This window comes from Trichechus manatus, unplaced genomic scaffold (assembly GCF_000243295.1).
Source record: "Trichechus manatus latirostris isolate Lorelei unplaced genomic scaffold, TriManLat1.0 scaffold00154, whole genome shotgun sequence".
NCBI classification, from domain to species: Eukaryota; Metazoa; Chordata; class Mammalia; order Sirenia; family Trichechidae; genus Trichechus; species Trichechus manatus.
In genome coordinates, this window is record NW_004444090.1 from 909,680 (window position 1) to 971,118 (window position 61,439).

The 61,439-nt window shown below is 42.1% G+C and overlaps 1 protein-coding gene across 1 annotated transcript; it reads right to left on the reverse strand.

The window, feature by feature from the left end:
* Positions 1-3,907: 3,907 nt before the first annotated feature.
* MRAP2 (melanocortin 2 receptor accessory protein 2) lies at positions 3,908-44,710 on the reverse strand. Its single transcript, XM_004386040.1, has 4 exons — positions 44,646-44,710; positions 27,925-28,058; positions 17,701-17,800; positions 3,908-4,382 (listed from the first exon to the last, which is right to left on the reverse strand). Exons 2-4 carry the CDS (start codon positions 28,049-28,051, stop codon positions 3,989-3,991), a joined length of 621 nt encoding a protein of 206 aa, XP_004386097.1. The 5' UTR covers positions 28,052-28,058; positions 44,646-44,710; the 3' UTR covers positions 3,908-3,988.
* Between the last annotated feature and the right edge of the window lie 16,729 nt (positions 44,711-61,439).

Consider the following 61,439-nt stretch of genomic DNA (forward strand, 5'->3'; position numbering starts at 1 on the left):
CCCGGCTTCAGTCCCAGGAGTTTATTTTATAGTCAATACAGCAAGCAGTGAAGCAAATAACAGAACAATGGGCTTTGGGTGAATAACAATAAGTTTTGGGCAAGGGAGGAGGAATTCAGGTAAACAAGCCAATCAGTAACAGGTTTGGAAAAACAAGTCGTGACAAGTCTCAACATGTTGGGAACAAGTCTGAACATGTTGTGCAGCATAGAGGCCTTTATACATCCATATTTTAATGGCACATATCCCCACAGAAGAGGCTGCACCGGTCCGGTTCACTATTATTACTCCTTATTGCTAACCCCCGCATTGTCTCATGATCTTGTTTTTCCCTCCTGTTCTAGTCTCTATAAAAAGTTTAAGATTAACCAGTGTTCCTCCTTGGAGGGTGGAAGACAAGTGATAATGATCTAGGAATGACAAACCAAACAAAGCACCCATCTTGGGACAAGAAAACCAGGACGTCGCCAGATAACCCCCAAGAAAAGATTAACTCATCTGGGGATGTGACCACCTCAAGGGGGAACTAACACAAACTTCTAAGACCCATAATCCTGTCCCTATAAAATCCTTTGGCTGATCTCCAGTGGTGGAGACGGGTTTTTGGAGGAATCTATTCCCCTGTCTCCTATATACCGATATATAATGAAACTCTTACTGCTCACCTCACCCCCGTCTCAGAATTGGCTATCACTACAGGCAGCTCCAATCCACGTTATTGTGGTAACACAACCAGGGCATCAGCCCTAAAATCGGTGCATGTGTGATGTTTTCAAGGCACATCAAGGAGACCAGCGTGGCTTCAACAAGAGTAAGCTGGGGGAGAAGCTGGGGGTGGGGTATTCATTCTCACAGACCTCATAGGTCATTGTAAGGACTCTGGCTTCTTTGCTGAGTGAAATGCAAAGCCATTGCAGGGTTTTGAGAAGAGACCTGATCTGACATTTAAAAGGATCATTTAAGCCTCTGTGTTGAGAGTTCTTATATTAGGGTTATAGAAGTTAACTTAGCAGTGTGGCTGCTTAGTACTTTGTAAAAGTTACCCCTTATTGTTTGTAATGGGTGCTGGTAGTGCCCCACCCAGATCCCCTTTACTAGCCAGTATGCCATTCCCAGATGCTGTGGCTGTTGGTCAGTGCCTCCTTCTCTTGAGAACTTCCCTCGGTCAAAGCAGGAGCCACTTTTCCCTGACTGGCTTGGGACTACAAAAGGTCATGTTCCTGCCTCAAGAGCAGACTGATTCCCAGGCCTTAACCTATCAGAGCTGGCCCAGTTGGATTTTAAAATTGCTTGGGACCAGAGGTTCCTTTTTTCCCTTCCATTTTCTCCCTTTTTGAATGAGAATGTCTGCAACTGGTATCCTATGGCTATCCCATCATTGTATTTTGGGAGCATATAACTCGTTTTCTAGTTCCACAGGTCCACAGATGGAGAGGAATGTTTTTCCCAGGATGGATCATGCTCTGAACCTCTATAACTTAAATGGTTAAGATGATGAGATTTGGGACTTTTGAGCTGATGAGATTTAGATGATATATTGGACTTTGAGTTGATGCTGTAATGGATTGAGACTTTGGGGGAAGTTGGGATGAGGTGAATCTATTTTGCATATGGATGGACCTGAATCTTTAGAGCCAGAGGGCAGCCTATAGTCAGCTGAATAATGCCTCCCCCAAACTTGTCCATGTCCTAATCCCCATAACCTGTGAATATGTCACATGGCAAAAGGGACTTTGCAAATGTGATTTAGAATCTTGAGATGGGGAGATTATCCTGAATTATCTTCACAGGTCCAGTTTAATCAATGACAAGAGTTGAGAAGGAAACGTGAAGACAAAATGAGAGATCACAGTGAGTTAGGGCCATGAGCCCAGGAATGTGGGCAGCCTCTAGAAGCTGGAAAAAGAAAGGAAATGGATTCTTCCCTAGAACCTCCAGAAGGAATGCAGCTCTGACGATACCTTGATTTTTAGTCTACTGAGACTGAGTTTTGACTTCTGCCCTCCAGAACTGTAAGAGAATAAATTTGTGTCATGTTAAGTCACTAATTTTGTGTTAATCTGTTACAATGGCAATAGGAAACTAATGCAGGAGCCAACATGAAGTTCATGCTGCCTGCTGTCCTGTGAGTAATGAAGTCTGTTGTCTCTTACTCAGGAGTCTAATGTCTTCTGGCAGCACACATGCAACTGTGGCAGGATAACTTGGTAGGCTGCAAGTACAGTAAAATCTCAGACCCTTCAGTTCTTGATTTACTTCATAAAAACGATGAAATAGTCATGGATATTTTTCCAACCTTTAAATATCCTTCAGTTTTCTGACTAATAAATCTGCTTCTAGTAAGATACCACTTAAATAGCTTTGAACATTAATAAGAAATAGCCCATGGTTTATATTTGGTTAAATAATTTATGAATAATTAGTAGAAATTAATAAAATGAGCATTCTTTACTACTTTTACTGTGTTGTAGAGAATATTCAGGAAAATATGTATCTATTTGTAAGAATGTGTTAATGCAGATTTAATTATTAAGAAATACTCTGTGCTTTGTTCTTCTGTTTAGTGTCAAGAGTCTTAAAGAATAATCTTTTCCTCAAAAGACATTACTATGGCAAATGGATTTCTTTTGGTTGGTTAATTCCTAAAGCATGTCTGGTGCATGACTGGGACCCCTGAGATGATAGAATCAACACTGCCCACTCCAAGAAATTTGAAGGTATTATAAATGAGGTATAGTTTTTAAAGGAAATAGGAAAAATAGATGTGGGAAAATAAAGAACCAGAGAAAATTCCTCTGCGATCAAATACATTTATTTTACAGCTAAAGCAAGACAGGTGGTGAACAAATTCATAATGAAAATGCTACTCACAAACTAGCAGCTGGCCATGCGTGCAACTGAGGGTATGTGCAAAACCAGGTTATTTCCAATACCAGTGTGCAGATTTGATTTCTTCATGGAATTAACTCTACATTGTACACATATTAACATAATCCAGGCCACCATGAATATCTGTTGGTGGGGTATTTTCAACTCACTCACCGTTTCAGCTCAAAGCCCACACACTAGCCAGATGACCGTCACCTACCTGTCTATAGTAAATAGACAGCCTGGCGAGTGGCACTTTTCTTGTTCTGTAGCCAATGGCACTGCATCGTGACCAGACACATGTACACCAACACAGAGACAAACAGGACAGCTCCTCTCCTTACCTCTCCTTACTCGGCTGACAACTTTCTCTACAGTTCTTGGGGACAGGAGTGCCATGCAATGTACCATGAATTGGAATTCATTCTGAGGGCGATGAGCTGTCCCCCATGTTTGAGCATGAGTGGCCTAAGGGTCTCAGAAGAGTGGTTTCAGCACAAGCCAGCAGAAGTGCTAGCCAACAGTGACTGTGTGAGACAAGTCTCCTGACAGCCTAGTACACCCCCGGGCCCCTGGGCTAAAGCTGGGCTTGGTTAATGGCTGGATGGAAGGTATAGACATTTGGGGGCTCCTACAACAACAGACAAGAAGCAGTGCCTTAGTTTATACTGTTTTATGCATATCCCAGCCTCATCTGGATGCAAAGTCATAAATTCACCAAATATCAGAGCTGGGAGGGTTACTGCAGCCATCTCATAGTAAAAAATGTGGCAGCCCAGAGAGGTGAAACAAATTGCTAAACGGCACAGAACATGGTAGTGGCAGTCAGATTAGAAAGCAGTATGCTGACCCCTATTCCAGAATGCTGACACTAAATATTTCGCCAAATTTTTCAACAAGGATAATGGAAATAGTGTAAATACTTTAATCCAGAAAAAAGCCCCATGTGTGTTTAAAGCCACACAAATTGCCTATTTACTCTGCTTAATCAGGTCTTGCTCTTTTCTTTCTTTCACGTACACACATGCGCGCACGCGCGCACAATTGTGGTGAATGAAGATTTCTTGCTATACAAAGACAGAATCCACGTCTTCAGGAAGGCCTTTATAAAGCATGTTTCTCAATCCATGTCTTTGTGTGAGGTCTGGCAAACTGGCTTATTTTCTAAAACAATGCGTGGGTCAGAAATCAGAAGATCATCCTCCCCAAAGGAGGAGTTCTGGTCTGAGTTCACAAAGTTGGGGATGTCGAACTTCATGAGCCTGTTCAGCTCCTCCTCAGGCCTCCCACTGCCTCGGAGGGCTTCCTGGAACTGAACATCACTGTCAAGGGCTGTGGTCTGGTGACAAGCCTTGGGCCTGTCCAAGTGGTCCACTTCATTGATGTAACAATGAAAGAGGGACCTGGATTCCTCATTGCCCTGGCGACAAAACACCTTATCCGGCTCCAGTGGTCTTCCAAAGTCTGACACAAAGCTGTTCATTCTGAATCTCTTTTCAGAAGATTCTGCATTGCTATAAAGGAGAGAAAATAACAGATTATTTACACGGTAGCTCATTCACCTGCAGAACCATAGTTTTTGGCACACAGGGCAGGCCAGTGTATTTCCATGGAGCACCTATACAGGGCATGCAGGGAAACATCAAAAATGAGAGACTTCTGAAAATGTTCAAACAAACCCAAGTCAGAAGCTTAGGGATGAGAGCCCCTAGAGCATCCTGAGAGCAGATACCTTGCTAGGGAATCCCGTAATATTCTACATTATTCACCGATGTTTCTCAGTGGGATTCTTGGATTATTTGTATCACAATTACTTGAAGTACTTCTTAAATTGCAGATTCCTAGAGTCACAGGTCCCTAAAATCTCTGGATGTGGGGGATTTTCACAAGACCCCCAAGGATTAGAAGTTTAGAACCACTGGCCTGCAACAATGATCATACTATCTCATAGTGGTATGTTCAATATTTGTCAAAGCACTGTCATATCCATTTATCTCCTTTGATTCTCAAAATAAAACAAGGCAGTCATGTAGGGCAAGAATTATAATACTCATTTCATTGTTAGGTGCTGTTAAGTTGTTTCCAACTTATAGCAACCCTATGTACAACAGAACAAAAATGCTGCCCGGTCCTGCACCATCCTCACAATCATTGTTATGCTTGAGCCCACTGTTGTAGCCACTGTGTCAATCCATCTCGTTGAGGGTCTTCCTGTTTTTCACTGATCTTCTACTTTACTAAGAATGATGTCCTTCTCCAGGGACTGATCCCTCCTGATAACATGTCCAAAGGATTTGAGACAAAGTCTTGCCATCCTTGTTTCTAAGGAGCATTCTGGCTGTACTTATTCCAAAATAGATTTGTTCATGACTCATTTGACAAATGCATAAACTAAGGTAACCAAAACCAAACCAAATCTGTTGACATCAAGTCAATTCTGACTCACAGTAACCCTTTAGGACAAAGTGGAAATGTCCCATCGGGTTTCCAAGGCTGTAAATCTTAACGGAATCAGACTGCCACATCTTTCTCCTGCAGAGCCACTGGTGGGTTCGAACCACTGACCTTTTGGTTAGCATCTGAGCTCTTAAAACACTGCACTATCACTCATAAACTAAGGTAAGGAGCAGTCAAATTGTCCACTGAGTCAAACAGCCAGTTAGTGACAGGAGTAGGATGAAACCCAGGTTCCTAATTCCTTGTTTCACTTAATGTAGAACAAATTAACAGTTCAATGGGAATGAATGAATGAAATAACTCTCAATTTGTCCCATAAATGCATGAAAGAAAGAGCACAGGTAAATTGAATAACCTAATAGGCACAGTGGGTAAAGCGATCAACTGCTAACTGAAAGGTCAGCGCTTCAAAACCACCAGCAGCCACGGAAGAAAGATGTGGCAATCTGCTTCCATAAAGATATATAGCCTTGGAAACCCTATAGAGTCGCTATGAGTTGGAATCAACTTGACGGCAGTGAGTTTGGTTTTTTGGTTTTTTTGGATAGCCTATCTACTTTAATCACCACCCTTTCCAGACTTATACAAGGGTTGCTCACGCTCATATAGTAACTCCTTAAGGGTAAGAATCCTGTCTACACATTTTCAAATCGAGAACAGAATCTGACAAAAGTTAGGCTCTAAAGTATGTATTCAGTGAATGTATGATCTTTTTAATGATTTCAGTTCTTAAATCTCTTTCCTCCCATTCTATCACTCAGTATAAAGCACTTATGACCAAATTCTTATGGGTGAAGGGAGCGTGGATTCAATTTATCTGGTCATATATCACAAACCTCCAAATTATCAAGAATCACCTGGATTTCACCTACTTTGGTGAGTGGTGTCTGGGGTCTTAAAAGCTAGCAAGCATCCATCTAAGATGCATCAATTGGTCTCAAACCACCTGGAGTAAAGGAGAATGAAGAACACCAAAGACACAAGGAAAGTATTAGCCCAAGAAACAGAAAGGGCCACATAAACCAGAGATTGCATCATCCTGAGACCAGAACTAGATGGTGCCCAGCTACCACTAACGACCACCCTGACAGGGAACACAACACAGAGTCCCTGATGGAGCAAGAGAAAGATAGGGGGCAGAACTCAAATTCTAGTAAAAAGACCAGACTTAATAGTCTGACTGAGACTGGAGGAACCCCAGAAAGCATGGCCCCCAGACTCTGTTAGCCCAGAACTACAACAATTCCCAAGGCCAACTCTTCAGACAAAGATTAGACTAGACTATGGGATATAAAATGATACTAGTGAAGAGAGTGCTTCTTAGTTCAAGTAGATACATGAGACTAAATGGGCAATTTCTGTCCAGAGGTGAGATAAGAAGGCAGACAGGCTCAGGAGCTGGTTGAATGGACATGGGAAATCAGGGGTGGAAAGGAGGAGTGTGCTGTCACAGTATAGGGAGAGCAATTAGGGTCATATAACAATGCATGTATAAATTTTTGTATGAGAGACTAACTTGAATTGTAAACTTCACTTACACTACAACAATAAAAAAAAAAGAAATTAAAAAAAAAAAAAGAATCACCTGGATTTCAGAGGTCAGTCATCCTAAAAGATTTGCAATCCAGCCAACTGAGGGATTTTTATTCCAGATCTATCTCCTACCATGATTACTTGAGAGGCAAGGAATTCCCCTCAAAAATCTGAATTATTTCTATTAGTTATAAGCCTGTTAACAAATCTCATTGCCAGCTAAGCAGATGTGTTGTGAAGATAAATGATTTATACAAGAGTAAAACATTCATCAGGTCTTGTATTAAGAGTTCAGAGAAAAAATCACTTTAGAGACACTCTGAAGACTTGTGCATCAATGCAAATTTAAGTGGTCTTTTTTGTCTTTCAAATGATTTTTCCCCCCATAATTGTCATTTCACTAAGGTTTGAAAGATGTTTGAGAACAGGGATGAATATGCCAGCAATCTGTGACCAATAAGCTAAAATGTCACCTAGGAAAAAGAAAGGCTTAAAGTGTTTGGAAAAGCATGATTAAGACTGCTGGGGCCACACATCAATAGTCAACTGATTTCTGACAAGGGTGCTAAGTCCATTCAGTGGGGAAAGAAGAGTCTCTTCAATAAATGGTGCTGGGAAAATTGCATATCCACACGCAGAAAAATGAAACGGGATCCATGCATCACGCCATACACAAAAACAAATTCAAAATGGATAAAGAACCTAAATGTGCAAACTAAACCCACTGCCATCAAGTCGATTCTCACAGCAGCCCCATAGGATTTCCAAGGCTGTAAATACTTACGGAAGCTGACTGCCACATCTTTCTCCTATGGAGCAGCTGGTAGGTTCGAACCATCAACCTTTTGGTTAGCAGCCGAGTGCTTTAACCACTGCACCACCAGAGCTCCCTGTGGTGTGCAAACTAAAACTACAGAATTCTTAGAGGAACAAGCAAGAGCAATGCTGTGAGGCCTAGCTTTCAACAATGGATTATCTAATATAATAAAAGCACAAACAGCAAAAAATAAAATAAACAGGACCTCAAAAAAATTAAAAAATTAGTTCATCAAAAGACTTTACCAAAGTTACCACTTATATACAATAAAAAAATAAAAATTTTAAAAAAAGACTTCACCAAAAAAGTGAAAAGATGAGCTATCGACAGAGAGTATCTTTGGAAACCACATATCTGACAGGAATCTAATAAACAAAATATATATAAAACTTTAACAACTTAACAACAAAAAGACACATAACCCAATCATAAAATGGGCAAAGGACATGAATAGACATTTCACCAAAGAGGACATTCGAATGGCCACCAAACACATGAAAAGATGCTCAGAATAATTAGCCACAAGAGAGATGCAAATCAAAACCACAATGAGATACCATTACACTCCCACTAGGATGGCAAAGTTAAAAAAAAAAAGAAAATAACAAATGTTGGCAAGGATGTGGAGAAACTGGAATCCTTACGCATTGCTGGTGGGAATACAAAATGGTACAGCCTTTGTGGAAAACAGTGTGATGGTTCCCCAAAAAACTAAAAACAGAACTACTATATGACCGAGCCACCACACATTTGTCAGTCTGTCCTACTGTAGTGGCTTGCGTGTTGCTGTGATGCTGGAAGCTATGCCACCAGTATTTCAAATATCAGCAGGGTCACCCATGGTGGGCAGACTAGGAAGAAGAACCTGGCGATCTACTTCTGAAAAAACTGGCCAGTGAAAACCTTATGAATAGCAGTGGAACATTGCCTAATACAGTGTTAGAAGATGAGCCCCTCAGGTTGGAAGGCACTCAAAAGATGACTGAGGAAAAGCTGCCTCTTCAGAGTAGAGCTGACCTTAATGACGTGGATGGAGTCAAGCTTTTGGGACCTTCATTTGCTGATGTGGCACGACTCAAAATGAGAAGAAACAGCTACAAACATCCATTAATAATCAGAACCAGGAATGTACAAAGTATGAATCTAGGATAACTGGAAGTCGTCAAAAATGAAATGGAACATATAAAGATCGATATCCTAGGTGTTAGTGAGCTGAAATTGACCAGTATTGGCCATCTTGAATTGGATAATCATACGGTCTATGACAGGAATGACAAACTGAATAGGAATGGAGTTGCATTCATCGTCAAAAAGAACATTTCAAGATCTACCCTGAAGTACAATGCTGTCATTGATAGGATAATATTCATACGCCTACAAGGAAGACCAGTTAATACGACTATTATTCAAATTTACGCACCAACCACTAATGCCAAAGATGAGAAACTTGAAGATTTCTACCAACTTCTGCAGTTTGAAATTGATCAAACATGCAACCAAGATGCACTGATAATTACTGGTGATTGGAATGTGAAAGCTGGAAACGAAGAAGGATCAGTAATCGAAAAAAAGGGTCTTGGTGACAGAAACAACAATGAAGATCACAGATAGAATTTTGCAAGACCAATGACTTCTTTACTGCAAATACCTTTTTTCAATAACATAAGCAGCTACTGTATAGGTAGACCTCACTGGATGGAAAACACAGGAATCAAATTGACTACACCTGTGGAAAGAGAGGATGGAAAAGCTCAATATTGTCAGTCAGAACAAGGCCGGGGCCAACGTGGACCACACCATCAATTGCTCATATTCAAGTTCAAGTTGAAGCTGAAGAAAATAAAAACTAGCCTCGAGAGCCAAAATACAACCTTGAGTATATCCCACCTGAATTTAGAGACTATCTCAAGAATATATTTGATGCGTTCGACACTAATGACCGAAGACCACAGGAATTGTGGGATGACATCAAGGACATCATACATGAAGAAAGCAAAAGGTCATTAAAACGACAGGAAAGAAAGAAAAGACCAAAGTGGATGTCAGAAGAGAGTTTGAAACTTGCTTTTGAACATAAAGTAGCTAAAGCCACTGGAAGAAATGATGGAGTAAAAGAGCAGAAAAGTAGATTTCAAAGGGCACTTTGAGAAGACAAAGTATTATAATGAAATACACAAAGATCTGGAGTTAGAAAACTAAAAGGGTAGAACACACTCAGCATTTCTCAAGCTGAAAGAGCTGAAGAAAAATTCCAAGCCCCGAGTTGCAATTTTGAAGGATTCATTCTATGGGCAGAATATTCAACAATGAAGGAAGCATCAAAAGAAGATGGAAGGAATAAACAGAGTCACTGTACCAAAAAGAACTGGTCGATGTTCAACCATTTCAGGCGGTAGCATATGATCAAGAACCGATGGTACTGAAGGAAGATGTCCAAGCTGCACTGAAGGCATTGGCAAAAAACAAGGCTCCAGGAATTGACAGAATACCAATTGTCACCTGACCTATGAACTTTGGGATACAAGCCTGCAGGAATGTCCAGTCTGTCACCTGACCTCTAGATCAGCTCTTGGACTTGCCAGCCCCCATAACTGCATGAACCAATTGTTGAAGAAAAAAAAAAATCTCTCTCTCTCTATAAATATGCATGTGTGTATATAAAATAGAACCAGTGAGATATATATATCTATTTTATGTATATATGTCACTACAGAACTATATATATATAGTTTTTCTACAGAACCCCAATACATCTTTTGATGAGCAGAAGTTTTAAATTTCAATTAAGTACAATTTATCAATTTGTCTCTTATGTTTAGTGTTTTTTGTGTCCTCTCTAAGAAATAATTGCTTACCCAAAGCCTTCAAGATATTCTCCTAAGCTTTCTTCTAGAATGGTGCTGTCCAATATGGTGCCGCAAACAATTACTGATGGTTTGAACACACCCAGAGGTGCCTCAGAAGACAGGTGATCTGCTTCTGAAGGTCACGGCCACTGAATTGAAAACCCTGTGGAGCACAGTTCTACTGTGCAACACATGGAGTCGCCAAGACTCAGAATTGGCTCTACTGTTGTGTGTGTGTGCGTTTTAATTTACAAATGAAGCACCTGCTGCTATGTCAAGAGTCTCAGTGTGCAGACGACTGTCCTCGGGTTTGCCCACTCATGAAAAGTGATGGGCAGACCAGGCTGTTGGCACCTGATATTTCCAACAGTCAGTCACAGTGGACTTTTAAAGATGTATAATCTAAAAATCTACTAAGAGTGCAAGCTTCTGTGATAAACAACCAGTGAGAAAATAACCACCAACATTTATCGTGCCTAGCCTGTGCTGAGTGTTTTATCTCATGTAATAAGCCCTAAGAGAGACACCTATTACACCTTGCTGGAAAAGCAGTAGCTAGCACTCAGTAAATACCTTTTAATTGATAGGGAATTAAAAGTATCTCCTGAAAAAATGTTTACAAATGGAATCAAATACATAAAATAGTCAGAATTTCTACCTCTGCATAGTGGGGAACATCTTGGAAGGACAGGGCTTTCTTGGGAACCACTCACAACATCTGCACTTTGCCAGCTATTTCCTGTGGCCATGGTCATTATCAAAGACCTTGGCACTGACATTTTCCTGTTATTAGCTTTTAGTTGCACTGTACCTGTCCTTTAGAGAGTGCCATATTCAGGTAAATTGCAATTCAGAGTAAAACGTAATTTCCGTTTTACAAGGTCATGAGCAACCCTGCACTCACCCCTAAATGAAGAACATCCTCACCTGGACAAGGTGCACTTAGCAAAGGCTACAAAGGGAGGGTATTTTAGGAATCAGATGTATTTTGAGAAGTCCAAAAAGTTCAACATAAAAATGTGATCCACGCCTCTCTAGCTGGCAGATTTACGATAATGGGCTATAATGCTTTAACAAGACAGCATACAGAGTAAATGACTCTTTAGCTGAGAAAGTGGGGTTGGGGGAGTGGGGAGGGATGGTTCTTTTAATGTCATTGTCCATAAAGGACCCAGATAAGAGCTTTTTTTTTCACACAATAGCAAATATTCCATGGGAAAAATAATCGCTGTCAAAGCTGCTTCTTGGGCCTAAAAGCTTTTAAGAAAGGTGATATCGGCTTTGTAATAGCCCTCTTTTCCCCTCTGCAGTATACATTACTAAAAAACCTGGCGCTGTCAAGTCGATTCTGACTCAGAGCAACCCTACAGGACCGAGCAGAACTGCCCCATAGGGTTTCCAAGTTTGTAATCATTTTTTTTTTTTTTTGTACTTTAGATAAAGGTTTACAGAGCAAATTAGTTTCTCACTGAACAATTAACATACATATTGTTTTCTGACATTGGTTGCCAACCCTATGACATGTCAACACTTTCACCTTGACCTCGGGTTCCCCATTACCAGCTTTCCCATCTCCTCCTGCCATCTTGTCCTTAGCCCTGGGCTGATGTGCTCATTTAGTCTCGTTTTGTTTTATTGGCCCGTCTAATATTTGGCTGAAGCATGAACGTCAGGAGTGACTTCAGTACTGAGTTAAAATGGTGTACGGGGGCCATACTCTTGGGGTTTCTCCAGTGTCTGTCAGACCAGCAAGTGTCTTTTTTTTTTGTGAGTTAGAATTTTGTTCTACATTTTTCTTCAGCTCTGTCTGGGCCCCTCTATTGTGATCCCTGTCAGAGTAGTTGGTGGTGGTAGCCAGGCACCATCTAGTTGTGCTGGACTCAGTCTGGTGGAGGCTGTGGTAGTTGTGGTCCATTAGTCCTTTGGACTAATCTTTCCCTTGTATCTTTGGTTTTCTTCATTCTCCCTTGCTCCAGTTGGGGTGGGACCAGTGAAGTATCTTAGGTGGCCACTCACAAGCTTTTAAGACCCCAGACGCTACTCACCAAAGTAGGATATAGAACATTTTCTTTATAAACTATGTTATGCCAGTTGAGCTAGATGTCCCCCGCCAAGGCTGTGATCTTTATGGAATTATGGTGTTGGCAAAGAATACTGAATACACCATGGACTGCCAGAAGAATGAACAAATTTGTCCTGGAAGAAGTACAGCCAGAATGCTCCTTAGAAGTGAGGATAGCGAGACTTCGTTTCACATACTTTGGACATGTTATCAGGAGGGATCAGTCCCTGGAGAAGGTCATCATGCTTGGTAAAGTAGAGGATCAGTGAAAAAAAGGAAGACCCTGAATGACATGGATTGACACAGTGGGTGCAACAATGGGCTCAAGCATAACAACGATTGTGAGGATGGCGCAGGACCGGGCAGTGTTTTGTTCTGTTGTACATAGGGTTGCTATGAGTCAGAACCTAAGAACAACAACAACAATAATCTTCATGGGAGCAGAAAGCCACATCTTTCCCCCGATACATTACTTGTGCTCACCAATATCTGCTTCCCTTCTTCTGGCAGCACAGAAGACTACCGTTCCCAGCCCTCAGGCAGTTAGGTGGGTGTGGCTAGTTCTGACCAGTGATGTGTTTCACTTCCAGGTGGAAGAACAGAAGCTGTCTGAGATCTCCAGGTGTTCTCTTCTCCTGTCACACCAACCCAGGAGGCTGAGTATTACGGGTAGTACAGCTACACGACTGAGAAGCTTCTGTCAACCCCTTGCTGACCCTTGGCAGACATGTAGCCTGAGCAAGAAATAAACCTTTGTGGGTGGCACAAACAGCGATGCACTGAGTTACTAACTAAAAGGTTGGCAATTCAAATCCACCCAGAGCTGCTTCGGAAGGAAGTCCTGGTAATCTACTTCAGAAAGATCACAGCCATTGAAAACTTGGTGGAGCACAGTTCTACTGTGACACACATGGGGTGGGCCATGAGTTAGAATCGACTCAATGGCAACTGGTTTTTACTGGGTTTTGTGTTAAACTGAGAGTTGGGGAATTGTTACTGCATCAGAGCCTAGCCTAGCCTATTACATATCCCTCCACTAACAGAAGCCATTGAGCAGAAGCCATTGAGCAGTCAGTGATTCCAGAACTGAAGTGCTTATCCTAACATGATCCCAAATTAAAAACTTCAGAAAAAAAATGTCCATTTTATCGTGGTGTCATTGGATCTGTGCAATTGGAATGGATCTCAACTCCTGTCACCCAACGATGTTAAAGGGAAGTCCAGCCAGGGATGTCAAATATGTGTTCTCTGTCCAAAAAAAAAAAAACTGTAATTGACTCTGGATGGCTGCCTAGAGTTATTTTGAAAACGACTCTGAGGTCAAGTCTCGGCTAAGCAAGAAAGAGGACACAGTTAATTAGTGATGTCTGCTGTGGGCATAGGCACAGGAAGTGGGGGCACAGATGTTAGTTACCTGCCATCCTGTGTCCTACTACTATTTCAGAGATGCGCATACTCTTTCCATGTACCAGCCATGATGAGATCCTATGGAATCACTCAGCCCTGCCCTGAGATGCCCCCACGGAGAAAAAGAATTAAGTAGTAGATCCAGCACTGATTCATGTATTTGAGATTCCAGACTTGACCAGGTACCTTAACCTGAATGTTGGAGTCATGTGTTCAAAAAGGATGCCGCCTAGTATCCTAATTGAGCAAGTAACTGTTCTTTGTGACAAACCATCCACACAGCCTTGTACGTAAAGCAATCAGAATTCAGACATGTTAGTTCTTCGGAACCATCCCCAGGATTCTCTACTTTGACACCTTTCGTTCTTGAGATGCACCCAAGCTGAAGCTGGGGAAGAACGAGGCAACATGTGAACAAGTGTAGACACAATGTGAATGCTTAGGGCCTGGTTATCTCATGAGGTGATGGGTTTTTTTCTTCTCCCTCCTACTCTTTACCCAGACCCTTCATGTCTCCCCAGGACTTCTGCCAGCACAGCAGGGGTGGACTAACATTTACTGAATGACACTGTCAGTCCAGTGTACGCCAGCAGCTCTAGAGGTATTGTCTCATTTAATCTTTACAGTAATCCTAGGAGGCAGATACTACTTTATTTTTTTTCATAAATGAGAAACCTCAAGCACAGATTAAGAGTTTGGCCAAGAGTCTCAATAAGCAAACCTGGAAATGTTTGACTCCAGGGCCCATGCTTGGTCCAGAAAGTGACCAAAGGAAAAAAAAAAAACTGGCTGCCTGCTAAGATCTCTTTTTCAAAAGAAGGAAGAAATTAAAAATTATCAGTATGACAAAGTTTAGTGTAATGGGTAAGAACAGGAAATTAAGAGTCAAAAAGACTTTAGTTTGAAGCCTGGCTCTATAGAGTTATACCTGTGAAACTTCAGGCAACTGCTTTAGCCTTTTTTTTCCCCCATCTGTAAAATGGGGACAGTTATAAGACTTACTTTATCTTCTTGTGAGGATTTAGTGGATAATGCATGTAAGATGATTAGTAGTCCCTGGCATATAGTAAACACTTGATAAGTTAACTCTTATTATTATTCTCAATGACTTCTCATTCTTTCCCTCACTCCTAATTATCACATAGAAACTTAGTGAGTTGTTTTATATTAAAGATGGCTGTATGGGGAGAAACAAAAAACAAAACCAAAAAAAACAATGTCTGCTTTAGAAGAAAATTCCTGCCAAATAAATGTCAAGTTTACTAAGATCTAAAAGCTTTCTTTAACTGATCCAATTAAGGGTTTTTCCACATGTCTGATTTTTTCAATTTTTATTATTATGATATACTGCAACCAAACTCCGTATCTCATGTTGCCTCAGACTGTGTACGAAAGCATTTAAAGTACGGCCGTGAGAGCTGATCCATCATTTTATTAAAAGTAAAAAAAAAAAAAATTAGGCTTTCTTTTTGACCTTGTGAGACGCATGTAGGGTTATGATGACCACTGTTCTCTGACTGGAAGCCATTCAGAACCTTCGTCAAAAAGAGAGACCATCTAGCAGTCTGACTGAACTGCCAATTGGAAAACTGAAAATGCAAGTCTCAACTACCCAGGATCACCATGACACCTTAAGAAAGCCATGATCTGTTCTGTACTAAGGTGTTCTCATCCATAAAATCACCTGCCTCCTACATGAAAACAAAACCATCTCAATAACCCTGCAAAAATCCCTCTTGCCCTCAGAGGAAAAGGAAGATAACAGGGCGTTGTTATTCCCTGACCGCTCTATAAAATGTGCTGTAACCCGAGCTCATCCTCAGCTTTTCTTACTACTGTTACAATCCACAGCACATTTTCAAATTCCCTGAACCTATAGAAAAGGCAAGTGTGGATGTTTATAAGGACATCAAGAGAGAGAAAGGAAAGTTCATGTATTTTTAGTGGCTGTTAAAGAAATTCTCAACCTTATGTCTCCATATGCTTCAATAAAATGGTATTTTCCTTTCATTTAAAATGTTGGCATTTAAACATTTTTTTCTGGACTTTGATGCCTGGAAATAGCTAACTGTTGGGCAGAACTGTTCCCTTTACCCAGGCACATGTTACAGTGCAAGTATAACCTGAAGACTGAACAGCAGATGCCAGAGGCTGTGGGATGAAACACAAAAATGAAAGCGTGCAGGATGAACCCTCAGTTTACTCATATGCCCTTGTCAAGCTGTGAGGATTCAATGCATAACATTAGGAATCTGTGCTAAATTTCTTCCATTTACTCCATTCTCCCCGACCCTGTTCTGCGCCCTGAGAAACTGCCTCTAGCTGCTGGTTGTGTTCAGCTAACAGGGAATGATATGGGAGATGGCAAGGAAGGAGGTAAGTGAGGTCTTGGAATTTATTTTGAAGCTCCCTGAGCAGTTACCCTGGGCTAGCTGTGCCCTTGGTCCAAGGTCACAGCCCCTCTCAGGCAGCCCTTTTCACAGGACTCCTGGATTCCAGTCATGGCTCCCTCCCCTTACCCCTTCAGATCTCAGATGATACCTGCTCCTCAGCGTTGCTATCCCTGGGGTGCTGCACTATCCTATCAGGTTGCCCTCCCCTCTGTCCACAACTTCTGAATATCAAAAGCTTTTCTAATTCCCCAATTTGAATGCGCTCTCTGTGCCATGAGTTGCAATCAACTCAACGGCAACTAACAACAATAACATCTGTTGCCTGCTGGGACCGACCAACAACGTATTCAACGTATGTTATTTTTGCCTTTACCTTTGAAGAAGAGTTGGGATAAAGAAATATCCTCTAAAACTTTCAGGGTTTTTTGCAAACCATAACCAAACAAATAGATACTTTATGATGTTACTCGAAGTTCTTTAACATTCTTTAAGCACCTACGTGATAATGGGAGCATGATGTTACTCAACATTCTTTAAGCACCCACGTAATCATTATGCTTATTGAAGAAATGGAGTCCCTGGGTGATGCAAATGGTTAGTGCTCGGTTGCTAACCAAAAGGCTGGAGATTCGCGTCCACCCAGTGGTGCCTTGGAAGAAAAGCCTGCTGATCTACTTCCAACAAAATCAGCCATTGAAAACCCTATGCATAGTTTTACTTTGGCACACATGGAGTTACCAGGAGTTAGAATCCACGCAATGGGGAACTAGTAATTAAAAAAATACAAATGCTTTCTTTATCATATTATGAGAATATACAATCCATAATGCTTCCCTTTTTATTCTAGCTTCAAGAAAATTCAGTGTTAAATTCAGTATTTGTCAATAATTAATTTAGTTGAATGCTCAATAACAATTATTTCTCTGCCCCTTTAAAAGTTCTTTAAAAGTGGTTTTCATCCTATTTTTGCTATTGTCTTTTTTCTCTGTTTTAATCTGATGAATCATCTAAATCCTTTTAAGAATAAGGAGAAAATACATCCTAACTAATAAAAATCAGGCATGGATCAGCAGCAAGACAGCAGGAAAGAACCGAGAAACCTAGGTTCACAAGCTCTAGGTGAAAACAAGTCCCAGAAGTGAGGCAAAGTGCCAGGAGGAAGGCAGAATTCTGCTCCACAAGCATCTGGTCCAGACAACAAACCCATAGCCATCCCCTTTTCTCCATCCACTGGAAGCAACCCCAGGCCTGGGTACTGGTTTGTTTCTTCACTTCCTTATGGGACTTAACAAACATTTATGAACGACCCAAACTTACTCTTGGTGTGGGGCTCCCGTCTTGGTCAGCAAGGTCAGCACAAAAAACATGAATATCACGAAGACTGCAAGACCAACCCAAAATCCAATCACAATGGAATCTGCAAGACAGTTAATGTTGGGATTAGTATTTCACAGTAGCTTAAAACTTGAACATTCAAGGAATCTGAGCTTACAGCGGCTTGGAAGAAAGGCCTGGTGATCTGCTTACATAAAGATAACAGGCAGCAAAGAAAATCCTACGGAGCAGGGTTTTCTACTTTCTAACACATGGGGTCATCATGGTTTGGAATAGACTCACTGGAACAGGTTTGCTTGTTTTTGTTTGTTTGGGTACATGAATGAGTAAGGAAGTAAATGATCTGCTGAGCCAATCTTGACCCATCAGTCAAATGGGAACAGATAAAATGTAGAGAATGAGGGAGAGGGAAGAGTCTGAGCTGCCTCCCAGGTTTCTGTCTCAGATGACTAAGGAGACGATTTTTTTTTTTTTTTTTTTTTTCACATAACAGGGACCACAGTAACACAAAGAGACTTCGGCCTTATTTACTCTGGTCTTCTATCCCAGTAAGGAACCCAGGACCAGATGTAGGACATTAAGATCCTCAAGACTCAACCGAAGCATCCTGAGTTAGAAAATACAATTTCTAGCAGAGGCTGCAATATGAAACTTGAAATGAATTCTAATTTAAAACAAACCAATTTTGTATTTTCACTTATGTTCATGCTAGAATAATTCAGGCCCTCATTATGTCTTGAGGAGGACATACAAATGGCCTCCTGGAGGCTCTCCCTGCCTTCTACCTTTTCCTGTGATTCATCTTTATAAATCTGCTTTAACTTCAGCTCTGTTAATGTTTCTGTTTTATGAACAATCTTCAACAAAAATAGACCTGACCTCCTTTTCCAGATTAAAAGAGATTCCACGTGTAAAATACTTTACATGATGCCTGGCATCTGAGAAGTTACCTCACATATACTGGTTATCATCATTAAAATTATCATCATCCTCCTCTCTTGATTTACCCCTCATACAACCTATAAATTTCTAATTGGACTAGCGGACATTGTATCCCTGTATTTACCTTAACTTTCAACCACAGTTTCCTAACAGTCATGCCTTTACAGGGGTTCCTGCCTCTACGTGGCTGGAACAACTTCCTCCAATCTGGAGCTGATGAACATCCATCTATCCTTTGAGGCCCATCCCATGCACCATTTCCTTCACAAAGCCTTCCTTAATGTCCCCAACTGATGTGCTCTTTCCCTCCTTTGGACCCCATGGCATTTTGTATGTGCTTCTCTAAATGGGCCCTTCCTTGATTCTCTCTTAGGCAATACTCACAGGTATGCATCTCCAGACAAGGATTAGGCTGGATTATCTACAGAATGGGGTACATACACCAGAGGGTCTCAAATCTGGGGGGCAACTGAGCTGAGTCATTTTACACTTTCTGATCTATTCTAAGAAGTTTACCTATATGCGGGTACAGTGAGGACACTTGGCAATTTTTAAAAAAAAATAAATGAAGGGAGCTCATGCATTAAATGTATTTAAATGCAAAGCATTGTTCCCATTAAATCAGATCTACGTAGCACTCTTCCTAAAGAAAGCAAATGAACAATTTACTTTGCATAATTCATACTTTCATTCTACATATACGATTGCCTAGAGGTTAACAATTTTTACTCAACAACTTTTATTCAGCACTCTGGGTGCAAAACTAATGTATCTTTCCTGGGGTTAAGAGTACTAAAGAAATAGAAATTGTAGACTTTGCCTTATAATAATATAACAGAAATGAGGCATAAAAAAAGACATAAGGACAAGCACCAAAAAACACATGTATACAAGTACAGGCAACATGTAACAATAAAATCTCAATTATGGGGGGCACAGTCTGTGAAGAAACATTATACAAATAAATGGCAGTTCCGCACACTGTATTTATCAAATGCCTGCACAGTGTAATCAAATTCTAAAATTACACACCAGTGTTATATTTAAGTCCTCAATTTCGAACTTAATCTAGTCATGTTGATTTACATTTTAAAAATCTGTTTACTAAGAAGGTGCTCTTGTGAGGACAGCTTTCACCCTGAGAATGGTGGGGTGATCCCAACCAGTCCTCCACTTCCTAGCCAAGGGGTGGGCAGAGGTGGGGAAGCAATGCCTTTAACCCAGGCCGGTCCCTTCTCTTGGCCCATCTAGCACCCTAGGTACAGGATCAAGAAGCAGTAATAATGTGGGGTATGAGAGGGTCACAGCCCTCAGAGAAGTTATGAGGGGTGAGGAGGAGGACTGTGTTAGAATTTAAGAATCCCTGTGACCCAATCTGGAAACCCTGGTGGTGCAGTGGTTAAGTGCTATGGCTGCTAACCAAAGGGTCAGCAGTTCAAATCCACCAGGCGCTCCTGGGAAACCCTATGGGGCAGTTCTACTCTGTCCTATAGGGTCACTATGAGTTGGAATCGACTCGACAGCAATGGGCTTGGTTAGTTTGGTGGTGACCCAATGTTCTAAATGTTTCCTTCAAAATGTAGCATCTAATTTTCCCATCACATTAGCCTTAAGTAGCTCTGCTTATTCACATTCCCCTTTGAAAGAAATTTTGCTTCCTCAAATTACTTCCATTTATTTCCCCCTTACCTCTGCCACATGACCTTGAGCACACAGCACTTTCTCACTCTGAGTGCCTCACAGGGAACACTGGTGATCCCCATCTCATCCCAAGAATATCCAAACCCTCTTGAAGTTATATTTGCATGCTGAGTTTCATGGACATAGGCACTGCATTGAAAGGAGCAAAGCAGAGCTCCTGGTCTTACCCAAAGAACCCTTTTCTGGAGAAAAGTCAGAATACAGGTTTGCCCACAGCGAGGTGTAATGAGGCTAGATGGTTAAGGAAGCCTAGAGAAGCCGCCCAAAGGGGTTCCTAACAAAGCCAAGCAGCCACAGCCCATTCTGGCTATAAACTGAGCTACATAGAGACTATTAAGGGAGTGAAATAAACGGCCCAGGGGAATTCCAAATGGAATGTGTCATAATAAAATAATTTTCCCTTAACCTGACTTAATGAAACAAGGGAGCTGAAAGCTAACAACTGCACGGTTTTCACTGGCAGGATCTTTCTCTTCACATATTATCTTTTCCACTCTAGGGTGGGGCTAAAATAAACTACCCCATCCCACTTTCTCTCCTCTTCACCTCCTGAGAATAAATTGTGACCTTTATCCATTTCATGGTTGTATGAAAAACCGGGACTAATACCGAACTTGAAAGAGAGGATTCAGGGCACGAGAGCCAACTGTACTCACACCACTTCCAGTTCCTAAGGTGGTAAGGTCAGTTTTGTGGTATGAATTCTTGGCAAGGAACCAACAATGATGTTCCAGTTTTTGTCTCTACTGTGCTCCTGACAATACATCTTACTCCACACCTTTGCAAGCTCTAGCTCTGCTTCCTGTCCTGATCACTTAGCTTCTTGCTGACTTATCCATGCATGTACCAGGCATTATCTGCAAGGTGGCATATGAAAAAAAGCACGGAATTTGGCCACCACTGACAACTCAGAATAAGAAGATGCTCATTTAATCTTTTCTCAACTCAGCAGCCACAGTGGTCCTGCTAAAATGTACAAATGTCCATTCACTGACTCATAGGCTTTTGCTTCTGTTTCTCTAAGTATTCCATCTCTCATCCAGCTGAACCCTTCAGAACTGAGCTATTTCTTTCCTTCCCTTTACAGCAAAACTCAAAAGATCTGTCTATATGTAATGTCTTCCATTCTTTTTCTCCCATTTTTTCTTGAACCGACTCCATCAGCCCTTCATCCCCCAATACTCCACTAAAACAGCTTTTAAAAAGATTGCCAGTAACTTCTACGTGGTAAAACCAACCTCAAGTGTCAGTCCTCAACTAACTTGACCTAACAGCAGCATTTGACACAAAAGATTCTCTCATCCTTGAAACCTTTCTTCACTTGGCTTCCAGGAAATCACAATTGCCTGGATTTCTTCCTACCTCTCTGTCCTTTCCTTCTCAGACTCCTTTGCTGCTTCCTCCTCAACCTCTCCGCCAATCCCAGTTTCTACATGCTAGCATGCCCAGGGCTCGGGGCCCTAGTGGCACAGTGGTTAACAGCTCAAGCTCCTAACCAAAAGGTCAGCAGTTGAAATCCACCAGCCACTCCTTGGAAACCCTATGGGGCAGTTCTACTCTGTCCTACAGGGTCACTATAAGTTGGAATCGACTCCACAGCAATGAGTTTGTTTGTTTTTAGCATCCCCAGGGCTCAGTTCTTGGACCTCTTCAGTTTTCTATCTACACTCACTCATCCACCCTCCTGATCAGAATACCATTTATATGCTGATGACTCTCAAACCTACACCATCATCCCACACCTCTCCTCCCATGTCCCCTTGGATGTCTGATAGGCATCTCAAACTTAACAGGTCCAAAATGGAACTCCTGATGTAATTCTCCAAAATCTCCTTCTCCCATTGTCTTCCCCATCTTATTTAATGGCAATCCATCCCCGCAGTTACTCAGATAACAAAGCGTCAAATCATCCTTAACTCTTTCTCTTACACCCCATAGCCAATCCACTGACAAATCTTGTCAGATTTACCTTCAAAATATAGCTACAATGTACGCACTTCTCATCACTCCACTGCCCCCACTCTGATCCCAGCCACCATCATAACTTGCCTGAACTAATGCAATAGCCTCCTGACAGGTCTATGCTTCCAACTTCATTCCCTTCAGTCTATTCACAACCCAGCTGCAGTGTGGTCTTTATTAAACCTATGCCAGATGCCACTCCTCTGCTGAAAACCCTCAAATGACTTTTTAGTGTAGAAGTCAACATCCTTAGGATGAACTCTAAGGCCCTGCCTTGATCTGGTCCCCACTACCTCTTTGACTTCATCTCCTACTGCTCTGCCTCTCAGTTCTTCACCTGGGCCATGCTGGCCTCTTCACTGTTCTTTGAATGTTTCAGCTTACTCTTGTCATAGATCCTTTTATGGAATATTCTTCCCCCAGATATCTTATAGCTCACTTCCTCCAGGTCTTTGCTCAAAACTCTACTTCTCACTGTGGCCTTCCATGGTCATTTTATACTTTCACCTCCACACTCTAATCCTCTTTCCCACCTGTATATTTTTCCTTTTTAAATCACCATCTGACATAGTTTGTTTATTTAACATGTTAATTGTCTATCTCTCCCACTAGAATGCAAGCTTTATAAGAAGGGGTACCTTTCTCTCTTTTTCTTTTGTGCTTTAAGTGAAAGTTTACAATTCAAGTTAGTCTCTCATACAAAAATTTATACACACATTGTTATGTGACCCTAGTCGCGCTCCCTATAATGTGACAGCACACACTCCTCCTTTCCACCTCGGATTTCCCGTGTCCATTCAATCAGCTCCTGACCTTTTTTGCCTTCTCATCTCACCTCCGGACAGGAGCTGCCCATTTAGTCTCATGTATCTCCTTGAGATAAGAAGCATTCTCTTCACAAGTATCATTTTATATCTTATAGTCCAGTCTAACTTGTCTTAAGAGTTGGCTTCGGGAATAGTTTTAGTTCTGGGCTAACAGAAAGTCGGGGGGCCATGTCTTCCGGGGTCCCTCCCATCTCAGTTAGAACAATAAGTCTGGGCCTTCTACTAGAATTTGAGCTCTGCACCCCACTATTCTCCTGCTCTGTCAGGGACTCTCTGTTGTGTTCCCTGTCAGAGTGGTCATTGGTGGTAGCCACCATCTAGTTCTTCTGGTTTCAGGCTGATGGAGTCTCTGGTTTATGCGGCCCTTTCTGTCTCTTGGGCAAATATTTTCCTTTTGTCTTTGGTGTTCTTCATTCTCCTTTATTCCAGATGGGTTGGGACCAATTGATGCATCTTAGATGGCCGCTCGCTGGCTTTTAAGACCACAGACATCACTCACCAAAATGGGATGCAGAACATCTTCTTAATAAACTTTGTTATGTCAGTTAACCTTGTCCGCTGAAACCGTGGTCCCCAGACCCCCGCCTCTGCTACTCTGTCCCTTGAAGTGTTTGGTTGTAGTCAAGAAACTTCTTAGCTTTAGGTTTAGTCCAGTTGTGCTGACTTCCCCTGTATTGTGTGTTGTCAGAAGCGGTACTTTTGTGTTTTCTGTTCACTGTTGTATCTCCAGTGCTTAAAATGATGCTGCATACAAAAGATGCTCAATAAATATGTGTTGAATGAATGAGTGAATTTCCACTCTGCTAGTGCTAAATGTATGTCATATATGTGTCCATTTCTGATACACAGTAAGATTTAATACTCAATTCAAAATGAGGGTAAAAGAATTCACAATGACCATCAGAGGTTGTTTCTCAGATGAAAGACCCTTTGAAGGTAAGAATCTTAATTTCAACAGGTAGAGAAACTTAGTCAGACATTAAAATGTAACTACTGTTGCCAAATATTATTCATAACAGGCAAAGCAAATGAAGATAAATGTTATGTTCATGCCTATCCTCTGTAAGAGCTTCACCCTGAAAGTCTTGCTTTTATTGTTTCGAAATTGCACCTAACTGGCTTGATATTCTGCTCAGAAAACAAGGAGACACACTTGAGGCTCAGAATCACAGCATTTTTAAATGGAAAAGACTGCACCAACGTACACACTGCAATAGTTGACTTAATCTTTACATTTTCCTGTATGCCTGGGTTTTTTGCTGTTACTGTTTTTGTTGTTTTATGGGTCTCATATACTGTCAGGTTCCTGAAGCTAAGGCTCTCTACTTTCATCAGTTCTCTTATACCAGAACAGTAAGTGCTCACTTTGGTATTTTTTGTTTTTTTCATGATGTAAATGCTAAAATTAACAAAATCACCCCCTTATTAACTGTATGGTAAGTAAAGTAAGGATGTAATGTTCACTTCTATGCAAATATTTTGCAGGAATTTTTCCAGCTAAAATCATTGGTAAATGTGTTCTTAAAATATTTTTCTCATCTGTCTCTGGAAATATACCAACCAAAATTATAGCAGTACCTCTGTCTTTTGTACCCCTGAAACTAACGAAAAGAGACAGGAGCAGACTGACACAAAAATAAAATTTGTGTCACCAAGCTGTAAAAGCCCACATTAAACCCTGTTGCTGTCGAGTCAATTCCGACTCATTGCAACCCTATAGGACAGAGTAGAACTGCCCTACGGGGTTTCCAAGGAGCGGCTGGTAGATTGAACTGCCGATCTTTTGGTTATCAGCTGAGCTCTTAGCAGGAATATATGACAATTTTCTTAGTCACATTGATTTCCACTATAATTCGTAACAAGCGAATGCCCTTACCTAACTGGTATCCCAGAAAGAAAAAGACTAAAGAATTTAAGTAAATTGCTGTTATTGTCGTTAGGTGCTGTGGAGTCGGTTCCAACTCATAGGAACCTTATGTACAAACATAAGTAAATTAAGGAGGGTAATTTTACAGGCTGACACCAACAGTCTTCCAGCTAATAATCAATAACAGTATATCCTAATGCATTCCATATGCTTTTCTCTTTCCGCAAAGAAGTACCGAGCAGATGTCAACAAAAGAATGGGTGAAAATGTTTAATTATTACTATTTAATTATTAAATGTTTAATTATTACTATTACTAAATGTGGTGTAGTCAATGCTTTATGTTAGGAACAAAAAACAGAAAGTATCCCCCTGCAGGGGAGCAATAACAGGTATAGGAGGTCATGAGTGCCAAGCCAGGTCTGAGTGGCAGTGGCCAGGAAAATGGTAGGAAGTAGAGGCATTTCCTTTGATGCATTTGCATCACCAATTCTAATGTCTCTGGTATTTGCTAATCCGTCCCATTCATCTGGACCTATTAAGCACCTAAAACTTTTATGGTGCCGTTGATACACATTCTGAAACAACAGAATATCTCAGGGATATTTATGGGGCAACCAAGACAGGGCCTGGGAGTGGGCAGCAGCTCCAGCCTATTATGTCAACTGTACTTAATGAGACAAGGATGCTTCATGCTGGCCGATCAGCACGCAGCCATGACTGGAGTTAGGTAGCAACCTTTCACAGAATTACATTTCCTTGATCTGTGCTGGATCAATAATCACTCCAATAACGTGAACACAATCCATGCCAATGACACAGAGTTAGGAATGATGGCAGGCTATTCTTGTCAGTCATGATGAACACACACAGACTGCTCCTCACAGCTACAGAGAACTAACGGGGTTGGAAGGATGCCATCGATTATGTGTTACAAAAGAAGGTTCTTCAAATAAGAGTTCCAGATTCTATTTCTGTACCTGTTTTTAGACAGTATAAACTTTCACACAGTTGAAGGAAGTGGGATGCTTACGGCTTAAACAAAAAAAACTCAAGCTAAACTAGTAAAGAACGTTTGCCATGAGAATTGTGCTTTTTAAAGAATTGTCTATAGGAGACCAAATTACCAACAGTAACTCTAAAGCATAGATGAGAAGTTTAAGGGGTAGTGAGTCTAAGCCAATAGTCGTATAACAATATGGGTAGACATAACTGAGAACGGTGACACAATGTGAAGAACATAATCAATGTTATTGAATTCACCTGTAAAAATTGATGAATGACTGTCTGTTTTGCTGTGTATATTTTCACCAAAATTTGAAAAAAAAAAAAAAACTATCTGAGATTGACACTGATTTACATTTCCCTACTAAGGGAATCTTTCAAGAACCTCTTCGTTTCGAATCACGAAGGGCCCCAGGTAATACCATCCCCAAGCAACCATCCTGTGTGTGGAGGGGGTGTTTTGTGGGGCTTTACAGTAGCAGTCTTTTCTTTCTTTCCTATCTGTTTAATGACCTCTTGCTGTCTTCATGTATGATGTCCTTGATGTCATTCCACAACTCACCTGGTCTTCAGTCATTAGTGTTTAACGCATCAAATCAATTCTTGAGTGGTCTCTAAATTCAAGTGGAATATACTCAAGATCTTACTTTGGCTCTCGTGGAGTTGTTCTAATTTTCTTCAGTTTCAACTTGTACTTGCATATGAGCGATTGAAGGCCCCTGGCCTTGCTCTGGCTGATGATATTGAGCTTTTCCATCGTCTCTTTCCACAAATGTAGTCCATTTGATTCCTGTGTATTCCATCTGGCGAGGTCCACGCGTATAGTCACTTTATGTTGGTGAAAAAGGGTATTTGCAATGAAGAAGTTGTTGGTCTTGCAAAATTCTGTCATGCGATCTCCGGCATCATTTCTATCACCAAGGCCCTATTTTCCAACTACTGATCCTTCTTTTTGGTTTCCAACTTTCACATTCCAATCAGCAGTAATTATCAATGCATCCTGATTGCACGTGTGATCAATTTCAGACTGCGGAAGTTGGTAGAAATCTTCAAGTTCCTCATCTTTGGCCTTAGCGGTTAGTGTGTAAAGTTGAATAATAGTCATATTAATTGGTCTTCCTTGTAGGTGTACATATATTATCCTATCACTGACAGCGTTGTACTTCAGGATAGATCTTGAAATGTTCTTTTGGACGATGACTACAACGCCATTCCTCTTCAAGTTGTCATTCCCAGCATGGTAGACCATATGATTGTCTGATTCAAAATGGCCAATACCAGTCCATTTCAGCTCACTAATGCCTAGGATATCAATCTTTATGCGTTCCATTTCATTTTTGACAATTTCCAATTGTCCTAGATTCATACTTCGTACATTCCACGTTCCAATTATTAATGGATGTTTGCAGCTGTTTCTTCTCATTTTGAGTCGTGCCACATCAGCAAATGAAGGTCCCGAAAGCTTGACTCCATCCACGTCATTAAGGTCGACTCTACTTTGAGGAGGCAGCTCTTCCCTAGTCGCATTTTGAATGCCTTCCAACCCGAGGAGCTCATCTTTGCACACTATATCAGACAATGTTCTGCTGCTATTCCTAAGGTTTTCGCTGGCTAATTCTTTTCAGAAGTAGACCGCCAGGTGCCTCTCCCTAGTCTGTCTTAGTCTGGAAGCTCAGCTGAAACCTGTCTGCCATGAGTGACCCTGCTGGTATTTAAATACCAGTGGCATAGCTTCCAGCATCAAAGCAGCATGCAAGCCCCCACATTACGACAAACCGACAGCACCTAAAAACAACAAGAGGTAGAGGGCAGATTTCTGCAAGAGGAGAATGAATCACTTGAGATTTCAGAGAGGAAAGCAAACACATATCGTGCTTACAGTGTGGAACTGTATAAGACTTACATTTATGGGCCTTCAGTCCTTCAAAGGAAACTGGTCCAATCTCATAATACTCATATTCCCAGGTGTAATCAGAATTAGATGCAGACTGTTGGGAGGTTCTATTAGAAATTAACCTCTGGACAGACATCTCTACCCTGCACAAATAAAGAAAGAAAGGGCAGAACCTGTTAATTCATCCACAACCCATAGTTACTCTAATTGCTCCCGACCACGTTCCGGAGTTCAGCAGGCAAAGGCCCCAGGGAGGTCCTATCCACTAGGCCAGGAAGAGGCCCTAATCAGCTGCCCACACATTGGTTTTACCTCATACCATCTGGCCATTATTCATTTTTTTCTGTCCATTAGACTGGAATGTATTTGAAATCAGACACTATGCCTTTTGTTGTTTTTGCCCCCCAGGACCTAACCCAGTATCTGGCAAATAAACTAAAACCAAACTCATTGCCATCAAGTCAATTCTGATTCATGGCAACTTAAGTAAGAAGGGAAGGAGGGAGAGAATACATCAAAATCTCTGAGCTTACAGCTTTAGCCTCACAATTTATACCTGCATGAGAATGTAAAGAACCTACAAAGAATCAATAAAGTCACAATCAGAAATAAACTACCTCAGTATAAACGACTTGAGCATCTACTATGCAACAATAAAGACGTGCAACCTAAGTCTGATGAAATGGGGCACAGAAAGGAGACGTGGACAACAAGAGTTGGAATAATGAGGGCTGCATATTGAAGACCCTCAATAGAAGTCTGCATCTTGTCTGATGCTTATTCTGAAATGTGTCTTGTTTTCAGGATTTTCCAAATATCTTCTTTGCCAACTGTGATTACTTTAAACTAGAAAATTATGACTTCTTTGGGAACAGAGGCTGCACTATGCAGCACAAATGCCAAAGGTGACAATTCAATGGAGCCACTGTTCAATACTGAGCATCTACTGTGTGCAAGACACTATGGGGTAGGCAAAGACACCTAAGACACAGAGCATGACTCCCCAGACCTTTCTTTATAATGGGGAAAGGGAGACAAACTAACAAATAACAGTAATATAGGGATCATTTAAATGAACTAGCAGCTGGAACCAAGATTCACTGAGCAGACATCACCACTGCCCCTCCCCCAAGCTTTCTGGAATTCCCCTTCTCCCACCACAGATCAGAACCACCAGACACCTCCTCTAGGGCACAATCCCAGGAAAGCTCAGGTAAAATCACCACCGTCACCACCTTGTCCCAAAGCAGGCATCTCACCTTCCCTCATCCCTTCTTCCCCCATCCTCAGCCTTGGACCCCAAAGAAAGAGAATCTAACCCCTGCATCAAGGTGCTCTAATCCAGAGCTGTACAATCCTGAGCAGCCAGTCAGACAAATCACTCCTCCAAAGGTAGAAATGAAGATGCCAATTCTCATTTGGGAAATAAAGCTACACAGATTATTATAAGAAGAGCTGACCTTTATTTTCCGTAAGTGTTCAGTTAGCTTTCTATCCTCAGCACACACACACACACACACACACACACACACACAAATCATAAGACTCTTACCACAGTATCATGTTTGCCCTTTTCACTTTGAAAAAGAGGTTATTTTTCTCAGCCATGAAATAAATTTCCTCAGGAAAAGAAAATTAACAACTCAAACCTAAGAAGTACTATTAGAAGGAGTAGCTCTTTGGTTGTAGGGGTCAGAGATAAATGGTGTGGATTAGGATCAACATAATTTTCCTTTGAGAATGTTAAGAATTTCATAACACATAGGGAATAGCACTGGATTTGAGTTAGAAGACCAGGGTTTTAATCTTCCCTCTACCTCTACTTGCTGTATCACTAGTCAAGACATTTAATCTCTCCAAACTACATTTCCTTATCTGCAAAACAAGTGTCATCATGACAGCCTAAAAACATTGTCCTCAGGATTGGTTCTGTCTAGTGGATACCACCATCATCCACCTGGTCCACTCTTCAAGCCTCCTAAATGGTTCTTCTGCTTCTACTCTTACCACTGCAATCCATTCTCCACACATCAGCCAATGATCCTTTAAAAAGATAAATTGCACTTGTCACTCCTTTGCTTAATACATTTAATGGCTTCCATTACTCTAAGAACAAAGTCCAAAATCTTAAAATGGCAAACAAAGTCATGATTTGGTCCTGTCTCCTCTGATCTTGAGTCATTCTCCCTCATGCCCTATCAAACTGTACTTGCATCTATTACATTTCCTCAAATACTGCTCGTTCTCTGCCCCCTGCACACCCATTGTTCCCTCTGGTGGGAGTGATCTTCCTACCACCCCTATCCTACATTTGATTTGATTGTGTGGATCATAACAAATTATGGATAACATTGCGAAGAATGGAAATTCCAGAACACTTAATTGTGCTCATGAGGAACCTGTACACAGATCAAGAGGCAGTTGTTCGAACAGAACAAGGGGACACTGCATAGTTTAAAGTCAGGAAAGGTGTGCATCAGGGTTGCATCCTTTCACCATACCTATTCAGTCTGTATGCTGAGCAAATAATCTGAGAAACTGGACTATATGAAGAAGAATGGGGCATCAGGATTGGAGGAAGACTCATTAACAGCCTGCAGTATGCAGATGACACAACCTTGCTTGCTGAATGGGAAGAAGAGTTGAAGCACTTACTGGTGAAGATCAAAGACCACAGCCTTCAGTAGGGATTACACCTCAACATAAAGAAAACAAAAATCCTCACAACTGGACCAATAAGCAATATCATGATAAACAGAGAAAAGATTGAAGTTGTCAAGGATTTCATTTTACTCGGATCCACAATCAACACCCATGGAAGCAGCAGTCAAGAAATCAAAAGACACATTACACTGGGAAAACCTGCTGCAAAAGACCTCTTTAAAGTGTTAAAAAGCAAAGATGTCACCTTGAAGACTAAGGTGCACCTGACCCAAGCCATGGTGTTTTCAATCGCATCATACGCATGCAAAAGCTGGACAATGAATACGGAAGACTGAAGAACTGACGCCTTTGAATTATGGTGTTGGCAAAGAATACTGAATATATACCATGGACTGCCAAAAGAACGAACAAATCTGTCTTAGAAGAAGTAAAACCAGAATGATCCTTAGAAGGAAGGATGGCAAGACTTCATCTTACATACTTTGAACATGTTGTCAGGAGGGATCAGTCCCTGGAGAAGGACATCATGCTTGGTAAAGTAGAGGGTCAGCAAAAAAGAGGAAGACCCTCAACAAGATGGATTGACACAGTGCCTGCAACAATGGGCTCAAGCATAACAACGATTGTGAACATGCCGTAATATGGGGCAGTGTTTCGTTTTGTCGTGCATAAGCTCGCTATGAGTTGGAACCGACTTGACAGCACCTAACAAAACAACAACCATCCTACTCTATCGCTCCTTCCCTGCATACTCTCATCAACTAGATCAGGGGTCATTAAACTAATCAAGCCCACCACTTGTTTTTGTACAGTCCATGAGCAAAGGATATTTTTTATATTTTTAAAAGGTTAAAAAAAAGAATAGCAATATTTTGTGACACAAGGAAACTATATGAAATTCAAATTTAGTGTCCATAACAATGCTTTACTGGAACACAGTCACCTTCATTTGTTTATATATCATTTGTTAGTGGTACTTGCATGTTGTTATGATGCTGGTTTCAATGGAGCTTCCAGACTAAGACAGACTAGGAAGAAAGGTCTGGTGATCTACTTCCAAAAATCAGTCCGTGAAAATTCTATGACTCACAATAGTTTGATCTGCATCTTCTCATGGGGATGGCACAGAACTGGGCAGCATTTCATTCTGTTGTGCATAGGATCATCATGAGTCAGGAGCTAATTGGAAGGCCTCTAACAGCAACAATGGCCACTTCAGCGTAACAACAGCAGAGCTGAGTGCAAAGCCTAAACTACTTGCTACTACTTAAGACGCCCTTTACAGACAAAGTTTGCCAACCCCTGATTTAACCAAAAAAAAAGTCTATTCCAACTTATAGGGACACTACAGGATTTCCAAAGCTATAAATCTTTATGGAAGTAGACTGCCACATCTTCCACCCGTGGAGCAACTGGTGGGTTTAAACAGCTGACTTTTTGGTTACCAGCTGAACAGTTTAACCACTGCACCACCAGAGCTCCTCAGAACCCCTGCTCTAGAACCATAAAAAAAATTATCTGCGTTCCAGTTTTCCCATCTGAAAAATGAAGATGATAATGGTACCTACTTCATGGAGTTGTTCTAAGGATTTAATGAAATGTTGCATGAAAAATGGTTAGCCAGGAGCTCGGTTGCTAACCAAAAGGTTGGCAGTTCAAATCCACCAGCTGCTCCTTGGAAACCCTATGGGGCAGTTCTACTTTGTCCTATAGGGTCGCTATGAGTTGAAATCAACTCAACGGCAACAGGTTTGGTGTTTTTGGTTTTTAGCACTACCATTGGAGCCCTGGTGGCACGGTTAAGAGCTAGGCTGCTAACCAAAAGGTCAGCTGTTTGAGCCCACCAGCCGCCCCTTGGAAACTCTATGAGGTAGTTCTACTCTGTCCTATAAGGTCACTGTGAGTTGGAATCAACTCAACAGCAATGAGCTTGGTTTGGTTTTGGGTAGCACTATCATTATTAGCTAAGATATGCTGGTCTGGGACAGAAGAGCCTAGATTTATTCTTCAGATACCACTAACTCCCCTGTCAGACAATTCCTATCAAATTCACCTTGTAGTTAATTAATCTATGTGCTTCAGGTAAACAGATAAAATTATAATACAAAATACCTTAAAAGAGATTTAGATGGTTTAATGATCAACAATTACATCTCAGGATCCATGCTGTTCCACCAAGTCAAAATATGGTAATAATTTCTGTCTCCCTTTTTTTATTTTTTAAGGACAATAAGATGAAGTCTGATTTGATCATATCATTTTTCTTGGAAATCAACATTACAGCCAATATAATAAGCAGAGCAGAAGGAGGCACTAGGCTTCATCTAGCCTCAAAATAAATAACAATGAAAAAAAATGGAAAGACATAACCTAACAAGGAAAATAAAGATGGGAGAGTGTTTTCTATTCTTGTCTAAACAGCACATCACAAGCCCAAGGGGCAGCTCTCCTGGCATAAATTCTCCACATCTGTATACAATGTGATCCTTGTTTGTGGCTGCTAAGGCCAGTCAGAAAGACTCACTCACACAGCCCTCCCAGGCTGATCAGGGACTAGCAAATAAAGTACATCTGTAAAAGAGTCAGATATCAAGAAATACCAACCACTTACCTATCATAAGGAGGCCCTGGGTGGAGCAAACAGTTAACGTGCTTCGTAGCTAACCAAAAGGTTGGTGGTTCCAGTCCATTCAGAGGTGCCTCAGAAGAAAGGCCCAGCGATCTACTTTTGAAATATCATCCATTGAAAACCCTATGGAGCACAATTCTACTCTGATACTGTCTTAGGCTGGGTTCTCTAGAGAAGGAAAACCAGTGAAGCAAGCATATATATATGTATATATATATATACACAGAGAGAGAGAGATTTATTTCAAGGAAATGACTCATGGGCTGTGGAGGCCATGAACCCAAGATCAGCTGGCTGCTGGCTCACAGGCTGCAGAGGTCGATAAATCCCAAGACTGGCAGGCAATACGGCAGGCTGCTGGCTCAAGTCCCAAGAACTGGAGGTCAGATGATGACAAGCAGGATGCAGGATCCAGAGTGAGCAAAAGCCAGCAAGCTTTGCCAGAACGTCCATATATATCAGATGCAGGCCACACCTCTGAGGAAAACTTCCCTTACAACTGATTGGCTGATCACATCAGATGACATCATGAAGGTGATTATATTATATCACAAAATGGAGGATAACTACTTCATTACATAACTGCCAAATTACATCATTACATAACTGCCAAACCACTGAGAATCACGGCCCAGCCAAGCTGACACACAACCTTAACCATCACAGACGCACGTGGGGTTGCCATGAGTCAGAATTGGCTTGATGGCAACTGATACCTACCATAAAGAAAGTTTTGGGGGTTTTTTTCCCCATTCCTTCTTTTTTTCTCCCTTACACTATTACCTTTCATATAAATGGAAACAAGGATGGGTAACGACCAAAAGGTAATGAAAGTTATATGTGCAAATATATATGAATGGAAAGCCCTGTGCCTTTGGTAGAGACCCCAAAGAGAGAAGAGCAAAGCCCTGACAAACACCTGGAGACAAGTGTGAGCAAATAACAGAGCCAGCCTATCAGAGGTTCTCCTGGGATGCAGACTGAAACGTGAGACAGCCTCTCCCCAAGCAACCACCATTTTGGTAGCCTTCAGATAAAAGGAGAGCTTTGTGTTTTCACCGGCTTTTTCCTCAATTCTTGAATCCCAAAAACAGGTTTGCAGGACAGAGCTCTGGACCTTGGGCCCTTCCATTACAGTAGACACCTAGTGCCTTTGAATGATGTCTATGAGGCAATATTTTTTCATCCAAGACTCCAATTAATCAGTTTAAGCCATCAAATGTACAAGGACAAACAACAAATAAAAGGCTGTGGTAAGACAAGATTTTGTATAATGCCCATTTTCAAAGCCCAGGGCTGCCTTTCTGAGTTTTGCAGAAACTTAAGCTAGAACTGTCTCACTATTTTGCAGCTGCCCACATGTCTGGGTAACGGCCCCCAGAGTCTGATAATCTCACCACGGTAAGGAAAGTCTGGGTCATAACACCATGCATGCAGTGAGTGAGAGAGGCGTTTGCACCACAGTTAGTCTCTGGGCTGCTGAAGAGCTGGCAGCTGCTCACCCTGGAGCACAAGAAACACAGGAAACATGGAGCACAGCAGGGCAGCTGCCCTCAGTGTGTCTGCTGCTCCTAAGTATCCCCGCCCGAGAGTTTCTTTGTGTCTAAGTGCTTCATAACAGTAGAGTCATTAAAAAGAATTTCTCTGAGAGCAAACATATCTGAAACAAGCTTCCTGGAGCAGTAGAGAGAGACAAATTGCTCTTTTGAGCAGCTGAAAGTACCACTGCCAAAAAAAAAAAAAAAAGCAGTAATAAAAATTGTGACTGCAACTCAAAATCATACTTGAATAGGAAGTTTTTCTTTTCCAGGGTAGTTTGGGTCGACTTATGAGTGAGTGGGGAGAGGAACCGGGGGGACGGGGAGACAAGATCTCAAAAGATCTCAAACCAAACAGAGAAAGTGTGATTAGCAGGTGCCCAGACACCTGCCCAAACCATCGTCCCTTTTCCCACCCATGTTCCTACCACTTTCATCCCTCTAAAATTAAAGCCTTTGTAGACTCCTCCCGGGCAGTGCTTAAAAATTGCTAACACAGCCTTATTCCCCAGTTCAGTTCTTTCTGTTCAGATTCTGTTCAGATTCCATCTGAACCACCACCTTCTGCTTGTACTTGTCACTTTTAAGTCCCAAGTTTGCAGACACCTTTTCTGTGAATCCATTTTAAGTTGGCAGCTTTTTTCATAAGCTGTGGATTTTTATCTCCTCCAATCAAAAAGACTGTCTTTCCAAGGACTTCAGAGTCTTCTCCCACTCCTGACTCCTATCCTTTGACTTGAGCATACATTTTACTTTTGAAGTCAGACATTCTAGCCACTCAATTCAGACTAAATTTCTCTCTCTCTCTCTCTCTCACACACACACACACACGGGATTCCTACTCTCTTCTCAAATTGACACACTTCCCAGATTTCTGTACATATATCAAATGTTTTATGCCATTCCCTAGTGTTTCCTATCAAGTACTCAGTTACCTAGCAGACCTCAAAAATATGGTGACTTACAGTTAACAGAGCTATTTTCACTTCTCCAGGGCACAAAATAAATGGAACAAAGAGTTTTCCCAAGTCCTCTTTTTTAAAATCTGAATCAATGTCAATAGAATAACAACTTCCAAAAACAGAAACAGGACTTAATAATTTGCACAGATATTCAGTAAACACTTGGAACTAAGACATGCTTAATTAACAAGTGGGCATTCTTCCTCAACCAGCTGATGGTTCACTGGGGACAAACTGGGCTCATAAATCCACCAGTTCCAGTTACATCCTAGGCACTTATATGGTAGTAAACAGGCTAGAAAAGAATTTTTTAAGTTAACGTTTTCTGGCTCTGTAGTGTCTGGGTATTGTAAACAGTTAAAAAGCTCAGCTGCTAACCAAAAGGTTGGAGGTTTGAGCCCACTCAGAGGCACCTTGGAAGGAAGGCTTGGTAATCTACTTCTGAAAAATCAGCCATTTAAAACCCTATGGAGGACAATTCTACTCTGACACACATGAGATCGCCATGAGTCGGAGTCAACTCAACAGCAACTGGTTTTGGTTTTAGTACTCCCCAGTTCAGTCCAGCGAATGCGAAGTGCTACGTGCTGGGACACAATGTTTTCCTTGAGGATCTTTGGATATTTCCAAAGTACTGGATCTTCCCAATACTCCATAGTAAAAGTCTGATAAGACTGAACAAACCAATCCTCTCTTGGCCTTCTCCTTCCTCTGGCCTCTTCCTCGGCAAGCACCATCTGGGCAGGGACCTCCTGTTTTGTTCACCAATGTATTTACAGCACCCTGCACAGCAGACATGCAATAAATGCTTCATAGCAGATATTATGGATTGAACTGTGTCCCCCTAAAAAATGTGTGTCAACTTGGCTAGTCCATGATTCCCAGTATGGTGTGATTGTCCACCATTCTGTCATCTGATGTGATTTTCCTATCTGTTGTAAATCCTGCCCCTATTATGTTCATGAGGCAGCATTAGAGGTAGTTGTCACTGAGACAGAACTTAATCTGCAAGATTAGGTTGTATCTTGGGTCAATCTCTTTTGGAATAAAACAGAGAGAAAAGAGCAGAGAGACAGGGGGACTTCCTACTAACAAGGAAACAGACCCGGGAGCAGAGCGTGTCCTTTGAACCGGAGGTCCCTGCGATGACGTGCTCCTGGACCAGGGGAAGATTGACCTTCCCCCAGAACTGACGGAGACAGAAAGCCTTCCCCTGGAGTTGGTGCCCTGAATTCAGACTTCTAGCCTACTAGCCTGTGAGAGAATAAACTTCTGTTTTTTAAAGCCATCCACTTATGGTATTTTGTTACAGTAGCGCTAGATAACTAAGGCAGCAGATACGCAATAAATTCTTATTGAATGAAAGAAGTGATGTTGAGAAGCTAGAAAACTATCTTTTTTCACCCAAAGCTAAACCTGAGAGTTCTCCCATCATAAGACAGACTTCAGTTGGACAGCAAGAAGAATGTCATGCCCACCCAGAGATAAAACACTTCTGAAAGAGGCTGTAAAATCTCCAGGAAGAGAGGAGGCACTACTCTGAAGTATGCAGCGAGGGTGCCAGGTACCCTGTCTCTGGCCGGGCGAGAAGAATAACTGCACCTTGGACCCAGCTCTGTGGATTCAGGAAGCTGGATTTTCACAGGGGTGAGAAGGCCCTTACGAACACAGTCACACTAATCAAGAGTAGGAAATTGATTTACAACCACAGCATCAATTTGCTGAATTACAATAAGGAATAAGCAGACCAGAGCACTGGTGTTACACAGTATGGTAAACAAAATTTAAGACTAGAAAATTAGCTGAGGAATGTGGAAGTTATTTAATATAATAAAAGAAGCCCCTGTTCAACCACCAGCTACACATGTGCCAAGAGGTTATGCTGCTTTTCTTGTATTCCAACACAGATGTCTGCTGCAATCAACTGCTCTCTTGGTGGAGGATGGGGCTCCCGCCACAGAAAAGTCATAAGTTTAACTCCTGCCTCTTTCTGGGCCTGGTTTTCCTTGGTCTGGACTTCTAAAAAGTCTAGGCATGTTGATGGTACCAACAGAATCCGAAGCAGGCTACACTAGTACAGCCAGGTTTTCTGAGTTCACATTACTATTTTGCTCTTTCTATCCCTACGCCTTCAGTAGAAGTGGGTTTAAAAGTACTAGAGCTGAGCCAAGGAACTGTCAAAAAGCAGCAACCCCTCAGCAAGTGCACTGGGGAAGTGGGTAATTATTGAGGGCTCCCCAAACCAAAAGAGGACCCCAGGAGACGGAAGACGGTGCTGGAACAGCCCCGCAACCCTCCCCAGGAAGGTCTTTCTTCCATGGCCAACCTTCAAGGATTCTGCTCAGCTTTGCTGTTTTCAAGAGCCCTTGTAGGGAGAGTCCTAGGCAGCTGAGAGAACGTTTGGGCCAGCTCATGGCTCTCTCTCCCTGCCTGGTCCTGAAAACACGCTGACTGCTTCCCAAATTCTCCTTTTCAGAAGCTTCACCTTCTGTTGTTCCTGGCATTACACCACCTCCTTCATTTCAGCAGAAGTCCATTATAAGTTATCATTCCAAAGCTTTCAGGTCCTATTCATAGATGACATTGAAAGTCGGTTGCTTTCTGATGGCAAAGAGGATGCACCTTAATCTCATTAAACTGGCTTCAGTTTCTTAGGAATCTACTCTGGAGACCAGCTGGATTTCATGGACCTATAAAACAGGGTTTGGAGTCCCTGGGTGGCTCAAACGGTTAAGCACATGACTACTAGCTGAAAGGCTGGCGATTTGAACCCACCCAGAGGCGCCTTGGAGACAAGCCTGGTGATCTGCTTCTGAAAGGTCACAGCCTTGTAAAAGCAAGTTGTATTCTGCACACATGGGGTCGCCATGAGCTGGAATCAATTAGATAGCAGCCAGCAACAGTAACAACAAAATAGGGTTGCCAACATTTTTCATTTTGCCACGTAGGGCTATTAAAAAATAACTGTCATTAACAATTATTATCACTTTATATTAGAAAAGCCATTTTAAACATCCTCCAAGTAGGGAAGATATAATTTCATGATAAAGGCAGTCTGGCAATCTGACGTCAATATTTTCACAGCAAGCAGACCACTTCCATGCACGTTTGCACTCCACTGCCTCTGCCCACTGTCTTCACAGTATAGGTACTTGCTATGGTTTAAACAGTCACCCATTCCGAAAGCAAAGGAGTGAAAGGGATGCAGTCAAATTTTCTTCCAGATACATGATTCTAGAACTTGATAAGAAAATGCGAACTTGCTTTTCATTTGCATCACAAACCCAACAGTCTGCTTATTTGTAAAAATTGTGTGTGTGTGTGATAGTTCTTTGACTTGCTGAAATTAATTTGCGGAAAACAATGTTCTCTTTGATGAATTAATTCGACAAACTGATCTAAAAAATTAAGTTAAAAAATGACTTGGCTTTACTGCAACTAGGCAACAAATATATTTTTGAAAACAACAACAATTTTCAAAACATCATTAATCTCTCCCACATTTGCCATCTTCAATAAGTTCATTTATTATGTTCTCATAAACATGCCCTTCAAGGAGAAAGAGCACTAGTTCTGAACATGTTAAAATTTGTAGGGGTGAATTCAGCCCAGCAAGTTTTTTTTTTTCAACGCTTACTATGATCTTGACTATGAAAGATTTAGTGGAGGCGTAAGAGTTGAGGCCTCTGCCCTCAAAGAATCCACGTTTGTATCAGAAACCATCCTCTCCCCTATAGAACCTCACCCTCTCAAATGCACTCACGCATGCACACACCTACACAGAGGTTAAGGGGCAATGCAAAGGCCTGCTGACACAGACAGACAACAGGTACAACAGGGTCATTAAGAAAGGGAGGGCTGGTGGTAGGAGCTTCATGAAGGAGACCAAGCCCTCAAGATGACCCTTCTGAGTCTTTGTCCATATTATTCCCCTTGCCAACCTCGACTGCCATGTCACTCTTCTCCAGACGCCTGCCACCCTTGAGAGCTGAGCTCAATCATTGCCGACTCCGTGGAGTCCTGTCCAACTATTTTAGCCCAGAAGAATCGCCTCCTTCTCTCAAATCCCATCACAGCTGAATCTTTCATTTTAATATCAAAGAGAGTATAAATCAAACCAAAAACCAAATCAGTTGCTGGCAAGTCAGCTCTCACTCATGGAGACCCCATGTGTGTCAGAGTAGAACCGTGCTTCATAGGGTTTTCAATGGCTATGACTTTTCGGAAGTAGCTCGCCAGGCTTTTCCTCCAAGATGTCTCTGGGTGGATTCGAACTGCTAACTTTTTGGTTAGTAGCCAAGCACTTAACTGTTTGTACCTCCCAGGGACTCCTTAGTATAAAGCAGACCCCCTAAAAATCTGACTTTGCCTCTCACAGAGCCCTCATATTGATTTATAGCTCCTATTACAAAACACCATGCCAGGTGAATTAAAACTTTAAAATTAGAACATTTTAACAACTAGGAAATCAACCACCCTTTAAATCTTAATCAATGGAGTTTTTGAAGCCCTTGGCACAATAAAATCAAGAAAAGTGAGACTGGCCATATCTTAAATCACTTTGAGGGTGATTTGCCAAACAAGACTACTTTGTATTTATTGCTCGCGGTATCTGTCTCTAAGCAGTACCCACCGTTCTTTACAGCTCTGAGCTCAATCATTCTTTTGACAAGCAAGAGAAGAGGAGAGGGACCAGGTATTTCAATCTCTACTCCACAGAAAAGAATATTTAAACTAAAGCAGTAGCTTACTTAAGAGCTCAATTCAAAAACAGCAGAAAATCTGAACTTCCTAATGATGATCTTACCCTCCTAGGTCTGGGGTTCTTAAACCACAATGCATGTCCTTTCTAGCTCCTCCACCTCCCCAACCCAAGGCCACCTCACTACAATCCCTGTTTACAATTAAACCAGAGCTTGGTGGGGTGAGGGCAGTGCAGGCTCCAGGCGCTCCACAGACACCTCAATGTTCAGGGAGGGGTCCTGCCAGAAAACAGCCAGAGAGGGAGGGGCCTTGCAAAGTGAGGGGTGGAAAACAGAGACCCCTTGCTTAGGTTTGGGTGTGGCCAAATACCCCTCAAAATCTCGGGACACAACGGGCTCAACTCCTTGGAGCATAGATGTTACTAGAATACTTGGACGATTTTTTTTTTATATTAAACAAGCACAGATACCTTACAAATATGTTATGGATGACAAATATGTCATCAGGATGTCATAAAGATATGCTAGGGATGAAAGATATGTCATCAGGAAAGCCCAATCGCTAGAAAAGGACATCCTGGCTAGTAAAGTAGAGGCTCAGTGAAAACGAGGGAAATCGTCAATGGGATGGACTGACACAACAGTCACAACGATGGACTCAAACATACCAACGATCATGAAGATGGTTCTGTTATACGTAAAGCTGCCATGATTTGGAGCTGACCCGACAGCAACTAACAACAACATGTTACAGAGTAAACTGCAAATACCAAATAAGATAAACATATACTTGCTTCTGGCAGCCTTGCCCTCTGCTTTGTTGTTCTTGTTAGGTGCCACCAAGTCGGTTTCGACTCATAGCAACCCTATGTACAACAGAACAAAACACTGCCCAGTCCTGCGCCATCCTCAAAATCGTTACGCTTGAGCCCACTGTTTCACCACTGCGTCAATCCATCTCATAGAGGGTCTCCCTCTTTTTCACTGACCCTCTACTTTACCAAGCATGACGTCCTTCTCCAGGGACTGATCCCTCCTGACAACATGGTCAAAGTATGTGAGACGTAGACTCCCATCCTTGCTTCTAAGGAGCATCTTGGTTGTACTTCTTCCAAGACAGACTTGTTCGTTCTTTTGGCAGTCCATGGTATATTCAATATTCTTCGCCAACACCACAATTCAAAGGCTCAATTCTCCTTTGGTCTTCCTTATTAATCGTCCAGCTTTCACATGCATATGAGGCAATTGAAAACACCACGGCTTGGGTCAGGTGCACCTTAGTCTTCGATGTGACATCTTTGCTTTTCAGCACTTTAAAGAGGTATTTTGCAGCAGATCTGCCCAATGCAATGTGTTGTTTGATTTCTTGACTGCTGCTTCCATGGGTGTTGACTGTGGATCCAAGTGAAATGAAATCCTCGACAACTTTAATCTTTTCTCCGTTTATCATGATGTTGCTTATTGGTCCAGTTGTGAGGATTTTTGTTTTCTTTATGTTGAGGTGTAATCCATACAGATGGTTGTGGTCTTTGATCTTTATCAGTAAGTGCTTCAAGTCCTCTTCACTTTCAGCAAGCAAGGTTGTGTCATCTGCATAATGCACGTTGTTAATGAGTCTTCCTCCAATCCTGATGCCCCATTCTTCATATAGTCCAGCTTCTCGGATTATTTGCTCAGCATACAGATTGAATAGATATGGTAAAAGAATTTCATTATCAGTGCAACCCAACTCTGCTTTTGAGTAGCTACTTTACAATATGGTTCATTCAGGGCTGGTTCAATGAAACCATCAGGTTTTTTCTTTTACATGAACTGCTGCTCAGTGGGGCTACTCTCTAGCTTTTTAATTGACTCTTTCAACCTAAATGCACAACTAGACTTTTAACTGTACTGTGAGCCCAATGTTCTAGTACTACATCTCTTATCCAGATATAAAATAGGTCTCATAGATTATCCATGCCAGATTTGTAGCTGCTTCAACTCTGATAAATGTCCACCTCTGCCCTTTTCTAGATGCAAGACACCAAAGGCGAGAGCAGGGACAAAGACAGGTTGCACCTTCTCCCCTCCTTATCTTTAGGTATAATGTGAGGCTTTGTAAAATGCCTCGGCAAAGGCAGTGCACACCGTCTACTGCCCACTAATGGGGAGAGTCTGACTTACTTGCAGCTCCCTAGCTTTGGGAATAACAACAGCTACCTTGCTGTGAGGACTAAAGGAGACTATGTATTAGAAAGCACCTAGCCAAGTTGCTGGCACACCAAAAACATTAAAACGTCAGAAATAAAGGATTCAGAAATGAGTTCTGATTGGCAAAATAGCTCAGACTCTGGGGCCTAGAGAAACAGGGAGGTGGAAGACCACACTTTCCAGAATGTACTGATGACGTAATTTGTAAGATAAGGAAGGTGACCGCCACTGTGAGCAGAATGGGATCTGCCTGGAACGATGAGTGAGGGCAGCTGGGGACAGGTATGCAAGCCCAGGCAGAAGCAGCAGGATAAATAAACCAGAACAACACACAGACACACACACACATGCACGCGCGCGCGTTTTACAAAACGATACTCTTGTACATGTAATGCACTCTTCCCTTCTACTGAATTTCATTTTTTTAAAAAATGCTGGTTGGAATTCACTAAACTGTTATCATTACTTTAATGAGTCATAACTCTTCATTTGAAAAACATGGGATATGGCATTCCCCAATCTACAACCCAGGAGATGACCAGAAAAGGTAAAGAACTTCGTTTGGCATAAATTTTCTTTGTAAATCCTCTCCTAGGTGGTCTTGAGCTTTTTTTTTTTTTTTTTTAAAGAATTTGTCCTGGAATACTGCCAGGATTCAATGTTTCCCTCTTCTTAAAAGTCAGTTCTGCCTTCATCTCTCATGTCCACTCAAAGGTAACCACGAACCCCGTCATCTCTCCAAGATGCCTGTCATTTGGTCTTTGAACAATCCAGACCAGTTTCAGGCTTCAAGACCCTTTAAAAAGACATTTGAGCTGGCCTTCTCATTTTGAAAAGAAAGAAAGAAACTGAGCGCCACTCTGCCTTCTCTTATCGCCTGTTGATATCACTTCATCTCCCATAAACACGAGTGATCTTCTTGATCAGAACAAAACTCGTTGTTGTGGATACCCCAGCTCATGGTGGTGTCTGTCTTCTCTTTCTGTCTCTGCCTTATCCTTGCAGGTCCAACCAATTTTCTGCATCCATTCTTGGTGATGCATCCCATGTGCTCTACCTCAAAGACACTGTACTCACAGACCTAGTTTCCAGACCCCAATTCCCCACTATTAACTGAGGAAGTCAACTTGGAAAACTTATTTACTATCTCAACAGACTTTCCTTCATCTGTAAACTGGAAATACTACTTACCTTTGGGGTTTTAATGAGAATTTATATTTGGGAGTTCTCTTCTCTTCCCTATAGTAGCATGGCCACTGAAATCCCAAGGTTCTTTTCAGAACACCATTGAGTGTTTCATTGTCAGATTAAATCCGGAGGATTATCTGGGATTCTTCATGTCGTCTTAAATACTGTAGAAACCACAAAACCTCAAAACGTCTCTAATGAAGCTATTTTTTGCTTCCTCAATAACACAGAAAAGATGGAAAGGGGTGGAGGAATAAAACCATGGTTTCCCTCCAATCAGTGAGACGCCTTGCAGGCAACCTCCCCCGTCGAAACAAAATGAATTAACAGCTGCGAGGCCAGGATTCCTGTTGAGAGCCCTGCCCATCGCAGGGGGCGCGCACCGGGGGGCCAGGGGACAGCACATTTCTCTCGCAGGTGCAGGGTCCCCCGGCCGGAAGGGCGCTCCCAGCTGCGGAGCACCGAGATAGCAGGCAGGCCACCGGCAGGAAAGTTTTCACAAGGGCCGGAGGTGTGACCCGACCGCTGGGGCCGAGCGCAAGGGAGGAAGCCCACCCAAGCCCGAGCGCCTCCGCTTCCAGCCTTTTCTGACGCCCTGCGGCGGGACGCACGAACATCAAGGAGCTGCAGGAAGGTTTTAAACTTGGGTGCTCTCCACGGGGTCCACACTCTTCCTCTGGGCACCCTCAAATCCCGGTTCTCTCCCTCACACTCTATCCTCCAAAACACGCCCAAACTAAAACCACCCCTAAACGCAAGCGAGCCATACTGCCCTCCGGAGCCCGACACGCCCCGCGCCCCACACGCGGGACCCAGGGTTTGCTCGCCCCTGGAGCCCCGTCCCGCCATCTGTTACCGGTTAGCGCGCCCCGGCCCGCGGGCTCGACCCCCGTCGCGACTCCTCCGAGTTGCGTGAGCGCCACCGCCTCTTCCGGCCGCCTGGTCGCTCCTGGCGCGGCGGTGCGGCGGAGACGCGCGCTCCCGAACCGCAGCGGAGGCGGCGCGGGACGCAGTGGCAGCAGGGCCGGGAGCCGCCTCCCGAACTGGAGGGCGCCGAGGCGAAGAGGTGGTGAGCTTTGCAGAACCCTTTCCTGCTTACGCTGCTTCTCAGAGTCCCAATAAAGGCCTGCCCCAGGAAAAGGAAAAGAAATCTGAGAGAATTCTCTGCCCTCCAAGGCTCTGCCGTGTGTCCTACTGGCCGACTTTGGGTAACAGAAGTCATGAGCACCTGGGGATGGAATGGGCAATATGAATCGAAGTTTATGAAAACTCCTCAGCGGTGGGTTCAAGTTCAGTAAGGCTGTGGCCCTCCATAACGTGCTACTTAAATTACTACCTTAGTTTTAGTTCCTACTTCTGAGCCCTGGTGACGGAGACAACGGACAGTCAAAAGTTCCCCACACAGGTCTCCAGAGGGAACAACTGGACCAGGAGCAGTTTCAAGTTTGCGAACTTAGCTCACTCCTTTTCCCTTCCGGCAAATATTTTTTGAGACCACATTCCATGCCAGGTATTAATCGGGGCGCTAGTGATACAGCCCCTTGGAGTTGTATTCTAGAGACAGACAGGCAAGAAACATAGAAAAATAAGTAAAATGTGCATTATGTGAGATAGTGATAAGTAAGTGCTGTGGAGAAAAAAATAACACAGGAAGGGAGATAGAGAATGTTGGTGGGGGTGCAGTTTTAAAGCAGGTGGTGGGAAAAGACCTCACAATGAAGACGGCATTTGATTAAATATCCGAAGGAGATGAGAGAACAAATCATGCTGGTATCTGGGGAGAAAGCACTTGCTATATGCCAGGCGCTGTGATGGCCAGTGTGGCGCAAACTTGCTGTACTAATGGAAGGTTGATGGCTCAGACCAGAGGCGCCTTGGAAGAATGGCCTGGCAATCTGCTTCTGAAAGGTTACAGCCTTGAAAACCCCGTGGAGCACAGTTCTCTGAAACACATGGGGTCACCATGGGTGGGAATTGACCAGACTGGCAACTGGTTCAGTTTGTTTTGGTTTGGTGATGTTCTTTATTGTACGGGTCATTTCTTTTACTACTCGCAAGTGCTATATCACGATGGAATTACTACCACTTCCATTTTACATATGAGGAAACTGTAGCTTAGGGAAGTTAAATGAAGTGCCTCAAAGTCACATATTAGTAAATGAGTATTGCCTTCAAGCTCAGGAAACCTGGAACCCCAGAACCAGATTTAACCACAATCATACTGCAATGGAGAAAATGCAATAATAACACACACAGGCTGGTGGCAGTGTGATGAACTCAATCTGGTGGCGCCAGAAAACAATTCCTGGAAATGACATCTGATTCACTGATTTTTTTTTTTTTTTAACTAGTTTAACTATCACATGTAAAATGAAATGTTTTGCAAATCATCTTTACAGCGTGTATCTTCCTCAGCTTCACACACAGTCTATTTAATTCTAAATGACATCATTTGGCTATCTGTAATGAGATTTGTTAGTCCTTCCCCAATTCTCCGCACTGATCCCAGCTGCACATTCCTGTTCATGGGGAGCAGTCAATCACCCATGCAGGAGAGCCTGTACTGCACGTCCTCAGGCATGGGGAAGCCATTCAGAGAGCAGAAAGGCAGAAGTGCCAATGCTGAGAGGCAACAGCCCAAACAGGCAGCCTCTACCTTAGCTGTTAAAGTCAGGTGACCTCATTTTGAGCAGAGTGCCCACAGCTTATGAGGCAGAAAGCCAGGGCACAACGTACTGTGAGGCAAAGGCAGGTCACCAGCCATCATTTCATACTCTGAAACTGCAGCATCCAGCAGAAACATTGGCAGTAGAATGGCAGAACTCACATTTCTCTCCCACGAGTCTCTGCCTTCTCATGGCTGCATCCAGTGCCAGCACCACTTGCTACCTTTCCTCCAAGGTCCATCTCAAATGCCACTTCTTCCAGGAAGCCTTCCTAACTTCTCAGCTATCAATGAACTCACAATCTAAAATCTGATACTCTCTTAGGGCAGCTGTCATTTTCTACCCTATTTTAGAGATTACATATATAAATATCTCCCATGGGTCTGCTTTGTACTTAATTTCTCCACAGATCCTAGCAGAGTGCCTTGCGCCCATTGGATATTTAATGAGTGTATTTTTTTGTTATTGTTAATAATCTAAAAGAACACAACTTAGTTGTCCTTTAATTTTGTCTTTTCATTCCAAAATATCTTCCAAACATACAGAGATTTAATTACAGATATGAGTTATGTCTAACTACAGCCTCATTTGTCAATATTAAATTGGCAACAGTTTATTTTGAGGTAAATTCCATGTACCCAATTTTGAAATTGAAAAACTGAGGCTTAGGGTGATTTTCACAAGGTCACAATACATTGATAGGTATAGAGCTGGGATTTAAATCCAGGACTGCTTCACTCCAAAGTGGTTGCCCTTCACCAAAATCTTATACTGCACCTCATTCAATCACTCATTCATGCAAGCATTCATTTGATCTTTCAACAAATATTTACAAAGTTACTGTGCTCTGCTCTACTGTTGTTGTTAGCTGCCTTCAAGTCGACTCCAACTCCTGGCGACTTTATGTGCAACAGACTGAGACATTGCTTGGTTCTGCGCCATCCACACAATCGCCAACATGTTTAAGTCCATCGTGTAAGATGAAGAAGGTCTGAATCGAGGCAGTGGCAGTAGGAATGGAAATGCAGTCACCGTGGTCAGTATCTAGGTGGGACACCTAACAAGACTTGGGGACTGACTGGACAAGAAGGAGGTGTCTGGGAGACTCCCAGGTTTCTAGCTTGACTGGCACCACCTGAGTTAGAAAACAAACGTTGAGGGAGAGAGTTTTGAATTTACTTTTGGACGTGTTGAAAGCCTGTGGACCAATGAAGTGTAGATTTCAGATAGGCAGCTATAATATGCAAGGCTGGCTACATAATTTGCAAGGCCCAGTACAAATTGGAAAAAAAGCAACAAAAGAGTGCCATTAAAGTACTCAAATGTAAAAGGTCGTTCTTTTTTACCTCAGTCTCTCTCTCTACAGGTCATGGTGTTTTTTATCTGCTGTTTAATGTCATACTCCCTCAGAAACAGGAATACTTGCTAGACAAGTGCAAATACTCATAGAGGCCCAGGGCACCCATTGACTCATTGTGCTGGTGTGAGCATGTGACTCACAGACTACCAGGCTCCCCCTCCCCTGGACTGAACTCCCCAGGGGAAGTCAGTATCTCTTCCCACAGCTAAGTGTCCAACCCTCTGCACACAGACAGCCTTCAAGGGGTTGCAACATCCATACAGGGATGCACTTGGTACCTGGATCTTGCCCCAGCTGAGTCACCTCCCAAACATGCAGTGATGCTCCCAATCCCAGGCAGGGATGGCCACCACCATGTCCCATCCCAAGATGCTAGAGCACACATCCCAACCTTGACCCTCCCTAATCCTGCAGCCAGGTCCCTGCCAGGGGCAGAGGGAGGAAGAGGAGGATGCCGGGCAGGCCGGGACACCTGAAGGCAGGGGAGCTGGCATCTGAGTACTTGTCCCAGGGAGGCAGCAGGAAGCAGTCAAGCCCTCAGTGCATGCTCCATTGCCCATCAGACTTCATTTACAAAACACAAATTAAAAGATAAAATTCTTGAGAATTCTAAGATGGCAACCACAGAGCATTAAATCCCAAGCATGCAATCCTTTTAATCATGCAGTCCTTTGCCAATGCACTTTTCACATGCCCTTGGAGCTCGTCTTTGGATATAGGCATGATAATCTGAAGGCAGATTGGGATCATCGGTGGAGAGTTGGGGTTGAAGCAGTGAGAATGGGTTAAATTACTCTCTGGGAACATAAAGTGAGAAGACAAGAAGGGTGATGTTGGAACTTAGAACATGAACCTGGAAAGACAACAGAGAAAGAGCAACTAGGAGATAGAAGAAGAGAAGGCAGAACCTGACTGATGAATGGGCAACAGTGTCTAAGGCCTAATGTCATGTGATTAAGAGCCGAAGCCCATTGGCCTTAGCATAGAGGCCGTGTGGTGGAAACCGCGGCCAGAATGCTGCTGGTTAGGAAGTAAAGACTGAAATTACAGGCTCCTGCGCTAAGGAGGCTGGGAAGGGAGGAGTGGGGCATGGCTGCAGAGGACATGTATGCTGGTCTGTGAGAGGCCAAGGGGAGTAGGGGAGGGGCTGAAATCCAGCCCACACTCAGTAGCCAAGGCTACAGGAAGGGTCAATGGAAGGTCTTCTAAGAAAGGCACCAAATGGCCTATCCCTGAATGATAGGGCATTTCTGATTTGTATGTTTATTTTCTGAGTCCCCTCACTACCACCGTAAGAGCAGTGACTATTCTGGCTTGACCAGCACCAGGAACAGTGCCTGGCACATAGTAGGAATATGTTGTATAGTAGACATATATTGAATAAATGAATGGGATGCAAGGTCTAGGGAAAGGTTGTATTTGATTTGTTTAGTTTTCATTCATTTATTTGTTTCAGGTAACAGAAACTTGAACATGTTTATAAATTGAGAGCAAGGACCAGAAGGAATAGAGAAGTTGAAGATAGGGGTGAGAGAAGAAACAATTGACAAAATAACATACTAGAGAAAACAATAAGAAAATAAATCAAGATAACCACTGGAGGAAAAAAAGAAAAGCTGAATCATCTTTTGGGAAATTCAGTCAGTGCTGAGTACCTAGCATTATCCTGGGCCCCATAGGGGATGGAGAACTTTGAGGTAGGAGAAGAAGGATATGAAGGAAAACATAAGGTATACTCTCTTCCATCTGTTCAAGATGCCATGATGTAGTCAAAGAATTTCTTATGGAAAAAAAAATACAACAATGAAACATAGCAAGGGTGTTCCCAAGAGTTCTGTGTAATAAAGAAAGATTTGGAAACAGAATGAACTGGGAGAATAGCTGGAGGCATTGGGAAAATCTACTGCAGAGGTGGAGAGGAGACAGGGGAAAGGAAGTAGAGCGAGAATAAGGGAATATGAGCTCTGGCCTGGCCTCTTGGCAGTGGGCCTACTGGCAGCGTTCTGGTTCCGGAAAGCAGGGGCTCAGTGTTGGCTCAAGACCCTGGACAGCTCCGTTTATTTTCCGCTTCATTAGGACCCATGCCAACAGGCCCAGCAGGAAGCAGTAAAATCCAATCCTGTCTTAGAGAAGGACGCATCTCTAATAGCTATTGTGTCTGGGCAAGGAAAAGCTGGCAGTGTTTCACTGAGTCCAACAATGACCAACTGAAGAAATTGGGAGGAAGAAAAGGACACATTGTTTTCAGATGTTAAAATACATAATATGGCACAGTTATCTCTCTAACTTGATTGTTTTCTCCAGAGAATAGGAAAATCTATCCTCCATTTAAATCAGAGGCAAAACCACACACACACACACACCCCACATACCCTAACATAGATATCTCCCTAAGCCAGAGTCACCCTAAGGAGCAGCAAGCACAACTCATTTCAAGGGTATAGTTTTCCTCTTTCTGCTCAATTGAATTTCCAGAAAACAAATAGGAGAGTGAGTGTTCAGAAATCCAGAGCCTTCTAAGATATGAGGAGGACAGCTGCAGACGGTCATGTTCTAATCCTGAATCTCTCTCATCTCATCTGTGGCAGTAGCCCTCTGCCTATTTTCTCAGGTGATTTGAGAGTTGTCACCTATTATAAACTTCTTATTTGTTACTCTTTAGCATACATTGGATTTCATTTGCTTTGCTTTAGTTTTATACTACTGTCGTTGTTGTTAGTCTTTTATTTATGTTACTAGTCTTTTCAAATTAGTGCAGTTGTTCCTGGGTATATGTAACTCCTGCTTTCACTTGCCAACCGTTCCTTTTTATTCCATGGAGCACAAAGTAGGGCATGCCATATGCATGCATGCACAAACACAGCCTCTCGTCGTAATAGCCATTCCCTCCCTTTCCTTTGAGTGCTCCAGCATCTGCTTGGAGCTTTCCTCTTGCTGCTAATCCTATTGTTCCTCTGGTAGAAGTAGACAGTCTTCCACCCACTGAACACGGTACTAAGCAGACAAAACATCTAATGTATTTTAGTTCATGTTCGGCATTCAGTCAGGAGGACAGAGCTGTCAGCCACTCTGAAATGTCAACTAGAATGTATTTTAAACTACCAAAGAGAGACACAGTGCGCCAGGGGAAAACTATAGCCTCATGGTGATAACCTGTAGCCCTAGGCTTTAGTGTTCACATATTTCGTTCCCTCAGAATCAAATCTGTGCGTTTTGGAGTGAATTCCTGATGGTCTCTTATTTGTTTGCTATCATACAGTAATAAGGAAGCTTCAGTTTATTGGCTCTGGGCTCATTGATTCTCTGACAGCAAATGGAGAAGAGAGACTAGCTTGTACAGGCTCCTTGCCTTTTGTTATTCCTTAAATTCTATAGCAGCCAATATAAGGCATGCTGGATTATTCCAAGATAGAAAAACACATTGACTCCAGCTCTGATCCTGGAGGGTACAGCTGTGTGTGTGTCCCACACATACTTGTGTCTCCCTCTCTGAAGTCTTGCAGCCCAGCAGCATGGCTCCATTTTCCTATGGAGTCCGCATTTCTTCCACCTTTCCCTTCCTGGTCTCTTTGCCTCAGACAGATTTTGCACTCACCATGTTTATATGGAGGGTTTAATTCTCTGATTTCAGTTCATGACCAAGCCAGTGTTTATCTCCCCCATTATAGAACACAAACTGATCCAGCTGCAGTCCCAAAACTGCCATCTGCAGAGCTTAAATGAGAACCCACCACCACTTGCCTTGCCTTCACTGAATTCCTGCGGGCTCCCTTAGCACTGCTGGTCTGGTACCTGCCCAGAATATTTCACATCCTCCTTGTTTCTGCCTCATCTCCCAGGAGGTCAGCACTCAGCATCAGGCAGTCAGGCACCTGGTGAACGTGCTTCAGGGAGGATGCCATCACCTGAACTTGCATGGGGGAGGCTGCCTTCACCTGTCAGCCACAGTGCTGTCACCTGTGGTCATCTTCCTTTGGGCCTTCCTTGTCAATGCCCATTTTCATACACACTAACACACATGGAGAGCCCTGATGGTGCAGTGGTTCAGACCTAAGGCTGTGAACCAAAAGGTCAGCAGTTTGAATCCACCAGCCACTCCTTGGAAACCCTATGGGGTAGTTCTACTCTGTCCTATAGGGTTGCTATGAGTTGAAATGACTCGAAGGTAACAGGTTTGGTTTTGGTTTTAACACACATCATTCAAAAGTGTTGGCAGCAGTACATCGACAGGGAACTGCCAGAAGTTCAAGCTAGATTCAGAAGAGGACGTGGAACAAGGGATATTATAGCTGATGTCAGATGGATCTTGGCTGAAAGCAAGGAATACCAGAAAGATGCTTGGCTGTGTTTTATTGGCTATGCAAAGGCATTCGACTGTGTGGATCATAACAAATTATGGTTAACATTGCGAAGAACAGGAATTCCAGAACACTTAATTGTGCTCATGAGGAACCTGTACATAGACCAAGAGGCAGTCCTTCAAAGAGAACAAGGGAATACTGCGTGGTTTAAAGTCAAGAAAGGTGTGCACCAGGGTTGCATCCTTTCACCATACTTATTCAATCTGTATGCCGAGCAAATAATCCGAGAAGCTGGGCTATATGAAGAAGAACGTGGCAACAGGATTGAGGGAAGATTCATTAACAGCCTGCGATATGCAGATGACACAACCTTGCTGAAACGGTTGAATGTCAATCAATTCTTTTTGGTACAGTTATTCCATGTATTCCTTCCATCTTCTTTTGATACTTGCTGCATCGTTTAGTGTTTTCCCAGTAGAATCCTTCAATATTGCAACTCGAGGCTTGAATTTTTTATTCAGTTCTTTCAGCTTGAGAAATGCCGAGCATGTTCTTCCCTTTTATATTTTCTATCTCCAGGTCTCTGCACATTTCATTATAGTATTTTACTTGGTCTCCTTGAGCTGCCCTTTGAAATCTTCTGTTCAGCTCTTTTACTTAGTCATTTATTCCTTTTGCTTTAGCTCTCTACGTTCAAGAGCAAGTTTCAGTCTCTTCTGACATCCATTTTGGTCTTTCTTTCTTTCCTGTCTTTTTAATGACCTTTTGTTCTTTTCATGTACAATGTCCTTGATGTCATTTCACAACTCGTCTTTTCTTCAGTCATTTGTGTTCGTTGTGCCCACGCATCTGTCAGTTTGTCATACCGTGGGGGCTGGCATGTCGTTGTGATGCTGGAAGCTATGCCACCAGTATTCAAATAGCAGCAGGGTCACCCATGGTCGACAGGTTTCAGCCAACCTTCCAGACTAAAAGAGACTAAGAAGAAAGACCTGCGGTCTACTTCTGAAAAAATTTAGCCAGTGAAAACTTTATGAATAGCAATGGAACATTGCCTGATATAGTGTCAGAAGATGAGCCCTTCAGGTTGGAAGGCACTCAAAATACAACTAGGAAAGAGTTGCCTCCTCAAAGTAGAGTCAACCTTAATGATGTGGATGAAGTCAAGCTTTCGAGACCTTCATTTGTTGATGTGGCATGACTCAAAGTGAGAAGAAACAGCTGCAAACATCCATTAATAATCAGAACATGGAATGTACAAAGTATGAATCGAATCTATGAAAATTGGAAATCATCAAAAATGAAATGGAACCTATAAAGATTGATATCCTAGGCATTAGTGAGCTGAAATGGACTGGTATTGGCCATTTTGAATCAGACAATCATATGGTCTACTATGCTGGGAATGACTAATTGAAGAGGAATGGCATCACATCAATCATCAAAAAGAATATTTCAAGATCTATCCTGAAATACAGTGCTGTCAGTGAAAGGAAAATATCCATAAGCCTTCAAGGAAGACCAGTTAATACGACTATTATTCAAATTTACATACCAACTGTTATGGTCAAAGATGCAGAAATTGAACATCTTTACCAACTTCTGCAGTCTGAAATTGATCAAACTTGCAGTCAAGATGCATTGATAATTACTGGTGATTGGATTGGGAAAGTTGGAAACAAAAAAGAAGGACTAGTAGTTGGAAAACACGGCCTTGGTGGTAGAAATGACACTGGAGATTACATGATAGAATTTTGTAAGACCAACGACTTCATTGCAAATACCTTTTTTCAACAACATAAACAGCGACTACACGCGTGAACCTCGCCAGATGGACTACACAGGAGTCAAATTGACTACATCTGTGGAAAGAGATGATGAAAAAAGCTAAATATCATCAGACAGAGTAAGGCCAGGGGCTGACTGCAGAACAGACCATCAGTTGCTCATATGCCAGTTCAAGGCGAAGTTGAAGAAAATAGAACAAGTCCACAGGAGCCAAAGTGCGACCTTGAGTATATCCCACCTGAATTTAGAGACTATCTCAAGATTAGATTGGAATAGATATATGATAGATATAATATTTATATATTATAGATAACCATATCATACGTATTTATAAATATACAACATATTTATCTGTAACATTTTAGAAAGAGAGAAAAGGAGAGGGAGGGAAGGAGTGAAGTTGAGAATAATCAGCGGAAGGGAACAGGCAACAGGTGAAAATAATTTAAAACACACATGTACCTCAAAACTAAAAACCCAACCTACTACCATCGAGTCAATTCCTACTCATAGTGACCCTATGGGACAGAGTAGAACTGCCCCATAGGGTTTCCAAGGAGCGGCTGGTGGATTCAAACTGCCAGTCTTTTGGTTAGCAGCCAAGCTCTTAACCACTGTGCCACCAGCGTTTCCACATTTACCTAGGAAGACGGGAAAACATGCAAAAGCTCAATACTGAAAATGATAGTGAGTGGCAGCCAGCAGCTACTCAGCTATTATCAAGCAAAAGCTGCCCCTTCTTTCCATTGTCCTGAGCTCTGTGTGTGGCTCAGTTTCTGCCTTAAACCAGTCAAACCCAGTTTACTAACCTCAAAATTGTCCCAAAGTAACCTAAGCCTCATGAAGACCTAATTAAATATTAATATCTCTGCCCAGGGCAGGACTTATCCGCCATTTTCTGTACATACTAAGGCGAAAAAATGCAATTTGTCTTAATGCACCTGCGCGCCATGATAACCTATGAAGTCCATGATGTTTGTATGTACTTCCTTGTGAAGGACAGTGTAAAAGGTTCTGCCTCCCTTTAGTTGGGGAGCTTGATTTGAGGTATACACCTCCTTGCTCCTTGTCTGCGAGCTTGCAATAAACGCTCTTCCTCCCTCCTCACCTCCGTATATCTTTATTGAGGAAAAGCCACAACGGGCAGGATCTGCTTCAGGTAACAAAAACAGCTCTTAAACTCATGGATGTCTGGGCCCTGGCAAATCAGTTGTTTACCTTTGTTCATTTGTGAAGAGGTAAAAAATAATTAATCAATGCAACTAAATTCTTTGTTGAGATCAAAGCAGTTCAGCAGAGGCAATGTAGCAGGTAGGTGAGAGCACAGGATTAGAGTAGAAGAGATTTAGGTTAAAATCTATATTCTGCCACTAACCTGTTCTCTGCCTCAGTTTTCTCTTCTGTAAAGTATGAATAAATACTTCCTCCAGGATTGTTACAACTAGAATGAGATCACATATGTGAAGAGTTTAGCACAGTGTCTGTCACAGATTAAGTGCTCACCACATGATAGTAGCTATTATTACTATTTATCATGCATTATGTTAACAGCAATCACAGTCCACAGTCTCAGCTGCGGAGAAAAGACAATCTTGGGAGTCTGGAGCCCTGAATTTAAATCCAAAAGTAAATAATTTTGGCACCCTGGGCAAATCAGTGAATCTGTTTGTGCTCCTTTTTATGACAATGCATCGGTCATCCTATCCTCACAAGTAACAACTCATTTATAGCGCATAAAAGGTGCTATAAAGGATGGTCCACTTCAAACAAGCATCACCTCAAGATTTGAATGGGTTTTGCCTCAAACTGGCTTTGTATGAAACTAGGAACTCTCTCAGGAAGACTCTTCAGCTGCTGTCTGTGGTTCATGTTTTCACCAGGTCGGTTTTTCTCTCTGCTGAGAACATTCTCTAGAGCTAGGTTTCTTCCTTCTCACGTGGAATGATGGCTGCTTGGGGAACTCAAGCACTTTTTTAAACGAACCCAAGCAAAATATAATGAAGAAAGTAAATCTCTGGAAGAAATATTCCCAACTCAAATAGAAGAGAAGTTTTTCACTATCTGCTCTTTTGGGAAATCTCATAACATGGCTCTTCCTTCCTTTGATGAGAAGAATCGACTGTGTCATTGGCTTTAAATGTGGATTCCCTAGAGCAGTGCTTTCCCAAGGCTTTCCAAGTGAGCGGCTCCTCTTATCTCCAAGAAGGAAGAGACTGAGCAGAAGGACTGCAATCCATTTGCCCCCTTTAAGGGGGAAGGATGAACTCCAGGAAATAAGGCAGGTGACTAGTCTAACCTCCTTGTAAAGATGCTAATGACGGGCCTCCTGCCAAGCAAACCAGTGGGATTGATTGCTGGTGGGAGAGTCCTTCTCTAAGGAAGGTTTAAGTGTGCGTACCTGGTTGCTTAGGATTGCTTCTGGTAAACAGTCCTGGAATCTATGAATTTCTGGGGCATGGCTCCCTGTAAAAGTCATGTAAGCTATGTAACTAGCTAAGTATGAAATGGAGACGTTTGGTGATTAAAATGGGCCTCTTCTGTGTAAGTGATTTGACCTGCACAATTCCCTTAGAGACCTCATATGGTCTACACCTGGGCCAGAGTGTATTCAATATCAGGAGAAAGTGTAGTCAATATTGCGGACAATCCTGGACTGTTCTTTGCTTAGCCTGTGCCTCTTGATTACTTGTTTCCTTGAAATTATTAGTAAAGCTTGACAATGGATAAGAGCTCTGATTTGTATGAGTCTGATTATTTAGCCATCCATCCTGGTGATCATTAGAGTCTGGTGAAGGGAGAGGGAAGGGTGAGTGTTCAAGTTTCAAGTAGAAAGCATTGGGCTGTGAAGCAAACTTCCCTCCTTCTTGGAACTGTCCATGAACAGGTACCTGATGACAGGTACCCGTTTTCAATCGCCTTTGAGATTTGACATATATCATTATTTAAGGGCCCAGGACTTGGTCCTTATACAAAGAAGAGATAGTCTAGATGTGTGTTAAGAGGTCAAACGGACTACGTGCTAAAATTTAGGAACCCAAGTGGAGATGTCATTCCAATTTCAACAGATTTCTTTCAAGATCAAAATAAAGGGCTTTGCTCATAAACTCTAAATCGCCTAAAGGAATGCAGCTAAGCCCATAACACCAGAGTAGGGATGGTTATGCAAAAAAAAAAAAAAAAAAAGTAAAATCTTTCCAGCTGAATGGAAAGTTTGAGTAAAAGTAGTCAAGCAAGCAAGACAGCCATGCCAAGCAGGAATGCAGATCAGTGGGCTCCTAAGCTCTTCATCCCTCCATCCTGCTTCTACCTCTGCATCTTACTGACTCCTCCACTTGGGCCTGATAGTTTAGCTTTGTCCTCAGACTTCTCAATCATTTTAGTTTTCTACGTATTTCCTACTTTCATTTTCATTCCCTCTGAGCTCAACCGTGAAATTACACCTGTCATTTAAAAAAAAAGTTCACATTGTACTTCTTTCTCATGATGGAGGGTGAATGCCTTCCTTTACTCCTCCTTAGAGCCTCCTGCTGTACAACTCAAATGAATCAGCAAGCAGCGTGACGCCTGATTCAAGTCAGAATGAGTGAGCATGTGGTTGCTTTATTAACCAGAAACAGCAATCTGTGAAGTAGAGATGAGAAACTGAATAAGCTGTCATTTCTCTCTCAAGACCAGGTGAAATCATTTAACTCATAAATCAGACAAAGCAAGATATGTCTCTAGATTACAATTAAATAGTTTGAAAACCTGTTCTTCCCTCCAACGTCTTAGGCAAACTCAGGCTGTTGTGCTGATTAGAGAACAGAGTTTCTGCCAAACTCTAATGGATGTTCCACCATATCTTAGAAGCAGAATGAAAACCAGTCATCAAAGAGCAATCAACTGTGGGCTACATTTCAGATGTCTCATTGGGCAGGAGAGGTTTAACTCTGTACCAGATGCAAGGTTTAAATCATAACTCATGCGTCCTTAAATCTCAAGTAGAGATAATGAATTTCTGCATTCTGTTAAATAAAAAATGAAACATAGAATATTTGCAACAGAAATAGAGACTGTGGGGGCTAATATACCCAGTAGTATCCTTATCTCTCTTCCCCAACAGATAATTGGAAGACAGGCCAAGTGCTCTGCTTCTGAAAGCTCACATCCTTAAAAACCCTATAGAGCAATTCTAGTTTGCACACATGGAGTCATCATAAGTTGGAATGGACTCGAGGTCAGCCAACAACAACAAAACTACATTTATATGACATTTCGTATATGCCAGGCACTCTTACAAGCACTTTATAAAGATTAACTCATTCTGTTCCCATAATAACTATATGAAACAGGGTGTTGTTGTTAGGTGCTTTCAAATCGGTTTCGATGCATAGCGACCCTATGTATAACAGAAAGAAACACTGCCTAGTCATGTGCCATCCTCACAACTTTTGCTATGCTTGAGCCCATTTTTGCAGCTATTGTGTCAATCCATCTCATTGAGGGTCTTCCTCTTTTTACTGACCCTCTACTTTACCAAGCGTGATGTCGTTCTCCAGGAACTGGTCGCTCCCGATAATATACCCAAAGTAAGTGAGACGAAGTCTCACCATCCTCACTTCCAAGAAGCACTCTAACTATATTTCTTTCAAGACAGATTTGTTCCTTCTTCTGGTAGTCCATGGTATATTCAGTGTTCTTCGCCAACACCATAATTATTCTTTGGTCTTCCTTATTCATTGTCCAGCTTTCACCTGCATATGAGGTGATTGAAAACACCATTGCTAGGGTCAGGCCCACCTTAGTCCTTAAAGTGACATCTTTGTTTGTAACACTTGAAAGACGTCTTTTACAGCAGATTTGCCCAATGCAATGCATCTTTTGATTTCTTAACTGCTGCTTCCATGGGCATTGATTGCGGATACAAGTAAAATGAAATCCTTGACAATTTCAATCTTTTCTCCAACTTATTGGTCCAGTTGTGAGGATTTTTGTTTTCTTTATGCTGAGGTGTAATCCATACTGAAGGCTGTAGTCTTTGATCTTCATAAGTGAATGCTTCAAGTTCTCTTCACTTTCAGCAACCAAGGTTCTGTCATCTGCATATCACAGGGTTAATAAGTCTTCCTACAATCCTGATGTTGCAGTCTTCTTCATACAGTTCAGCTTCTTGGATTATTTGCTCAGCATACAGATTAAATAAGTATGATGAAAGGACACAACCCTAATGCGCAGCTTTCCTGATTTTATACCATGCAGTACCCTCTTGTTGTTTTAACAACTGCCTCTTGGAGTATGTACAGGCTCCTCATGAGCACAATTAAGTGTTCTGGAATTCCCATTCTTTGCAATTTTATCCATTATTTGTTATGATCCACATAGTTGAATGCCTTTGCATAGTCAGTAGAACACAGCTAAACATCTTTCTGGTGTTCTCTGCTTTCAGTCAAGAACCATCTGACATCAGCAGTGATATCCCTTGTTCCCTGTCCTCTTCTGAATCTGGCTTGAATTTCTGACAATTTCCTGTCAATATACTGCTGCAGCTGCTTTTGAATGATCTTCAGCAAAATTTTACTTGCATGTGATATTAATGATATTGTTCAATAATTTCCACGTTCGGTGGGATCACCTTTCTTGGGAACAAGCATAAATATATATCTCTTCCAGTCGGTTGGCCAGGTAGCTGTCCTCCAAATTTCTTGGCATAGACAAGTGAGTACTTCTAGCGCTGCATCCGTTTGTTGAAACATCTCAGTTGGTATTCTGCCAGTTCCTGGAGCCTTGTTTTTCACCAATGCCTGAAAGCAGCTTGGACTTCTTCCTTCCGTACCACTGGTTCCTGCTCATATGGTACCTCCTGAAATGGTTGAAATTGACCAATTCTTTTTGGTATAGTGACTCTGTATATTCCTTCCATCTTCTTTTGATGCATCCTGAGTCATTTAATATTTTCCCCCACAGAATCCTTAAATATTGCAACTCGAGGCTTGAATTTTTTCTTCAGTTCTTTCAGCTTGAGAAATGCAGAGTGTGTTCTTCCCTTTTGGTTTTCTATCTCCAGGTATTTGCACATTTCATTATAATAGTTTCCTTTGTCTTCTCGAGCCACACTTTGAAATCTTCTATTCAGTTCTTTTACTTCATCATTTCTTCCATTTGCTGTAGCTGCTCTATTTTCAAGAGCAAGTTTCAGAGGCTCTTCTGATATCCATTTTTGTCTTTTCTTCCTTTCCTGTCTTTAATGACATTTGCTGTCTGTATGTATGATGTCCTTGATGTCATTCCACAACTCCTCTGGTCTTCAGTAATTAGTGTTGAACTCCTCTGGTCTTTGGTCATTATTGTTGAACGCGTCAAACCTATTATTGAGATGGTCTCTAAATTCCGGTGGGATATACTCAAGGTTGGAGCCCTGGTGGCACAGTCGTTGAGACATACGGAGAGCTATGGCTGCTAATGAAAAGGTCAACAGTTGAATCCACCAGCTGCTGCATGGAAACCCTATGGGGCAGTACTACTCTTTCTTATAGGGTCAGTATGAGTTGGAATCGACTCAATAGCAATGGGTATACCTGAGGTTGTACTTTGGCTCTCATGGACTTGATGTAATTTTCATCAGCTTCAACTTGAATTTGCATACGAGCAATTCATGGTCTGTTCTGCAGTTGGCCCCTGGCCTTGTTCTGATGATACTGAGCTTCTCCATAGTCTCTTTCCACAGACGTAGTCGATTTCATTCCTGTGTATTTCATCTGGCAAGGTTTAGGTATACAGTCGCCGTTTATGTTGTTGAAAAAAGGTATTTGCAATGAATAAGTTGTTGGTCGAGCAAAATTCTATCGTGCCATCTCTGGCATCATGTCCATCACCAAGACCATATTTTCCAACTACTAATCCTTCTTCTTTGTTTCCAACTTTCACATTCCAATCACCAGTAATTATCATTGCATCTTGATCACATGTTTGATCCATTTCAGACTACAGAAGTTGGTAAAAATCTCCAATTTCTTCATCTTTGGCCTTAGTGGTTGGTGTGTAAATTTGAATAATATTTTTATTAACTGATCTTCCTTGTAGGCTTATGGATATTTTCCTGTCACTGACAGCATTGTATTTCAGGATAGATCTTGAAATGTTCTTTTTGACGATGAATGCAAAGCCATTCCTCTTCAAGTTGTCATTCCCGGCATAATAGACCATATGATTGTCCAATTCAAAATGGCCAATACTAGTCCATTTCAGGTCACTAATGCCTAGGATATTGATGTTTATGCATTCCATTTCATTTTTGAAGACTTACAATTTTCCTAGATTCATACTTCATACATTTCACATTCCTATTATTTGTTGTTGTTGTTGTTGTTTTATTGTACTTAGATGAAGGCTGCAGAGCAAATTAGTTTCTCCTTAAACAGCTAATACACATATTGTTTTGTGACATTGGTTGCCAACCGCACAACGTTTCAACACTCTCCCCCTTTTTTTTTTTAATTTATTTTTTTAATATTTTATTGTACTTCAGGTGAAGGCTTACAGAACAGATAGTTTCTCAT

Bases quoted from the DNA above. Each gene is read 5' to 3' on its own strand.
- MRAP2 (XM_004386040.1), bottom strand. From the start codon at position 28,051: ATGTCTGTCCAGAGGTTAATTTCTAATAGAACCTCCCAACAGTCTGCA. The intron at 17,801-27,924 runs GTAAGTCTTATA...ACTGTCTTGCAG, and splicing joins AGGACTGAAGGCCCATAAAT to ATTCCATTGTGATTGGATTT. The intron at 4,383-17,700 runs GTAAGTTTGGGT...TCTCCTTTATAG, and splicing joins ACGGGAGCCCCACACCAAGA to CAATGCAGAATCTTCTGAAA.